The 60948-nt window shown below is 37.5% G+C and overlaps 2 protein-coding genes across 4 annotated transcripts; one reads left to right on the top strand and one right to left on the bottom strand.

Moving 5' to 3' along the window:
• Positions 1 to 2885: 2885 nt before the first annotated feature.
• LOC309703788 (uncharacterized protein) lies at positions 2886 to 40187 on the bottom strand. 3 transcript variants are annotated; one of them, XM_082528685.1, is made up of 31 exons: positions 40118 to 40187; positions 26599 to 28507; positions 23445 to 23506; positions 22696 to 22959; positions 22388 to 22575; positions 21896 to 22095; positions 21518 to 21652; positions 20666 to 20764; positions 20506 to 20567; positions 19001 to 19661; positions 17443 to 17592; positions 16733 to 16861; positions 16054 to 16092; positions 15531 to 15659; positions 15318 to 15444; positions 14394 to 14564; positions 14282 to 14316; positions 11118 to 11273; positions 10887 to 11021; positions 10426 to 10464; positions 10188 to 10328; positions 9370 to 9458; positions 9233 to 9256; positions 8419 to 8551; positions 6128 to 8263; positions 5979 to 6039; positions 5215 to 5328; positions 4854 to 5132; positions 4412 to 4528; positions 4189 to 4310; positions 2886 to 4105 (listed from the first exon to the last, which is right to left on the bottom strand). In XM_082528685.1, exons 2-31 carry the CDS (start codon positions 28114 to 28116, stop codon positions 4031 to 4033), a joined length of 7590 nt encoding a protein of 2529 aa, XP_082384811.1. In that variant the 5' UTR covers positions 28117 to 28507; positions 40118 to 40187; the 3' UTR covers positions 2886 to 4030. The 3 variants fall into 3 exon arrangements, with proteins under 3 accessions (XP_082384811.1, XP_082384813.1, XP_082384812.1); XM_082528687.1 differs by having other exon boundaries at positions 15531 to 15656; XM_082528686.1 differs by lacking the exon at positions 40118 to 40187 and adding an exon at positions 30008 to 30041.
• Positions 40188 to 47612: 7425 nt separating this feature from the next.
• Positions 47613 to 56041, top strand: LOC309703104 (uncharacterized protein; the record flags this gene model as incomplete). The annotated part of the gene is made up of 11 exons (XM_082527815.1): positions 47613 to 47729; positions 47819 to 47991; positions 48111 to 48251; positions 48614 to 48752; positions 50434 to 50614; positions 51124 to 51265; positions 51776 to 51919; positions 53193 to 53239; positions 53322 to 53354; positions 54646 to 54722; positions 55843 to 56041. 11 exons carry the CDS (start codon positions 47613 to 47615, stop codon positions 55951 to 55953), a joined length of 1305 nt encoding a protein of 434 aa, XP_082383941.1. The 3' UTR covers positions 55954 to 56041.
• Positions 56042 to 60948: the final 4907 nt, after the last annotated feature.

Below are 60948 nucleotides of genomic sequence, written 5' to 3'. Positions count from 1 at the left end.
TACTTTTAGCCTTTCTGAAAGACACACTGTTCAACCCCTGAATGCAATATAAACTCCAGATTATATTATTAATGCAATGGTAATGATGACAATTATTTAACAATAGCAGTAAAATAATTTCCCTGCTCCACACTGGTCATGGCCATGACTGTGTGTATATATGTATATACTTAATTTTTACTTACTTTGTACGTGTATTTTAACTGATCAATTATAAAAATGCTTAATAAACTTTTATATGATTTTTATTCTACAGGTGTTTCTTCTCCATAAACCCAGAAAAAGGAACCAAAGTAGAGAATAAAAACTCAAAGCGTCGTCTCAGTGTGAACCCTCGAGTCCTCACCCTGATTCAGGATCTCGCCGACCACGAGTGGCGCTAAGCCTAAATCTTGACTCTCTGTGGACTGTTAGTTTTACTTTGTTAATTTTGTTCCACAATGTGTACTGGAACCTTTTACTGGTCGAATGCATGAAGCCAATTCATGAAGATGTTCTTGCTTTGAAGGAATGTTCTTTATAAAAAAAAAAAAAAAAACATGCTGCTACTGCAGTGTTTCTAGACCACATGTGTAGGTGTGTTTCACCACGTGGTTTTCCTGATGTGTTTTCTGACCAGGGCCATGGTTGTGGTGACAGCAGGGTGCGTGTTGCGTTGCACGGTGATTATGATCATTTTTGGCACAATATGTGTTTTTTGTTTTAAAGTCTTAACAGGTTATTTAACTTTTTCTGGTGGAGGGTCTAACAAATGCTTGTTTCATGAACATGGTTCTTGCTTTGCAGGAATGTTCCACAGCTTTTATAGCCTATATTCTGATTGAATTGTGTAGTTGCTGTGTGCCTTGCATATTGTGTTAGTTGGAAAAAATGCATCCAATTGCTGTCATTTGGCTAATCTGGCTGCAAAATAAATTTCCCAAAAGTGATATTTTCCACTCTTGTGTTTTCTCAAGATGTATTTTTGCATGTTTGGGTGTAGGCGTAGCAGTAACAAATTTGCTGGTTTATGGTTAAAATTTTACATTAAAACATAAAATATACAGCATAGTAATGGATTTTATGTATAATATACAGAGCAGCTCCATTTAATATGCACAGTTTCACCGTTGTTCTACCATTTTAAATTAGTTTTTTGTTCCATATTTCCCTGTTAATTTTACAATTTATGGATCCACAATAAGCATTTATTACTTGTAAAAGATACAGGAAATAGTCTATTTATATATAACATCAACGTGTGAAATTAACTTCTTTTTTCTGTAGATTTAACAGTTTTAATGTGAGTTTCATTCACTGTAAATCAATTTACATATTGCATCTGTAACGCGATATACTGTGCTGCTGTATTTTTTTAGGAAGTCCCTGGTAACCCCAGCTGCCAGCGTTTTCCTGTAAAAACAGCACTTTTTTTTTTTTTTACAGTGTACTTATCGCTATTATATACTCTGTATTTATATATGTGTATATATGGTATATTTCTATTCTTGCATCCTTTTGCAGCTTCTGTTGGAGCTGTGCTACTGGAAACAGAATTTCCCAGAGGAACCCACCTGAGGGATTAATAAAGTTTTATCGGATTTTTCTAATTTAATCTCTTTCTTTATGAAACACCTCGAAGTAAACGTAGTTCCTTGTTTGCAGATAAGGAGCATGAGCATTTCCATTTAGTGATTAACTAACATACACACATGAATCCAAGAATGTGGCAGTTACTGTCCAGGTTACACACACACACACACACACACACACACACACACACACACACACACACACACACGAGAATTAGGCCCTAAACAGTCAAAGAAAGTCAGATTAACAAGCTGTTTTCTTTCCTGGCATTTGGAATATTTTTCTTTTAGTCTCAAAATACTTAAGTAAATAATTAAATAAAATAAATACGCCAATAAATAACTACACCTGCACATTTTCCACTGACCATAATCATGCTACCTTTTTTTATCCTCTTGATAGTCACAAATCTGTCACTTATTGAGTCAAGCATGAGCAAATAAGGTGAAGTTACTTTTGTCATATGAGGTCATTCTGAAGAGCTTACTCTGTGCTGCAATAACCCGATGGATACATGGAAAAAAAATAACAACATTTTATTGTGCAAGTGCATTTTCATTCTGTTACATTTGAAACACCTGAGTAAATGTCATAACAAAAAAAAAAATTACATTCCAACTTTTTCTAAAGACACACTTAACATAAATATTTATTTATTATTTCTGTTACTCCAATAGAAATAATAATTTCTGTAAGTTTTCCATTAGGTATTTAGCCCATTTATGCAAATAAATGCTATACTTTTTTTCTACACACTACACTACAATCAGTCTAAAAAGTTGCAGTCTACAAGGCAGATGGATGAAGGCGTGGCTCACATCGCAACCCGTATCATAACACAAAATATGAATCCTCACGTGGAATTGAAATGCATTTGTTTACTCACCACTTCCTCAGTGGGAGACCGCAGCCTGGTGGCTTAATGATATTAAAAGCTGTAAAGTATCTCCAACATGGCTCCCTCTTCCAGCACAAATATGACAGAATTATACTCGAAAAGTGGAAAACTTGAGATTACCCAGCCAGTCTGCTCAGAAATCATCTAACAGTGAACTCTGACAGAACATCCTCCCACACACAGACACACTCTCTCTTCCCACATGCTCACTCACTCACACTCACACGTGTGGGGTGTTGACCTTGAACTAAATCTTGCATGCCTAACATAAGCGGAGAACACTGCACTGACATGAGTGACATGTTAATTATTGTTTCTTATTGTTATATGTTAATTATTGTGTAACCCAAATAATTTTTCTTTTTCGCAAACACTTTTGAACAAGTTAAGAGACATTACAAAGTTAACAAACATGGACCCCAAAATTAATTTACTGTAAGAAGCAATCTTAACAGCAAAAATTACAATACTGGCAAGATGTATTTTTTCTTAAATCACATTATGACATATCATTAATGTCATCTGAAGCAAAAAAAATATTGACCTCACGTCACCACGTTCTCAAGTCATCACATTCACAAAGTTGTGTGTCCATGTCGGCAATAGCCCATCAACCTTTTACGGCAGATTACTATTGCTATTAATGTTACAAACATAAATAATTTTCATATTTCGTAACATATGCTTGAGCCTTTGCTCAAACTGTAATCCAAATGATTATTTAAAAGATAACAGTGTCTGTAATTAATACTAATTATTATTACTGGTATAGTCATACAATGAAAGCAATCAGAATTATTTTTGACCAAATATAAATAACTGGCATAGAAACAGAACCAGCCACCCTAGGCATGTAATCTCTCTAGCATGTCCTCGGTCAACCCTGAGGCCTCCTCACATCTGAAAACATCTTTATTAAATGCGCTCATATTTACACTGTACGTATAAGCATTGTAAATAAATCCAAAATAACTTTTGAACACTCATTCGTCCATTGGTCTCTCATCAGCATGTGCAGCATAATAATCAGATTTTGCTGAGCCAGAGTGGAAAAAAATATCTCTTATTATTTTCTTAAGTAGGCCTATTTTCATTTAGAATACATGGTTCCTGGCCATAAACACACACACACATGCAACCATATTTTTATGACAATATGGTTTTAAACATAGGCAAGGTTATTTACCATAGACACAATTATCTACTGTTAAATTCAAAATGGCTTAAAGAAGTTTAAGGCCTGTGTTATTTCCAGGTTTTCCCGAGACTAGGAACAGAAATATTTTTTTTGGCATTCACTGATTGTAAACTCTAAATCCTTCATGGTCAAACTGTCGACACTGTTATACACTGAGGCGCCTAAAGAAGAACATCTGAAGTAAACAGTCAGAACTGCAGCGCCGTGCCAACAAATCAAAGATGTCACTCCGCAATTTACCTACTTGACAGCTTTGGCTTCTTATCATTTTGCCCTTTATTTCTCAAAGTAAACAAAAATCTAGCTGTCAAAGGAGATAGCGGCCATATTTAAGCATGGGCTAAACAACTACTCATTAACAATTAGACCGAAGAGGAGTCTTGAGACTTTCTTGTTGATGTTCTTGAAGCTGTTTGTCCAACTGTCTGGTGATGTTTCTGAAAAAAAAAAAAAAAAGGTTATAAAAGGGAAGCAAAACATCTTTTTATCCATTCAGTTTTGTGTATGTGTTTTTGCATACCTGCAGGTTATTGTAATGTCTCTGGCTTCTACAGTGTAGGTCTTTGGCAGTGCTCTCAGCTACATAGAAAACTGAGCACAGGCTACATAAATACCCCGTTTTAGGGACAACATGCTCTTGACCTGATAAGGAACAGAAAAAGGAACAGAACGTTACAAAAAAATAACTGAGTAAATCTCTGGAACTAAACAGATTTTATTTATTATTTGTGTTTGTTTCTCACCAAGTGGGATGGTGGGGTTAAAAGGCGGCAGGTCCAAGTTATCAGTGACACAAGGAGACTGAGAGCGAGATCGCTTTGCTTCAGGTTCGACAAGATCACTTCTTTGTTTCCCAAAAGCTGAAGAAGAAAAAAAAAAAAAAAAAAACTGTCAACAAATCCTTTAAACCTGTCAACAAATTATTTTGCAGCTATTGCAGAAACTAATTCAAAGGTATTAATTAAAAAAAATTGCTTTGTACTGTAACACTGAAGTATTAACTTTTTTTTCCAAACAAAAATGACAAATTTCAGTTGTTCCAAATCTTCTGATAATGACAGAAAAAAATACTGGCAACCAGGAAAGCTGCAACTTTATAATTTTATCGACTTCAAAATTGATTTTTAGAACGATGCATTTAAAATCAGCTCGGTGTGAATTGTGAGCGAAAACAGTTCCTTGAACCTTTACGGGCGGTCCTTCTCTGTCCTTGCTTCTCCTCTCCTAGTCTCTGGCTATCAGCATAGTCAGAGCTGGACTGCTTCCCAGCAGATGTGGTTTCCATACTGGATTGTCTATCTGCTTCCTCCAATTTCCAAATCTCTGTTTGGCCTTCACTTGACAATCCAGACACCACTTGGTCCGGGGATGATAAAAGTGATAAGGAATCAAGTGAAGAGGGAGGCAGTGATTCTGTTCTCTCATCTTTTGTGCTTTCTTGCTTCAATCTAGTAGATTTTCTCACTACAGGAGAAAACAATAAATTCCTTTAGTTTCATGTTGGTCTGACATGACTATGTAACAGATGTAGTTGTTTGTGTGTTACCATGTGTCTGTCTTGTTCTCTTCTTGGCTTGACCGCTTGTCCTGGTTGTTACCACTTTTTCTTTTTCAGCAATCTCCCACAGTTTATCAACCGTTACAAAGCTCCCATTCTCCTCTAATGCATGAAATCAAATAAAGACTCAAATTAAACTTGAAACCTTTTATTTTCATAACAGAAAACACTGTCCTATAGGTGTGCCACAGAGTACTACTCTGGGACTACTATTTTATTTCTGTAAACAAATTATTGTTAATTTTCAGTGAAAATAATGTTTAACTTTATGCTGAAACTGTTATGTATAGTGAAAGAAAGTTTCTGACTTACATTAACTCTAAAAACAGAAATGTTTCGTAGCTCCCAAAACGTTCTCTGAATTTCAATTGCAAGTTACTTTTATTATAATCTCATTTTTCTTCATTTACTTCCATTAGTTTCACATTGCAGATGGCAATAAGAAAAATAATAAGAATAAGCAATACTTTATTTATTCCATATCTGGTAAATTCTTTAAACTGACTTAAAATGCAAAAGTAAAGTAAGATCTTCAAGAAGATCTAGTCTTCCTTTTGGGCTAATTGCCTATGACTTTCCATTAATAAATATGTCAACAATAACCCAGTGTTTAGATAATTAACAGTTATTCAAAGTATCTATCTGGAAGTTTTTGAAATTTCCCTGCAAAAGCAGTCTGGATTTAAATACAGAATATAGCAGACCTGTGCCATCATCCTGTTTGCAGTAAGCAGATCTTGAACTTTTCTCACCTTCATATTTAGTTGCTTTCTCCTCCCCGTCATCACCTGCTTCATCTATAGTCACAAAAGCCTACAACAAGACATGCAAAATATTTTGCATTAAAGTTTAAATTATCACTACAAATAAAAAAGAGCACATGTTTAAAGAGCAACTTTACCTCTGGGTTTGAGGACTCCACTGATTGATTATCTTGGCAGTCTGACACAGACGGCAGAGTGTCTTTTTCATCATCTATAGTTGACTCTTCTGTACTCTGGTCTCTGGTAAGCTGATCATCGGCTATCTCATCCTCAACAGAGTCAAGAATTTGATATGTGTCCTCTTCAACAGCTACTTTATCAGACGGATCATCTTTCAGTGGATTTCCTTTTATAGTTACTTTCTTTAGTCTTCCCCTTTTTGCTTTTTCTGTGAGCATAACAGAATCATCCGAGTCCAATATTTTATAAATATCGTCCTCCTCATGTAGGTCTCTTATGAAGTGACTTCTTCTTGTTGGCGTGCTCTCTTTTACAGGTCCTTTCTCTTTTGTCTTTGGAGTTTCCTCCTTGTTTGGCGCCAGTGAATCTCTGGCAGGTGTAGATCTGCTTCTTGTTTGTATCTTGTCTTTTTTCAAGACTTCTTTGGTTGTTCTTGTCATGATGGTTAGTGGGCCACTAGAAGCCTTGTTCTCAGTGGAGTATAAAATCTCATACTTAGCATCCTCTTTTCCATCACGTTTGTTAAAAGGCTCTGTTAATGTCTTTTTATCATTGTTTCTTCTGACAGACCTTCTTCTACCAGAACTTTCTATAGAAGAGTCATCCTGAATCGATTTATCTTCAACAGAATCTACTATCTCATAGACCATCTCCTCAGCTGCTTTATTGACCTTCTTGACGGTGCTGTCATTTCTCTCAGTCTGGGTCTGTTTCTTTGATGATTTGCCCTTCTCTTCACCCTTAGATGTTCTGTTTTCTGGTCCAGTCCTCCTTGGGGATCTATAAACTCTTTTAGCTTCATCATTTTTCTTTGTTCGTTTTACATTCTTGTCAGCTTCTAACTCTGTGTCTGTGGTCACTGGCTCATCTTCCACAGAATCAATTACCTGGAATGAATCATCCTGTTCTTCTATGGCTTCTGTTTTTGATTTAGATACTTGGTCTCTGAGAGTTTCCAGTTTCTGGTTGTCTTCTTGTATTTCAATCTGAGCCTCAATTGAATCCAAAAGCTCAAAGCCTTCTTGTTTAGTGTCATCCACTGAGGAGCCTCTGTTGTCCTGCTTTTCTAAAGTTATTTGCTCAGGATCTTTGGAAACTTTAAAAGATTCTTCTAAAATCAATTCCTCTTTTTCCCCGCTTCCATCTCCACTGGTCCTTGGAGTTTGGTTCCCACTTGAATCCAACACTTCATTTTTATCAGCTGAATCTTTATCAGAATTGTCATCTCCTGTCATTTCCTCAGACAGCTTATTTACTGTGGAACCTTCATCTTTGACCAGATGACTGTCCCCTTCAACTGTAGTTTTTTGGTCTTCTGTAACAATTTCTAACATATGGAGAGAAGCATCTGTTTCCATTTTACTGGAGCCCTCTGTGCAGACCTCATAGTTTCTCTCAAGCAGTCCATGTACTTCCACAAGTCCAACTGAGTCAGTTTCCGTGTCGTTATCTTTGTTCCTGTCTTCAATTATCTGCTTATCACTTTTCTCATTGAGTGAATCAAGGATTTGGTAATTTTCATCATCCCCCTCATCCTCTTGATGTTTGACATTATCCTTTTTCCTGTCTTCTCTTTTGTTTTTCTTCAACTCTTTTGTGTCATCCTTAAAATCGGTTAGATCAGTCTCTACTGTTGCTTCAACAGCTACTGTTGATGCCATCTTTGATGTACAGGTTTTATAATTTAAGGATGAGGAATTTAGCGTTTCTTCTGGAGATTTGAACTTAGGATATGTTTTCCGATCAGGGGAGGCAGGAAGTGGAATCGACAGTGAAGAATGGGTCTTTCTGACCCTAGAAGAAAAGGTGCTTTTCTCAGTGGTTTCAGTCGGCTCAGATAAAGAGGAAAATGAAGAGGCAGAGCTCTTAGAGTCTTTTGAGGACCTTGTTAAGGTCTGTTTTAAGGTAGATGACGCATCTGAGCTTCGCCCTTCTCTTTCCTCTCTGGAGATCTTTTTAGCTAAAGAAGAACGTTTGCGGTTGACATCTTCTTCTGCTATGTCTTCACCAATTTCATCAATAACAACAAAGTCCTCCATGTTGAAATTTTCATCATGTTGCTCTGAAGATACAATTTCATCTACAAAATCATCCTGTCAATGAAAAGAGAGCAAAGAACAAACTCTGAAGCACTAAAATGGTTGGCTTAATAATCACTGCTGAAATACTTTGTGTAACTTCAACATCCTACATCTTATATTGAAATGCAGTTTTAAAAATAAGAAACTTTGCAAATGTTTGCACTAACTTTATCCTCGCTCTGTGTACTGCTTCCTTGAATAGTTCTTGTGAAATTGTGAAATTCAACAAAGTGAGTGTCCAGGTCAGGGTTGGGTGTGTTCTCACTGAAGTCTTGTAGACACTCTTTGAGGCTCTTCAAACTGAAATTAAAATGAAATTAAAAAAAAAAGAAAAAAATTATAGTAAAAGCTGTTTAGTTCTCAAAGAATGACTGACTATAAGATGAATTAGTGAAGCAAGAAATGCAACATCCAAGTTCTCAGCTAGTATTCCTGAACAAATAAGAGGTGCAACTTTTTTTTCTCTTTTCATTACTGATTAAATGAATCAGTTAACCTCTCCAAAAGTTGATTCTGTTGATCTGGACATAGCGTTTTCAGAGGTAGTAAAGGTTTCGTCACCCAATCTTATAACACTTTTATACCACTCAGATGAACAGAATCAACTTTTGAAGATTGACATACCTGGATGATTGAGCAGGCATCAAGAAATCATTTAACCTACTTCCAACTGTGCCAAATTATATGAAAAACAAATTTTACTAGACTTTTCTGGTGTAATGTTGTGTTGTAATGCAGTGTAGTTTTTAAAAACATTTGTCCAACCAACAAATAACTAATGGTATTTAGTTATCCACCCACAGTGGCTCAAATGTTCACTGAATACTTGATGATTCATCCTCACGTGCCTCTAACTAAATTTGAGTTGTTTTTTTGAGATGAACCAGTAATCATACTGAATACAATTTATTACTACTGCTGAGATGTTTCGGCTCCCTAAACAAAAAGACTTAAAGAATAATTACAGGAAACAATACTCACGATTCAATGCGTCCAACTTTGCTCCTGTATAGGAGAAAAAAAGGAATGGGTTAACTCAAGAATAAGTAAAGACAACCCCAATCTTATAGACTCTTTGAAATACCGTATTTGTATTTATCTTGCCATAACAAACATACCAAATCTTGTTCATAGCTATGTAGTCTCTTGAGAAGATATTCTCCAACACTTTTGTTACACCACTGGATTCAGCCATTTCAATGTATATCTGAGGTAGAAGAAGAGAAAGAACCAAAGGAGGAAAAATTAAAACAAGAATAAAATATGTCTCTAGCCAAATAGGAAGGTATTACAAACACAGGTTTGCTAAAGTAGGTAGGAACATAACATTTGGCAGACAGTCCCGTATTTTTTAATTCTTTAAGAATTAAAATGGATGAATGAAATTTAAGAGCAGCAAAATTATTTTGCTCATCATGTTTTTTGTTGACACATTGTTCTTCCTCTTGCAGCATTAAAAATCAGAACTTTCAACAATCTTTCATTTTGTGCATGCTGTCACAGCATTATTACGTTGAGAAGAACTGCTGGTCTCTTATGCAGAAAACACTGACAATTTCCTAAAGGTGCATTTGCAGAGGTGTTCAGTACCACAAAACCCTTTGCACAAATTTTTCCAAACCAAATGGATTCAAATTGGTCTCAATAAGATGCTAATAATCCTTAAGCTTACATACTTTTGCCTATCAAAAATGTGTAACAATTAATTAAAATATGATGAGGTTCTAGGTCACATTTATGCACCCTTATAATGTAGTTCGCATCACAGGTTTCACCAGCTTTACTGATTTACCTTTTTGAAAATTACATTTAGGACTTTCTGAATATTTTACAGCTGGTTTGAACAAAACACAGCAGAAAAAGATCTGCAGACACTGTCAATCGCTGTGCTCTACACTAAAATGTAAAATAAATGCTACTGTTTGAACTATCGTACCCTGTTGGCAAGCGGCAGGAATCTGACAAAAGAAGCAAAGGATGCCACCACATCCATGACCATTGTGACAAGGGACATCAGCATTTCAGTGGTCTCCACACACAGCAGTCGCTCCTCCAGAGAGTCTGAATCTGGAACGTGCTGAAAAACAACCAAGAGTTGTTGTGAAGGATGTGGGAAAAACAAAAAACTGCAGCTTTACATCAAAACAGATTTATTCAGGTGACGAGAGACTTACAGCATTGCTCCATTGCATCATGGTTCTGTACATTGTCTCCTGAGAAAAAATTAAATGACAAATGTTAAAATTTTAAAGAAAAATGTTATTGCGTATTGTTTTTAAATTCATAAATATACAACCAAACTTGTGATCAGAGTAATTTCTAAAGGGTGAAGAATAAATGTAAGATTTTGTTTCATAATTAAACCTTATTTAATGCCGATTCGTGCATTATGCATTTATTGACAATTACTGACACTTATCGACGGATTATTAAAGTTCAGTCTCTGACAAAAAAACAAAAACAAAAACTTTAATAAAAAAATAAAACAAAAAAATAAATATCTTGGTATTAAAATGTGACAAAGTATCATTTCAGTAGGATCAATTATAGTATCCAAAATTCCAAAATGTGGGTTTGCTTGGGAAAAGCAAGATGGTATCGTGTTGATCAGTTAAGCTTTCTCCAGTTTCCATACCTGACTGGTCCCAGGATGCATGTCCTGTAACACAAAATGGATGTCGAGCACCCGGCCTCCAACAGAAATTGGATTTTTAATGTGATCTTGGACAAAATCACAGCACGCATTCCAGTCACTGAAAAACACAAAAGCCTGGAGGCAATTCAAGAAGGAAAGATTAAAGACCATGACAAAGTTCTATAAATATGAAATATCTGTTTGTATCAGTCTGCAGCTGCTACTCCTTACCCTCCTCTGCAGAGGTATTACTATCAAGTTGTAGAACAGTACAGTATCCAGGAAATAATGCTGCACCAGCATGGTGACGTCCTCGTACTTGTAGTTTTCTTCTGGCAAACCAGTCAACATGATTGTGGAGAACCTGGAACCTTGAGGCTGAGCTTTCTACAAGACACAAGATTCAAAATCAAAAGAATCTTGAGGGTTAAAGGAAAATAAGAACTGTAACACCTGTACAATATACTGCCTTTGATGAACGGGTTACATTTCACCAAGTGTGTGTTTGCACATCAGATATAATTTTGCTAACTTCCTATGCACAGTGGTTGCCAATTTGGAATATTAAAAGTTACTCGCTCCAAGTTTGGGTCAACTTTAACAATTCAAGACAGTAATTTGCCATGTGAGATAGCGTGCAGGTTCTGTAATATGAGAGCCATAGCCAGCATTAACTAATATAAGCCCTGGTCTCCAGGGGAAAAAAAGTGTATTATCCATATGAGCATTGAAAGGTGTTGGCTGTTGCCACCTTGTCACAAAATAGTACTGTGTCTAAAAAGTCTGTTATTGCTTTAAACGTGAAAAAGATTTTTTTGAGATTGTTTGTAGTTTATACTAATGATGGCAACTTTTCTGCAAACACTCGCCTTTGACTAACCAAGTGGTAATGACGCTTTAAAAAGTATCATGTAAACTTTAAACAGAGACCATTCCTTTCAAAGTAAAAGTCCTGCCTTGCAACTGTAACCAACATGTTTCATAGTTTCATTATGACTACTAGTAAGGGTCAAGTGTTTGTATATACTCCACATATACTACAGGCAACTGTGGCAATTCATTACCAACAAAAGAAATCACAAGGAAGTATTTTTTATGTGGCACTTGTGAAATTGAACAAATTATTTTACCGCTACAATATAATCTACAGCATTAGCATTGCCTTAACAATATAACAGATAGCTTTAAGAGGGCCTTCAGATGTTTAAACATACAGGCAACATATTAACCTTTATTCCAGGTGCAGTTATAACTATTTGTGCAAAGTGAGTTAGAGCTATGGAAGGATTGCCTACAAGCTTACAAAACATACATGACTCAAGTTATTCATTATTATCTTTTATTCATTTATATCTTTTTTTAATTAAGCTTTGAGTAGTAGCATTTGATTAAAGCATTTATTCAATATATTCCGTATATAGATTCAGTTAGATTGTTATACATATGAGAGTGGCTTCTGTCTGGTAAAAGGTTGTGAGCTTTAGTTGGTGAGGTGAGAGGTGAGACAGAGTGCAATTGAGGTCGACACACACACACACACACACACACACACACACACACAGTAGGTAGAATCATATTTAGGTAAGAGTTCAGATATATTTCGCTTGTAACCGCATTTTGTGCCTGCATAAGTGACACTTTGTTGCAGGACGTGGCGTGGAGACGGAGACAATGTTCTTTTCAAACTGTGTCAAAAGTCATTGACAGAACGTTTGTGGTTTTAACTTATGCATGTGTTGTATCTGCTTAACGCAAGAGGGGGCGTAATAATTAGGGCTGGGTATCGTCACTGATTTCTAGAATCGATTCAATTCCGATTCACAAGGTCCCGAATCGATTCGATCCACGATTCGATTTAATTCAATTGATTCAATTCAATTCAATTTGAATCTGGGAAATTTTGACAGTCAGAAATATTATAATTCAGATCAGTACATTTACATATTTTTGTATCAAGAAAAAGGAAGCTGACACATGCAAGACTTTATCAAAGGTGTGAGCATTACAGCAGATGCCTTTGTGTCAAAGTACCTGAGGATAAAACACAGAAAAACATGAAGGTGATTTTCCTGGCCTGGGATTTTATAAAAATTTTCTGCAGTACATCAAAAACGAAAGAAAACCATTAATCAACACATGAACATTGCCTCTGGAGTTACAGCGGTTTTATTAGAGACACGGCTAAGCGTTTTGCATAATTTAAAAAAGTTTAAATTTCTTCAGTATTGTACGGCAGAAATTAGGTTTTCTTTTCGGAAGTATATATATTAAAAAAAAAAACGTCGGCCGACAGCGCTGTAAACAACGGTAGACTTGTGCGTAACAAGCAAGCAAATAATGCAGAAAATAGATTTTTAGACGGGAAACTGTTCTTGAAGTACAGAGAGAGAGGGAGAGAGAGAGAGAGCTGTGCATCGTGATCAAAGCAAAACAGTAAAAGTAAGAGTGAATTCATGACGATGTTTATGTGAAGCGTAGTTTGGATCTTCTTTTGCTGCTGGTTCAGTCAATATTGTTTGGAGAGACATCAAACTAACAGCTTTAGAATCGGCGCATAAAGGGCGTGAACACAAAGCGCCGACCCGCCGACAGATCAGAATCAGCGAGCTGTCGGCTTTCAGCCCCGACCGTGAGAAAGGCGACATCTAACTGATTCTGAACCGCGGGTTGTGCTGTGTGTTTACGTCTTTGTGCAGAAGCCGTGTACCTGCTCTCATTTATTGTCTTAGCTGTTTGGTGGTTGTTGAAATTTTGTGAGATTTCACCAGATTCTGGCATTTCGGGCAAAATAAATTTATATTAAAAAATCGATTCAGGATTTTAATGAATCGATTTTACGTTATCCAAGCCAGAATCGATTTTAATCGATAAATCGATTATAAAAACCCATCCCTAGTAATAATACCCTGATGCTATAAAACAACTGCTTGTGTATTGTTAGGAGGAGATCGACGCTGATTGTGTAAGTGTTCATCTCCCCACGTGTGTGTTCATTAAAATCATCGTTTGACCTAACCCTCCTGGACCAGTGTTGTTTTGTATCCCTCCTCAATATTTGAATCCATAACACACTGTATACTTTCCTGTGACTGATTCTACTTAGCAACTGTCTGCAACCTCCAGGAACATTGACCAACCAGTGAGGCAATACACATATTTCCTAGGGACCGATGGATACCAAGGGTTCCCTATCAGTCTTAAAGCCTGTGTGACTGAGGCCTTAGACAGGACAAGCTTCATTAACATCAGGAAGTCAGGAAAGATCAAATTTTTTATGTTGTGTTAATCCATTTAAAAAAAAATCAAAAAGAAAAACAAGAGTTTGAGACTTGTTAAAATGTGCACATTTAATATAAAATTAAATCAAAATTGATGATATGAGAAGACAAGCTTACCTCAATGTCATTTAGTCCATTGACAGTCAAAAAATCTAGTAATGAAAAATGAATATAGTCACAGTCACTTACACACTGGATATAAATTATGTGTTTCAACCGTTTCTCTCACCTGGGATGATGAACCAAGGGGAGACGGTAGGGAACACAAAGGGATAAGTGGTCATCGTGACCCAAAATGGTGAAGTGCTGCCCTGTGGAACACCAAAATTTGCTGTTGGGACAACTGCCCCTTCAGTAACATTCTTGGTGTCTGGAAATGCTTTGGATGCCAGTCTGGGTGCTGCACAAGCAAAAATAAAGTGACTGTAAAATTATCTGAAGAATTGCAAAAACATTGGTTCACAATAGCTGTGTTTTAGTTTCCTTTGTGACAATTATGCTGCGATTATTACCATCACTTTATGGCTTTAGTTTGTTGTTGCTGCTGCTAATCAAATGGTTTCTTTTCCCTTAATGCTCATTATATGTAACTTCAAATTCAACTGGCAAGATACCAAAGACCAAACTCCCTCTGTTGCATCTAGAGGGAGATCCAGAGTCAATTTAGGCAACCGCACAAAAAAAAAAAAAAGAAAAAGAAAAAAAAAGAAAAGAAAAGATAAAATGCCTTTAAGTATATTATATATTAAATATCTCAGAGTTCTGAAGTTAAAGTTATATTTCTGAATTTGAAAAGAAGTCTTGATTAACCCAATTGTTGTTTTTTTCAGCAGCCCTAATTCTCTTTTGAACTTATCAATGTGTGCACATTTATCATTGCTTTTTACTTTCAATTAGGCTTGGGTTAAAATATAACAAATTAATAATTATGAGCATTACGAATGAAAATACTTGCCCAAATGAATCACAAACACAAAATAACTGATAAAAATTTGTAAAACATTATTTTTAACAGTAAGCTAAATTTTTGCTAAACTTTATTTAACCACATGTTACCTATGTTTATTGTACTGTGCTACCTAAATTTGTTACAACTTTTGCAAAGTGCAACTTATGTGTATTTTTCTTATTGTCATAAAAAACAAATACTTACGTTGTGATGTGCTTTCAATTCGTGGTATTTTCAACCTGTACACCGTGTGGCAAAAGCCCCGTCTGAGGAGGCTGTACCAAACTCCGAGTCGATCAGCATCATAAATTGAATTAAATTCGACAAACACCTGGATAACACATAAAAATATTGGAGATAAGATGCACAGAATTCGCCTAAACATGAATGTCTAGGTAAGTGTGTGTGTGTGTATACCTTGTTGAGCAAAGGCAGATAGTTTTTCACAGAATCAATCTTTTTCAAAGCTTTTCTGAGATCCTTGGCTTCCCTTTGTGAGATGTTCTTGATGTAGATTATTGCTGATCCATCATCAGTCATCTCCTGCTTCGAGAAAAGGTACATTTTCAAACTAACCAGAGACACACATACATCAGTACTACTTCTCTCCAACTAAACACGACTGCTGATGGTTTCCAAAGGTTTTAGCACAAATAAAATATTTTTACGTTCCCATGATATCGTGATAGAAAGATCAAAAGTATTTCATACATTTCAAAAACTTTTAATGACAAATAAATCAAATGCATGCAAATGCATGTAAACATGTATTTATTTATTTATTTGAAAATTAAACAAATTGTATGAAAAACAAAATTTCTGCCACTTCTAAAACTTTTATCCATGGTTTTATAGATTTAATGTGATAAATTGTAAACCACCAGCAGTAATTTTAATTCACATTTAAAAAAAGAGAGTAATTTAATACTATATTACTTACATAAGGCAATTTTTTCATGATAGATTTATAAAATCCAAACTGAAAGAAACAAAGGTAGATGGTGGCAATGGTAAATATCCAGCTAATGTAAAAAAACGAACAAACTTCAGATTCAGTGCATTGAAAATACAATTTTTTTTATTTATTTTGTTTTATTTCACAATTTTAAATTGTGAAATAAAACATATTACTGACATTACTTTCTATACTACTTTCTGATTGTAATATATTAATTGAAATCTATATGGCCTAAACAATGTTTTGTTTTGTTTTTTTTTTATAAATGAGATGGCTGAGCTATTATCCTACGTTATCAAAGCATGACAAAAATCTTATTCTTAGGTTGATTAGGTGTCTTCTCCTGTTTTTACATTTATATCTTTTTTTAAACCAGATTTTCGGACTCTCAACTTTGCTTAGGCACTACATGAACCCAGACTGAAAAGGTCACACCTAGTTCTACTGATAGACACCATACATTTGTTAATGAAATTTGATTCTGCTCAATGCTTTGAAAAACAGATATAAAATTACTTTCAGTCTAACTTCCTTTAAATAAGAACCATAGAACCAAACCATGGGATGAAGGTCACGGATAATTTATATAAATGCTTTGTTTTAAAATTACATTTTTTAAATGTTGCAATAATAATCAGCAGTATTTTACACTTCTGCTTACTGGATTCATTGGAAGGGCGTAGCTCAAGGGCTTCAAATGAAGTGCAGACTTATTGAGAACAAAGCTGATCTTCTTTGTGGCTCTGATGATGTTTTGCATGTCTTGCACAGTAGGCATGAGCACAAAGGCCTAAAAAGAAAATTTAGAAAACACATTAATTAGTATTCTAATCAGCTACAAGCTCTGATAAAGGAACAAGGAGAGATACAGCCAAAAGAAGTGAAAGTAAAAAAGAAAGTTTCCCAAGTCCTATGAAAAACTAAGTAAACCCTTGGTGCTTTTATAGGAATTAAGAGTACAAGTAGCACTCAGGTGCTGCTAAACAAAAGTGTTCGATTAAATCATATCACTAATTGGAAGCATTTCTATAAAGTAAAAGTTTATAAAGATTTTACAGGTAGAAGTAAAGAAAAGAAAAGACGGTATTGCAATGACAGCGCCAATGCCCAGACCTTAATCGGATCGAAATGCTGTGGAGGGACTCTAAGAGAGCTGTGCATAAATGAAATTTCTATGAACAGTATTAAGGTTGTAAATAAGAGTGTGCCAAAATTCTTCCAAAACAATGTGAGAGACTGATAGTCATAGAGAAAGTAACTACTTCAGGTTATTTCTGCTAAATCATAGGGTTTACTTCATATATGAAAGGATTCCTGTGAAAACTTGTCGAATGTCTGTATATGCAGAGCATTAATAAACCTGGTGCCTACCATGCGCATCTGAGGACTAACGTAGATGTTTTCGTCCAAATATTGAAATCCGAATGGGATGAGTAGATTGGCAACCTCCTCTTCTGTGTAGCAGTCAGCATATTCATCATATTTTGGCAGGTAGGTGATTAACAACACTTTATTTGTAAACTGGAAAAAAAGTGATGGTTTGGGTGATTTTAGATTAAAAAAAGTTGGCATATTAATTTTTTTTTACATTAGTACAAAAATACATAAATCCAGGTCTGTTTAAAAAAAATAATCACTCCCATTTGTAAAAGCTTTACATTACTTGTACACTCTTCATTGTTTACTGTGTTATGTTCTTATGTTGTTTTCCATCTCCGTATTGAGTAAGTAATGAAGGGATATTGTGACGTAATTATATAGACCATAAAGTTGGGGTAGGTGTAATGAGAGTAATGTGTTTGCAGTAATGAGTAGAGGATGGAAACGCTTTTAGGTTTCACGACAGAGGTAACCAGTGCTACAAAAACCATCTGCAAAGATATAATAGTGTCTCAAAGGTCAAAGGAGTGTTACTCCTGGGACCAACTTGGAATTTACCTGCGTAATGTAAGCTACATTGGTACATAAGGTAGATTGTACTGGACAAGACTGTCTATGTCAGTCTGTGAATCTAAATCTATCCCTCTAGAAGACAATGAACCTTTCATAATGCGATTGTTAAGAGGACTATAAAATATTTAAGCATAATACGAATTAAATGACACCTGTTTTCATTTAATTGGAACACAGGTGGATAAATTGACTAAAAAAAAAAAGCTCAGTATTAACGTTATCTATAGTGCAACTGGCATTAATTACAGTGCTTAAGGATTGATGGTGCTGAAACATCCAGTGGCGTCAGCCTTATTGATGTATGACAATGTAGGGGTAATACATTAGACTCTAGACTTCAGCTTTTGATATTAGCAGATTGCCAGATTTTGGATATAAAACGCCGAATTGGGTGATTGTTTGCTTTCCAATTTCTTAGGTTTTATTACTACTCTGTTAGTAGTTAGCAAATGTTTGCAAACAAGCTGCTATCTGTCATTCAAACTGCACCAATCTGCTACCTATAGGGAAATTGTAAAGAGGTTTTGAGTCAGCACACTCATTGCAGCTGATTTCACCAGGGACCACTCACAAAGTAGTAGTAGAATAAATTTCCCTTGTGAGCATGTTTTATTTATACTATCTGTGCTCAGTGGTTATATCATATCCAATATAGCGGACAACTCTTAGGCTGTCCAAATGATCTCATTTGAGAAACCTGATAACTCTTCTTTCAGAAGCCCATAATACCATGATAAGTCCCATAATAATGGCCCATAATAAGTTGTAAGGTCTTTAAAAACCTGTTGATAACCTGTATATTACTACACTTCACACTATTTAGGGTATTTTCTTTGAGTGTCATCTAAGAATGACGAGAGTGAATGTGATTGAACCAATGTATTAAAGAACGAGATGCAACTCCTAACATATTTGTAAAATGGGAGCACATGTTTGAAACTTAGTGATGAATGTAAGTGCTTTAGAGAAAACTTACATTTGGTCTTAGTGCTTTCCTAAAACCTGAACAAGCTGAAGTGAACTTTGTGTACATTTCATCCAGCTTCTCCCCAACAGTCAGGGAGGTAACAGTGGAGTCTCCTGTATTTCCAGACTTCAGTGGTTCTGTGTCTGTTGCCTCAACATTGGCTTTGGTGAAATCCTCCTGCTGCATCATCTCATTGGATGTTAAACTTGTTGTTGCACCAACCTTGTCTTTGTCGTCAGATACCACTGCAGATTCTTGGGCTGCCATAATCGAGCCCGTTTCTGCTTCAGAAGCCACCACTGAGCACCAGCTTAGCTGAGAGATGGTTTCTGTGACTTTGTTTGGTTCAGTAACGTTCGTGTTTGTAAATGTTTCCACCTGGCCTGACTCAGTAGGTGCAACCACAGATTCAATAGCACTGGTTTCACATTCACTGGACTCAACTGTTTTTTCAGAGCCACCATTGTGAGGCAGAACTGAACTTCTGAATGGAAGTTTTGAAGCTGCTTCTTTTGCCTCAACCAACTCCACTCGTCTTATTGCAGGCACATTACTGTTTTTTGCTGTTTTCATTTTTTTTGAAGAAAATGAGACCAACAGAGAGGTAATCCTTCCTGTGGAAGTGGATTCAGTGGTTTGAGGTGCAATAATACCAAACTTGGAAGATTCACTGTGAAGGAAACATGTAAATGGAAAAAAAATGAGACAAAAATAGAGAAATACAAGGAAATGTTTTGAATGATATGGTCAACTCTGTCAGACAGTCCTTCCTTTGTAAGGCTTTATATCCAAACATATGATTTGCGATCAAACATTTCTGGGAATCAGCAAATAAAATAAAGTATACCTGATTTAAATTTGTTTGTTAGGTGTGTATGGACTGCTGATTTCAGATTACTAAGTGGAAGTCCCATTCAGTCCACTTGCTTTTGTGTCTGCTTCACTACTCCGGTGTTTTAAAAAGTAACAATTAAAACCTAAATTTAACTTTGGGGAAGTGTATGAAGTTGCAAGGAGCCACATCTAAAAGTCAGAGTTAACAGTAAAGAAATCCCCAACTATTGGATGGCCCCCCAATGAAAAAAACACAACAGTGGGACGGAAGAACTTCCTTTTAACAAGAAGAAACCTTCAACAGATCCAGGCTCAGTGAAGGGCAGCCATCTGGTGCTGTTAGGGCTGAGGTATGATTTGTAATTTTTAAAGACTGATAACTTTTTGATGGCACCTTCTTATACCTGCAGAGTTTATGCTAAACAAACTGTGATCTAAGTTAATAATACTGATTCCTTCCTGTGATTAAAATAAACTTTAAGCACTTTTGGACTAAATATTGATTGTAATAAGGTACAAGTTAAAAAGGAGGTACAGCAACTACAGCAAATTCTAATTATATTGAATCAAACAAATTAATTTTTTCCCCTCTCACAGAGGACACAAAATGCCACTGGTATAGATGAATATTTATAATTATTGGGGGGGGGGGGGGGGAGTACATGTGAGGCATGTCTTACTGCTGAGGGCGATTCTTTTGCTCTGTTGAACAAGTTAGAAGAGGTCTCTTAGAAACAGCATCCTTTTAAAAAAAAAAGAAGATTTATTTTGGATTACTCTGATTACTGATTGTGCATACTCTCAAATTAAAGACAAATAAAGATAGAAGAGGTTAAATACCTTTCCTTTCACAACAGCGACTTGCACTCCTTTCACACTGAGTTTCTTCATTTTTCTCAATTTTTCAGCATCTTCCTCCTTCTCAAAACACGCGACTGCCTATATATAAACATCCAAGATGATTGCTTACTACAATTATGAACATCAGCTCACAACGTATTCACTAACAAATTCCTAAATTTAAAAGGTCTTTGGAAATCTGCTTTCTTTAGTTAGAATTAGGCATTGTTACGTTTATTCACTTTCTTTCTTAAGTCTCAAGCCTTTAAAAGCCACATCCAGTGAGTTACTGAACTGCTGTTTTAGCCCTGCAACAGTAACTTGCACATGTTGATCCAGAGCAGGAAACGATATTCCAACACAGAAAATTTAACCCTTTATTGATTACCTGTAGAAGTAACTTTACGTTGAATATCAATAACGTTTTGTTTGACACATTCTGAAACAGATTCAACAACTTCAAGATGGCTCTTAAATTCTGATTGGGATTTATACATGCAAGTCATTAACCAGCTTCATTAAGAATACTGACTGCTCAGCACGACACTCTAGACCAAACAGCAGTTCCTTGTTAATGACGTCAGTGCAAAGATGTTTAGGATAAAGATTTTATGCCAAGTAGCAAAACAAAAGCAAAGTAGAAGGGCACTCCATCATCTCCAATATCAGTATAAAAGCAATTGCAAATTTATCATTTAGTGGGTTTCTTCCTCTTTCCATGCTCCGCCACTTCCCACGTAATTAAACTTTGATACCTATCACATACTTTGTTATTGCTAATGTGGAAAGATGAAATGGTACACTTTTACAGCAAAAAGACATACACACTCTTTTTACTCTAACTGTGCATACCTGCAGTTTGGCCCTCAACAATAGAACTGACTTGGTTTTTCCAAAAAACCCCACAGCAGCAACCACATCATTGTATGAAATTGAATCATAAACCCCTTCCAGCCTCACCATGGTTGGAGGTAAAGGTTTATCACACTATGAAAACAAAACAAAACAGAAAAAAGACAAAGTTACACCAAATATAGATGTGATCATGACAGGATGAATCCAGCTGTTTTTTAAATATATTATTTGTTGTAGATGAACACATCGGTGTCCAGCCTTTACAAAATCAGCAGCAACTCCTGACACATTGTTACTGATCAAGGCATTGAGCAGTGACTCACATAAACAAAATTACCATATGTTAACTGCCTGTAACCAAACAAACACACCAACCTTAGGTTTTGCAGAGAAAATTGCCCATCTCTTCTGGAAGATAGGTTTAGCTTCGGGGGTCTTGGAAGTCAATTCCCTTCTTGCTGGACGGCAGGATGACAATGAAGGGGCAGCAGTTGATAATGGCTCATCCAGTAAGACAGGAGCCAAATTTTTCACCACCATCTCCAAGTCAGGCTGTTCGGGCAAAGACTGAACATCTGCAGGGACAACGATGGCAGAAAAAACAGCCTTTCACTGTACACTACCAATATGATTAAATACAGAGCTACAAAAGCACTTTATTGAAAACAACACAAGTTATTTATTGTTATTAAGTCAATTTTAAAGAAAACACAAAAAAAAAAAATCTGGTTGAGGCTGGTTTCCTCTATCTTTTACAGTATAAACTAGTAATATATTTGTGTTTAGCAAGTGTAAATTAACCACAGAATAACCAACTTGTGCACTTGGTTAACTTATAAAATACAAAATGTTTGCAATTTATCAGACCTGGAGTGTCCTGTAGCTTCATTGTACTTTTCAATTTCTTTGGTTGAGGGGATGACCTCTCCATTGATGGCTGTCTTTTAAGGCCTCTGCTAAGTTTCTCATCTCTTCTTCTCGGGTCAGACCATTGCTCATGGCTCCTCAGGTCTGACTGATGACGGTAGGAGTTGGGGTTTTTATAACGTGGTGAGCTGGAAGGACAAATCAAATTCAAAATTTCTAAAAATGACAAAACGGCTGAAAGCGATATTAGCAATATTTCTGACATGTAAAAATGCTGATATTAATGTTTGTCTCCAACTAGTGAGTACCTGTGAGTATGTCTGGAGCTGTGTGGGGATCGTGATCCACTCTTGATTTTCTCTCTTCTACCCTCAGAGCTGTGGTGGTGTTTGTGAGGGCTACGTGAATGAGAAGAATAGCTACTAGGGCTAGCCCTTCTTCCATTTGAGCCATGCCTTTGGCGTGGGCTGTGTGAGCGAGAGCGAGAACTCTCATGTCTGGTTTTCTGATGACAATGCTGGGAAGTTTCAGCAGATGTGGAGGGCATGGGATTGTTTTCTGTGCCTACATCACTAAAGGATATTAATAAAGAAATGAACGGGTAAACAAATAAAAAGGAAATGCTGCAAAGCTTCTGTGATTGGTTTTTGCCTGATGACAAATATTGTTACCTTGACAATGGTACAACACTACCATCCCACTCTGGGTACCAGTGGGATGAAAATAAAATTTAGAAAAGCTATTTCAAACAGCAACGATTAAAAACCAAAAGCAACTACAGGAGGTATCCTAAAGAATGGTTTCTGAAAGAACTGATTAACCCTTAAAGATTATCAACAATGTTTTTGGGTGGCTCATATTCTGTCAAATAAAATGCTTTAGAGGACCTAAGGTATGGAACATATAGCACACCCTAGAAGTAGTAAAATAAAATTACATCAGGAGGTTTCTGTCGAGTCTACCCCACAAGGTCTGGAAAAACTGTGATTCTCACTAATCAATCAAAAAAAAGGACAAAGATCTTTGAAATTTGTAGTTAAAAGGAAGACAGACTGACTGTATCTGGAGGAGTTTGCAGTTTTCAGTATGAATGCTGGTATTCTGGTGTAAGATCCAATCCTAAGACACAGAAAACAAGAAGAAATGTAGTGTTATCAGTTTTAATGCCGCCAGCCTTCAGTTCAGTTACCATCTTAAAACACAAATAAACACAACTGTGGCCTCAAGTCCCTTACGGCTCAGTCATACTAAAATGCAGTAGTAAAAATAGCAGGGGAGAAAAAAAAACCCACTGCTGGCCATCCAGTGATTGCACCGATTTTAATTTTGTTTTTTTGGTCCAAGTAGTTGGTTTCCCCCATAGGTTGAGTGTGCAATATCCTAAACCTCTGTGTGGCCATCTTTAGTCACAATGTAATTACACAGGTTGCCCAATGGAAGGTAACCAGTTTACAAACAACTACAGTCTATTATGGATTGACTGACCCATGATCACAAATTGCCTGTGACTCATTTCTTTGCAATAAGGTTGGGAAACTGTTCTAGTTATAGTCCTACATAAAAGCTGTTGCCTATATGACTTGGAGTTAGGGCTGGGCTATATCACACTGTTCACGGTAATACCGGTGTAATGTTGGGCAACGATAAGAAGATGAAATATCGCGATAGAAAAGGGGTGTCAAACTCAAATACAGTGTGGGCCAAAATTCAACACTGGAACAAAGTCGCGGGCTAACGTTAATATTTATTGAAATATATTTATTCCTCTAGATATAAGAATGAATCTTTTCTTATGGACTCAAACACGTTTTGCTGAAAAACTGAATATGGAACAAGCAAAGCTTAATACTAAACAATATATATATTAGCTGTATAATACCAGTAGGCCAGCTCTAATAGTAATTTGGTATGGCTTCGTGGGCCAAATGTAATTAGGCTGCGGGCCAGAGTTTGACACCTATGCGATAGAATATGGGTAAAACGCGCATGTGCAATGCCTTTGTTTACATACGCACATGGCGGCGATGCAGAATGAAAAGAACGAAAGCGTGCCGGCGACGGAGAATGAGGGCGAAAGCGGATCGTTGAATGAAACAGATGAACCAGAATAGGTTTGTAAAAATGCTGCAACTTCAGTGGTGTGGAACTGGTTTGGCTTTCAACCATTAGATACACAACAAAGCACTATTTTTGGTAGAGCATGCTAGCGGGCCGTCGTTATTACCGTGTTTATTGGGAAATACAGCACACTTAAAATCAATCCTTTGATTTTTCTGAAAATCGACAGTGCCCCTTATAATCCCGTGTGCCTTATGTATGAATTCTGGTTGTGTTTACTGACCTCGAAACAATTTTATGTACACGGTGCTCGAAAATCTGTCAGATGTTTCAGTATGACTTTGCTAAGCTACGAAGCCGCACCGCTTGATGGATTGTCGGAGCATTACGGCTATCGTAGGCAGGAGCCTCGCGGAGTGATACGTACTGTGCTTCAACGTAATATTACAGTATTGTGTGTGTATAACTTTTTAAGTTTTGTGGATATTATACATGGTTATGCTGAGGATATGTCGGCCAATTTCCACTGGAAATGCCTTTTGGTTAAACTGTCAGCAAGGAATTTGCATTTGCACTGTAATTTTTTTTAATATAACTTTAATGCACTTAAAAAAGCTGCTTGTGTAAGTGAAAATACATTGATGTTTTCTCTTTTTTTTGCACTAATAAAGTTGTGGGGTTGTAAAGTATTTTGTCTAGTGTCAATTATATCGTCAGTTATATCGTTATCGCAAATTTTCAAATGTATATCGTGATAAATATTTTTGGTCATATCGCCCTGCTCTACTTGGAGTTACATTGCCACCCTGCAGCAACTAAATCTGTTTGTGGAGGAAACTTCTGTTTCAGAATTATGAGGTTCTGGCTGAACTCTTAATGTAAATTCAGGTTTATGTACATTTCAGTTTATATAGACAGCAACAGATAAGCATTTTTCTATCATTTATCTCAGTTGATTGGCATATTACTACAATGAGATGGCATATAATTGCTAATTCGACCCCATTCACACACAAACTGGTAGCAGAAAAGTTCTGTCTTATTGCCACTTTGTTATAGTATTGATACAATATGGCCCAAGTAATTTGAGTCGTACCGCAGTCTCCTAACACTGTTTTGCCTAATGTGACTGCAGCATTAGACAGTCAAATTTTGTTCATCACTATGATGCCCTGCGACATTATGCAACACTAACTTGGACGTATATCCAGGTTGTCAAGGAAACAGCACTAAGCAATAAACCTCAAAAAGCATGTCACACATTTGTATAGACAAAGACTTTGATTACATTTTGAAAAATATGACAGATGATAATCATAGAAGTAACTACAGTTCAGTCCATAAGTTTTTGGACAACTGCTAAATTTTTGTCATTTTGCCTCAGTATGCCACTAGATTTGATGTGGCTGAATTCCAATTCATTTTCAGACTTAATTAATTTATCTCAAACTTTTTCAGAAGCTCAAAAGTAACTTTACAAATGCACATAGTCTTAAAAGATAATGACTTCCTAAAGTTCTGAACCCATACGAACTCCCAAATACTGTTTCCTTCTTTGAGATGCTCTGCCTTTACTGCAGGCACCTTCAATGGCTAATTGTTTGTGTGTCTCTCTCTTTTTTCAATACCTATTTTCTTTGCCTTGAGAAATTCTTGAGTTATTTCATTATCCATTTGCACTGTGAAAACACTATCTTTGCAGTTCTGCATCATTTGGCTAAAAATTGAGCGGGGAGTACAGCACTGTACAATTAATTCATCTGCTACCTCAATCAGCAGTCACTGAGACTATTCTCCTCATTCTACCAGTAGCCACACAATTCCTCTACAATGTTTGTCAAATGTGACACTTTGGATCATGAACTGTTCCTTTCCTTATATTGTTACAAAATTTCATATTGTTTTTGTTAATGGGTACACAGCTTACAGCTTGTGGTGCACACCTTACTGGAATACTTTTGTCAATATTACTGATTCAGTGAAACAATGTTTAAAATCAACTGAAAGTACCATTTATAGATTTTTTTTTCAACAAACAGCCATCAGTTCTTCCAAATGAAAAGAAAATGAAATTGAAACTCAATCAAAATAACGTAATCTTAAAAAACTTGTCCTCCTAAACAAGGGCAAACAGAGTATACTCTTCCACCCACCTTCATATGAGCACATTGTTGTAAACACAGAGAACAGGTATGTGGAAAGATTTTTGGTGTGGCTGCAGCATAGTCTTGCTTCATGGCCCTTGTTGGGAGAGACTTTGAAAGCTCCCTGTTTGCCAAGCACTGCTTATTGGAAGATGGAATAGTTATGGTACTTCGGGGGGAAGAAAGTAGAGAAACTGGTTTTGCAGCAGCATTCATGATCTGTTTACTCTGCTTTCTTAGCTGTTGTTGTGTCCACTTATGCTGCTTCTTGTTCATCGGTTCAGCAACCTTAGAGTCTTGTTCTTGAGTTGTACTCTCTTCCTTGGTGTGAATGTAATCATTATCGGGATGCACAACACAGACCACACTGAGAGGTGGCTGAGTTTTTAAGGCTGACTGCTGATAAGTCTCTGGTTCTTTAAAGAGAACTAGCCTGGAGACCTCAGACATCTTAGGAAATCTTGAGTCTGTGTCCTTCTTCGGTGGAGAAAAAGAGCTGATGATTTCTTGAGAAGACCGGCTTGGTTGGATCTGTTGAGCTGCATTACTGCCTTGAGAAGTCACACAGACTTGGACTGAGCTCAGACTGGAAACAGTATCCTGCAGGTCAAATGGTGAAACCATCGTACTGGTTTTCCCTTCTATCATACTTTTTTGGAGTGGTTCTCTATTGTGGCTGCTACTCTCATAACAGTCCATCAACAACATACTTCTACTCCCACCATTGCTAGCTCTCTTGTCACTGCTCTTCCCAATCTCATCTACAGTATATTTGGCAGTGTGTCCAGAGTCAATCACTTTACTTGGTTGAACAGTAGGTGACATTTCATCCTGCCACATCTCTTCTCCTCTTTTTGTATTTAACCTGTCCCTTCTACTCATACTGGTGGTTGGCTGAAGATCTGGATTTGGTTCTGATTGAACTGCATTTGTACCCCTTTGATTGCGTATTTGTTGTAAGATAAAAGGCAGGTTACTAGGGGTGATCTGGTCTTCGGGGTAAGAAATCAGATATTCCAAGTCTTCTTTTTCAAGCCCAAACTGCAAAAGGATGTTAGCAGCTTCTTCTGATGTGTACTGAGGGTACCTGGACTCTGCCACAGCCACAGGTTTGTCAGGCAGTTGAGAGTCATAATCACCTAAACCTGGAATGGATTGGATATGACATTCTCCTTCACTCAGAGCAGCAAATCTACTGTCATGACTGCTTTTATTTCTATAAGAAGCCGGTGATGCATGGAATTTAGAAGAAGAATCCTCAATTTCACTTTTGTAGTTTGGCAACCAGTCCATGCCGCTATCAACATCAGAGAGTCTTTGAGAGAGCGAAGACATCGGATTGCTTGTTTCAGTGATTGATGAATGAAACTCATCTCTAGGCGTGCTAGTAAAATGACTGTCCTGAGAGTCAGCCAGAGTCATAGACCTGTTAGGGTCCCCACTTGCATGTACATCCGATAGTCCATACTGCCCCTGGTTGGAACTTTGGTTCCCAGAGGCATGGGTGTTATCCATGGGATGGGACATGATCTTATCACCCTCCAGAAGGTTATGTAGGGCTGGGGTAGTCAGGAAGGAGGATGCTGCAGTTAGACATGGAGATGGCGTGCTGAATATTGTTGGTAAGGTGGTAGGTCAACAGGCAACTACAAGAGTGCCATTTATCTATATCAGTGCAAGGTGGACGTTCAAAAGAGTCAACTCCAAGGTAACTTCTCCTCAATCACTAGTGAGATCCCTGGAAGCTCTCAATGTTGTGGCCTTTGTAGAGGCCCTGGAGCAGAAGAAGAGATACTATCCCTCAAAAATAACAAAAAGTTGAAAAATTAAAAATGGAGTTATTGAACTGGTGTGGGCGTCAATTTCTTGGATCGATGGAATTCATCATCTGCATGGTCTTGTCCTGATTTGCTCAGTCCTGCAAGATAGAAATGATGTCACTGATATCATGTCAAGGTCTTTTCTGGGGAAAAAAAAAAAGAAAGACAGACAAAAAGCAAAGCAGGCAAAAGCATAAAATGATAGGTGAAGAGAAGAAAGAAGATCATGACATAGAGAATAGGGCTGCTCGATTATGGCAAAAATGATAATCACGATTATTTTCACTGAAATTGAGATCTCGATTATTTGACGATATTTATTTAACCCTTTAAGACCTACTATAGAACCAAGTCCGCCAGAGCTTATATTATTTTTTTACATGTTGTAGTGCCATTTGTGGGAGCATTTCAAGTTGCTATACAACTGTTATAGCCCATATTTTAATAATATGTATGCATTAAGTCCATAGTAACTACATTAATTGCAAAAAAGTGCAATAAACTACAAAAAAATTGAAAATCGTTTTTGTTTTGTTTTTTTACATACATTTCTACTCGGAGAAATTTAAGAGGTTTATCCCTCAAAACTTTAAATACAAAAAAGTTGCAAAAAATAGTTTCCCACCACAGGAAATTTATTTTGAGTGTCTTCATAGTTTTATTTTGGAGATACACCAATTTTTATATACACTGCAGGAAAAACGAAAAAAAAAACAATCCTATGATGCAAATTTGCAAAGAAAACAGCATGTGCATCAAAATAAACTATTTCCAGCAGTGCAATTCGAGTTCTAAGCATCACAGAAACTATTCAGAAAAGTCAAACATGACCAGTATAGGCTTTTAAGGCCTACGAGTAAAAAACTACATTTCCGCGAAAATGACGTCACTTCCGGTTTCGAGCAGGAAATGGCGGACATGTGATAGTTCGCGCTGACATCTGTTTCACTGTGGGAAGTGTTACGAACAGCTGATCGGATCGGCAAAGCGTGTTTCTGGAATATTATGTTTTTGTTCCTGCAAGAGCTTTTTATGCAATTTTTGCAAAGCTATATGTGGAAGGAAACCGTGACCGAGGACAAGCTGATGGCATAAGATGTAAGTACAACTCCTCCGGTTTCATATGCAAAACAAATTATTGCGCTAGCTTAGGCGGTTCCGGTTCTACAGGGATTTAAAAATAGTTACACAACACGGAGCGTGCTGCTCTGCCCGGCTTTAAAGGGTTAACAATGACTTTAAAAAATAATATAAAATAGTGTGCAACACCACTGAAGTTTTTTTTTAACCTCTCTTTTCAACCAACGGCAGTCACTCTCCTCTCCAAATAACTTCTGCTTAGCTTTCCGAGCTTCCCTCGGGTGCTCTTAATCAGCGGTCTCCAACCTTTTTTGTGCCATGGACCAGTTTATGCCCGACAATATTTTCACGGACCGGCCTTTAAGGTGTCGCGGATAAATGAGGGAGGGGCTAATAATCGGCTCAGTCATTTTTAATGATTGTTGAAAGCCCAGATCGTAATCGTGATTAAAATTCGATTAATTGAGCAGCCCTAATAGAGAATACATTTATTTAGTCTTTCTTTCAATGAGACCCACCTAAGTATGTCTGACAAAGTATTTCAATTTCTATCTGTAAGAAAGAACAATGCCAATTATGATCAATTTACTAGTGGACAAACCCCTCTCTTATTCTAAAAGCTTCAACCAGCTAGCCTTGGCCTCTACCATCTCATGCTTCTCTGGCAGCTGGTTGTGGAAATCCTCAATATTGTGCAGTTGCTTTCACAGGGAAGATCTCATCTTACGACTAGACAGACTCCAACTTGACCTTTTGGACTGCAGCTAAAGAGGTATTCCCTTTCTGGGGAGATCTTGTGTTAAGTTTGAATTGCACTCAAATCAGCAGATGCAAGACCGGTTTACTTTTCTGAAGCAGAACAAGGATCAGCTGTGATCCAAAACCAAGCAGCTAATTTTACTGTTCTATTCTCAATTTGTCACAAGAAAAATTGGAAATTGCATACAGATATTTATTGAATAAAATATAAACATACATGAAAATACAGAATAAGGCAAACACAGGGTTTATTTAATTGACAATATTGAGTATGACCACAGGCTGAAATGGAGTCGCAAACCACGAGAGAACCTCCGCTGTGTTTTACAGATAGCTGTAAATGACGACTGTTATACCTCTCTCCTGATCTCCTGTGGATACATTGATGACGGGCTGAACAAAAAAAATTTCAAGTTTGGATTCACCACTCCATAAGACTCACTGCAACTGACTTCCAGTCCAGTTCTTGTGTAATCTGGCATACCTCAGCCTTTCCTCCGCATTTCCCTTTCTTAAGAATGGAATCCTGACAGTCACCCTTCCCCTGAGACCATTTCTGATGAGGCTTTAGTAAGCAGTAGATAGATCAGCTGAAGTTCCAGATGTATCTCTTAGGTCCTGTGTCAGATGTGTTTTCCTAGTTTTTAGTTTGTAGGTTTCCTACTTTCCTAAATTTTTAAGGACACACTGTATGTATAAGTGTTCAGCTAAAAGCTCTTTGGGAATTACCTTATTGGTGCAAAAACACAGTTTTATATGTGGAAACAGTTTTATCTTTAGCTTTGTTAGTTTTTTCCAGATTGTAAAGAAATTATATAAGAAAATATATTTTTGTGAAAAAGTTCCTATTTTAAAATGGGTCTTTTAACCTGTCTGTTATGAGTGAATTTTTTTCATGCGTGAATAATTCATAGATCAGTCTTAAGCAGTGTTGGTCAAGTTAATTGAAAAAAGTAATCAGTAACTAATTACTGATTACTTCCCCCAAAGAGTAATCCCGTTACTTTACTGATTACTTATTAGTAATTAGTTACTTAGTTACTTTGTAAAAAACACGATTTACAACCTGAATAGGTGATAAAGCGATACATAATCCATCATACAAAATGTAATCAAATGGAAACGTCTGTTTTTAAAACTTGTTTTATTAGTTTTAGTCTTTTAACTTTATGCATCAAGCAAAAAATTTAATTATATGCAACATTCTCTGACTGGAAGAAATTTGTTTAACATTTAAACCTATTTTCTGCACATTCCAGCACATAAAATAAAATAGTTTTTGTGTTTACACTCACTCTTTCAAATAGATGCAAGTAAAACACAGCAGAAAATAAATAAAATCAAAGACTAGCTGTCCTGTTGCTCTATTTTCACCTGTAAAGCAGGAGTGGGGTAGGCGGAGGTTTACCCTGGTGCAGGTGTGCCGCGGTCAGTTGAAGAATCCGCGGGTTTCTCTGTGAATTTCCCATTACGTCATTGCGCACTCGGCGCTTGCTCGGAAGTTCAGGGTTTTTTTTCGCTGTAAAAAGATTTTTTCTCCCACACACACCAGACACTAATGTTTTTGTCACTTTTTATGGAATCAAACTCAAAGTAAGGTCAGTACTTCCACGCTTTAAACGCTGCACGCTCATACTCTCTCCCGCACTCGATATATTATCCATTGTTGATCTGCACACAGCTGTTGTCACAAACGTCGCACTCGCTTACGTCACTGTCATGACACATTCTCGCAAAAAAAATCACGGTTAATAATCCCTTACTTTACTCGTTACTTGAAAAAAGTAATCAGATTACAGTAACGCGTTACAGTAATGCCTTACTGCCCATCTCTGGTCTTAAGTGACTTAGCAAATGTTTAAAACACCTCTGAAAATGGTCAGGTACAAAGACTGGACTGAAAATGAGTGTGAAAGAAGCCAATGTCCAAAGCAGAACTTTGAAAGACCTTCAGAAAGTGTGGAAAACTATTGCTTAAGAGCACTTAAAAATGTTAATACAGTCTGGCTCCTTGGAAGCAAAACATAATGAAATGTGGCAAGATGAATAAAAGACATCCCATTTCACATGCCAAGAAAGGAAGTTATTTAAAAAATAAATACATTTTCCACTTGCTGCTACAAGTTTCTGAACAACCGTGACATTTTTTTCTATGTTGCCTAATCAGGATTATGCAACCCTAAATATTAATTCATTTCCTACACCAAGTGCACACATCAACATTACAACCTGACTTCTGAGATATAACAGGATCATCTCCCACAACGAGACACTCTTTAATTCCTTTAGTAGTTTCATTTCATGGGAAATAAAAATGGTTGCCAAGAAAAAGGTTTTCTGAACACGCCACCTGAACAGACCAGAGGCGCTTACACTGTTGTGGAAGTTTCTATTTAATAAAGCCTGCAGACAAATGGTGAGCAGTAGCTAATATTCTTTCATCAGAAAAGAACAAAAACCCAAGCTTGGTCAGAGAAGCCAACATTGCTGGGGCAGTTGATTGGCAGAGTCTCTGCTTGAGCCCAGAATGGCCCGGAGTTTAAATACTTCCTACAGAAACAAAAGGCAGTACGCAGCTGTTTTCACACCTTTGGTCTTCACACTCCCTTGCTATCTCTTACAGTGGTTGAAGAGACAAAAGGCTCCGCTACCTTTAGAATTGTCTGCTTTTCCTCCAACTTCCTGAGATACAATCACCCGGCTTTTCAATGGCATGAATGTGTTAGACGTTGAGATCTTTGGAGAGTGTGAATAATACATACATAAAATGCGGTGGTGCATTTTCCACAGTGACAAGCCAAAATGCCTGCTGCGGAAAAGGCTTTTAGTGAAACATACCACACTGTATTTACAGTTGAATATTGGGGTGGGGGGGGTGGGGGTTGGGGTTATAATAGGGCTGGGCGATATATCAAGTTTTTAAAAAATATCGATAAATTTTTTATATGAGATATAAGGTGTGACAATATCCTTTATATCGATATAGTCTATGTTACGTTATAATTATACTTGTGGAGCCGCAAGTTTGCCTCTCTTTCGTCCACTTTTGTCTTTACGCAACGTTACTCGGCCTCGCCCCTCCTTCACTGAACACAGCTCCCCCCCCTCCCCCATCACTTCACCTGCAGGAAGCGACAAGATGGACATGGCAAATCTCCGTTAACGAGTTACTGCACATCGCCCCGTGCGTGGGGCTGGACGTCGTCAACGTGTTAGCTAGCTAACCACGCTAACGAGCTAACCACGCTAACGCCATGCAGCCCAGAGGCGCTGCACAGCCTAAAATCCTTTCATTTTCTCAAAAGTCGACAGCGCGCCTTATGTATGAATTCTGTTTGTGCTTGATGGCCGCGAACCGATTTTATGTGGTACACAGCGCTCAGCAATCTGTCAAAAAATGTTTTAGTACGACTTTGGTAAGCTACGGTGCTGCACCGCTGATGGATTGTCAGAGCATTACGGCTACCGAGGAGCCTTCGCGGAGTGATACGTACTGTGCTTCAACGTAATATTACCCTACTGTGTATAAGGACTATAAATGGCACCTGTTAAGAGACGTGGTTACGAAGAGGATTTCAAACTCAATGCTGTCAGTCACAGAGTAGAAGTTGGGAACAGAGCAGCTGTGAAATCTGTCTCTTTGTTATTATGCTCAGCATCTGTTAGTTTACATTTTGACTGCACAATTGTGAGCTTTTTGTTATGCACAAAAAACACATTGTTTTCTTTTATTTATGGAGCATTATTATTTAATAAATGCTCATAATTTATTTTTGAGTAAATCTTATGTACATCTATGCTCTATGTTAATAAAAGTGCCTGTGTGACATCTGGGACACAGCTTTGACTAAGAACTCTCTTTTTGTTCTTACTTTATGGCTTAAAAAAAATAAATATCGAGATATATATCTTATATCACCATCCAGGTAAAAAATATCGAGATATGAATTTTGGGTCATATCGCCCAGCCCTAGTTTATAATATGGCGGTTAATGGGGGTAAGAATACAAAATAGAAAACAGGCCTGGAATGGGAAAAAAGAATTGGGGTGCAAGGCAGGAGGGCAATCAACCCCCACCCCAAGGGCAGGGCAGGACACAACATTGCAGACAAAGGGCAAACGCACACTATCTTAAAAGGAGATGGGGGACAGGGTGTCAGCACCCCTGGCCACTGTACCAGTGTTTTTCCTATGTGTGTTTTACTGTAGGGGGAGGAGATCAGAGGTTATGACTTGTGTGGAATTCTTTAGATCAGCCTTTAGAATAGGACTGCAGTGTGCTGATCTCCAGATGCATCTATAAGAGTAATGGGAAATAAAAGTATTGTGTGAAACTTGGAAACATCTCTGCGTGATCTGTGATTGTCCTGCTAAACCTCAGTGCTGCGTTCGATACTGTCGACCATAATATTCTATTAGAGCGATTAGAACGTGCTGCAGGTATTACAGATTCTATTTCTCTCTCAATATCAGACTTGATTTAAACTTTGCTGATCAACTGGGCGTTTATAAAATATGCTGTGGCAAATAAATTAGCAGAAAAATAAATGGCCGAAGCCCCAAGATTATCTTAAAAACACTATTACTTAAAAACAAAGTATTGATGTTATTCCTAATTTATTTTCAACTCTTCTCATTTGAGCTCAGAGTGCATTAAGCTTTGACTGGTGAATTGAAATGATGTTAGCAAAACCTTATCTTTCTGTCTGTGTAATAGAGCAAATAGAGGCTAGAAGGGTTTTGCTTTGGTTCTATCTTACATAATGTCTCTCAGACAAAACATAATGAGTGAGCAAGAAAGAACCCAAAGCATTGTTACCTGAGCTTTTCAGTCACTCCACCAGATTTAAGAAAAAGATATAACTCACAAACATACAAAGACAGAAGTGTTAGTCTGTCAGGTGTGAAACACCTTCAAACTGCTGCTGCTTTGCTGTTGGCTTCCCCCATGTAATAGAAATTTGTTGTTCTGACGTGCCCTGATATCCTGCACTGTATGCTGAAAGCAGGGAGTGCATCAGATTCCTCTTTCAGTTTTGTTTCACGGTCAGCACACCGTGCAGCTGCACCTAGTTCTAAAACAGCTGGGCGAAGACAGCACAGTGAGAAGTTAACAGTCTGCTACATCCTTTGCATCCCTTTAAAAGAGGTTTTCTTTGCCTGATCTGACCCCTTAAGTCAGATTGCAACCACACTCTCCTGCTACCTGCTGCTATCACACATGCAAACATGCAACCAAAGCAAACAAAACAACTCATACATTAATAGGCTGGTTCTCAGGAGGATATGTGGGGCAAACCATTAATATTTGTACATTTACAGTCAGATGACATACCAACACAGTGTTGCTCCATCACACTCACAGAGAAAAACAGGAGGGAAGATTAGGAAGAGAGACTAGTGACATAACAGAAATACAGCTTTCTTTAATTTTTTTATTTTATTTTGAAAAACAACATGTTTTGCTGTCATTTCTGCTCAATGGGATTAAACTGATGCAGTTCAAATAAACTGAGTTTCAGATCCCACTGATTCTTCTGAGACAGTATGTTGAGCTTAATCAAACAGAGCCTGAATCTATTTATTCTATTTATTGTTTTTTGGTAGAGTGGTTTTATTCTGGCCTTGCAAGAGAGTGGCAAATTGTCGAGGGTGAACGCTACCACTCGCCCTATGGTAGCTCTGACACTGATACTAATTTTGATGTTTACCACTGTGAGAATCCCCTCTTTTTTTAACATGTTTCTCCAAAACCTGTATATGCCTTTAATGACAATGGTGCCTTTCCAGATGTGCAAGCTGCCAATTCCATGGGCACTAATGCACCTCCATACTGTCAGGCTTTTGAACTGAGTGCTGATAACAAGGCAGATGGTCCTTGTCTTCTTTATTCAGAAGGACAAATTATCTATTTCAGATTTGACTCATCTGACAGCAGAACATTTTTTCCACTTTGCCTCACAGCCCATTACAAGTGGGATGACATGTTTACACATGGCTCCTTCTTTTAATGAGCATGCTTTAACCTGCATTTGAGGACTGTATGCTGTGAAGCACATATGTGTTAATGAGATTTGAAAACCATTGTATGTGTTGTTTTTAAACATTTTGTTGTTTAAATTTTTGCAGAAATCAAGGTTGTGAAAGACAGTGATAAACTGTGAAACAGCAGAAACCTTATCAGGCATTCTGGGAAAATGCCTATGAACCTAATGACAATATGTGACAGAAATGCTTACTGATTATCAATGATGCACTTACTCAAGGCCAAATTTGCCCAAAAGTTTGAACTGCCAGGAAACTCAATAGTAGACAAACCAAGCAAAAACACCCAGGCAGAAAATGACGACTGCAAAAGAAGTCCCTAACTCATGTGTCCCCTCCCAGGCCAAATTATAGAAAGACAAATCCTTTGAAAAATTGCAAGACATAAAAAGTGGGTAAAAGTCACAGTGAAAAGTGCAATGCTCGACTCTTTTCCATTGCACATCTGGATAATCCTATCGAGCAGTAAATGTAAAATATTAGGTTATTTCTGAATTATAGATTGAGGTCAATACAGCCTGTTGTCAGATGATCATAGTGTAAATCCAGCTTCCTGCTTGCTTAAAGACAGCACTTACTAAAGGCAGGGTGCCATCGTTTTTTTAAAATCAGTTACATACTTAGATGTGCTCATAGATGTTTAGTGTGCTCAATATGCAAGATTTTGAATTACAACATATTCTAGCAGTCTTTACATAGCCCATCATCAGTCATCAGCTACAGACTACAAAGTAACTAATTTTGTTAGTGTTCAACGTAAACATCCAAGGTAGGAGGTAATGGTTAGCAATGTTTTATAATTAGCAGTAATTAATATTGATGAAATGTTTTTTATTTGAATTTAGAAGCAGAACATTGGAGGTTATCCAAGTCTTTAAGACTTCCCTGCAGTTTAACTAATTACTGTGTGTCATCTAACTCTATGGATGGCAAAAGCTTGGGATCATCTACATGGAAATGAAAAAGTATAATATGCTGTAGAATGATATAGTTTCCTGGGGCAGGATTGTATGTTAAACAGCTAAAATAAACCATTAACGTTATAAGTTGAGAGGTTAAAACTGTCAGTCAATCACCACTACAACTGGCAAAAAAAAACTGTCCAAATAAGATCTAAAACACCAAACTCAACCATTATTACAAATTATGAGGACTTAAAACAAGAAACACTAAGTATAACATATAAATAAAGAATGATATTAAATGTACATGAGGGACAGCGTGTAAAATGTTAGCTTGAGTATACAAATCAGATGCTTAAAATGTTTATTCCAGTAGAATACTTTTGCAGCAAGACAAATCTTGCATAGACATCACACACATGGGCAGAAACGAACCATTCAGTAAAGCCCACGCTGTTTTAAAATGACTGACACAATCTCCAAAACAACCTCATATCTAACGCACTTCCAGTATTGGAGACTCCACTCATAAGACAATGCAAATGCTCATAAATAGTAAATACTGGGCTAAGATTTTCTTCATGTAGTGATGCAAGTCCTTATCCATTTTAGGGTGTGGTGGTGCTGGAGCATATTCCAGCTGGGTCAGAAGTACACCCTGTATTTGCAGCATAATGACTTGTGTTTCATCACTGGTCTATGCAATAAGAAACTGGTACATCTGAAAACATTTTCAGTTGCTTACTGTCTGGCAAACTTTTGACTCTAGGTTGATCTGACACTAGGGTTGCCAACCGTCCCTTAAAATACGGAATCGTCCCGTATTTAGAAACAAAAGTACACGTCCCGTATTGAGCTAATAAGGGACGCACTTTGTCCCGTAATACAGTGAGAATCAAAAGTAGTCTATAACTTTTAATGGAATTAACGCTTTGTTTGAAAACATAATTCCCAGCCCCTCTCCTGCTTTGTGACCAATGAGCTGACAGCACACTTATGACAATTCGAGTATGACAAGTCAGATTATCGCTCATCTCATTGGCCGAGGAAAGGTCGCTTACGGAGAAAATACCGGAAGACAACAGATGACCACAACAAGAAGCATGGCCAACAGGGGAACAAACGCCGTCACTGCGGTGCAAGTCTCGGACGACAGTACACCTAAAGCTGGGCAGACACTGTGCGATTTTTTTCAGTCACGTTATTCAGCTCCTGCTCAAACTGCACGATTGACTCGCAGGGGTTAGAAGTTGGTATGTCACGATGTACTCTCACACTATACCGCCCGATGCTCTAATGCGACCTGAGTGCTCACACTGTGCCTCCATAACATGAAGGTTATAACAGAAAATCTGTCGCTCTCTCTCTCTGTCTCTCACTCACACAGACACACCACCACCATCAACTTTGCTAAATTGCTAATGAAAAACATGATCAGGCAGCTGTGACTGAGGAGCAATGTAAATCCAACTATTTTCACGGTTGTTGTGGTCGTGATAATTTTGTGAGGCCACATCGAAAAGGCTCGGATGAGCTTTCCAAAGTTCTACAAGTTGTGCCTCCATCGCTTGTGTCCAGATCACACGCTGCACAGCCGTGCTGCTCCATCTTTTTCACGGCGTTTACGTGTTTGCGCGCGAGCAGTGTGAGCGGCTCACGAGCGATTGATGATCGGGAGCTGGTCGTGAGGTGTTAATCACTTCTCGTTACCCCACGTATACTACACGACGCACGATGAAGGCCAAAATCGGTCCGATCACTCAAAAATCGGCTCAAAATGGGCCTAAAACCGCACAGTGTGAGCCCAGCATTAGAGCAGCAATGTTTGTTCCCCCTCAGAGAAAGGGAAAAATGGGAAAAGGAAAACACCTGGCTGGAAAAAGTTAATATGGGCATGTGCAGTGAATATCAGCGCTATGTGGCCAGAAGTGTGATAATATAATTTATTTTGTGTAATAAACATGATTACAACAAATAGATGACTAATACATAAAAGTAATACATAGATGAATAATGATGATGAGTTAAGATGCGTAATCATGGGAACAAGCGGGTTTACAAACAGGAGCAGCTGATTAGCATTAGAAAAGCTGAAATAATACCTCAGCTGAAGCCAATTGTACTAAATGCACTAAATGTGCACTGTTACAAGAATATTTTTCTTTCTATTGTTTTCTATTATTTTAAGTTAAGCAGGACAGAGTTCTTTTAAAGAAAGATTTACTTATATTCTCAAAAGTTAAGCATGACAGGCTTCTGTTCAAGAAAGAGACCTGTTTTACTGTGTTAATGTTGTCATTTTGAGCTAAAAATAAATGGCTAAATGATCATTTGTTTCACATGTGTTCATATCACAAAGAATACACATCTACTTAAATCAAATTCAAGTCAAAGGGTTAAAAAAATAATTTCACACACAAAAAAAGAGCTAGAAAATTCACCACACTGGGAAGGGTGAAGACAACTGGGTCGCCCGGCCCTGGCCACGAGGTGTCCCTTATTTATTTTTCAGGGAGTTGGCAACCCTATCTGACACGTAAAGTTCAGTATTATTTAGCAACATGTTTCAGTTCACCACTAGGGTGCTTGACCCTAGTGGTGAATAGGGGCCCTCCGGAGAAGACCTAAAAACTTCTTAAAAACTCCAACAGGGGTGATACCTTATTTTTAACCTAATCATAGTTTAATATTAACGTTTCATTTGACTTTATTGATCTTTATCATGTTTAAAAAGGACCGCAAACGCCAAACTCCTGAGCCAAGTTATCAGTGGCACTGTGATAAAGTTAGCCTTACGTTTAACAACAAAACAGACGCGAAACACATTTTTCATAGTGAGTCTAAAGGCTGTAACAGACCAACAAACACCGACTGTGAGTAAAAGAATGAAACTCGGGTTGTTTATGGCATTTGTTTCCTACCTTTCGTTATGGCTTTGCTTTCCTGTTGCTTTGATGAGCGGAAACTTCCTCTGCTGTCTGTTCCGGTTTGAAAGACGAGCCTTCAAAATAAAAGCACGACCTCTGAAAGACGACGTTTCTATGACACCCCCCCCCCCCCCCCCCGCCCTCCACACACACACACACACACACACACACACACACACACACACACACACCGTAGACAGTAAAGATTAAAAATAGACATCGAAGAAAAGCCGAATAAAAAAAGAATGTTGAAAAGAGAGAACTAACCAAAACAATAATATTAGCACAATATGAGCTAATGAAAGAAATGAAATAAAAAGACAGGACCAAGGTGGCTGTGCAACGGGAAATCCAAATATTTTGTTAGGAATTGTATAGTTTTTGGTGAAACCGCGTGCCTACTGATCATGTCAACGATGAACTGCGATAAACAAAGCCACCTCCTGCACCTATTACTTTTCACTTGTCCAAACCAGGGTCATGAGCGGGGACTACGTCCATGAACCTTTTCTCTGATCGTTCTCTTTTCCTCCTGCCTGGCAGCGCCATTCTCAACATTTTCTTTTCATCATATCCACTATTTCTCCTCCGCACATGTCCAAAGCTTTGGATGCTTGACCTAAGGTATTTAAATTCACGTACAAAGCAGAAGTACCCATTTTTAATAATAATAATAATATCTAAAGTGATTTAATAATATGGCATAATTTATTGTTGGATTAATATTACGAAATCTGTAATAAATTATTAAAACAAATTAAAATAAATTGCATGGTAAATATACTAAATTAGAAGTAGCCAAAGCAACAATTACTTAATCATCTTGATTATCTAATGAAAACCTTTACACCAGGGGGCAGCCTTGTACCAGTGTTGAGACTTTTGCAACTGTTCTTTTAGCAAGTCTTTTTTTCCAGCCCCGCCCCAATCCTTCCTTACAGGTGCTTGTGTATTCACACTCTTTTGATGTGTCTACATGTTTTACAGTTATTTAAATCACAAATATTTAAAATAAGTACAATTTAAGTATGTGTATTATTTTTATTTGTGTAAATATTCCCTATAATATAAAATGTAGCTTGCTTGTAATTCTTGAAATTAATAGGCTCAGATAAGTATAATATGTTTGTCTGTCTGTCTGAAGGACACAGAGGGAGTTTGGTTGTGTTCCAACCTAAGCTACCATAAATGTTTTTACATACTCCCCAAAACTTTGACTAGACTAGACTAAAACTTTGTTTGATTGTGTTGCTAAAATAATTTTTTAAATAGCTCAAACAAAGAAAGTCCTTCTGTTCCCCAATGGCTACACCCTAAAAAATGCTGGGTTAAAATAACCCAATTTGTAACCCAGTGCTGGGTCAAATATGACTGAGCCAACGCTGGGTTGTTTCAACTTAACAGGGTTGGGTTATTGGTTTGACCCAGCACACTAGGTTAGGAAAACTATCCAAAAAATTGGGTTATATTGACCAGTGTTTACAGTTGAGGTTAATAAAAAATTGGATCAAAACTCAGAACCCATCTCATACTTTCTTTGTTCTATATACAGTGATTTCTAAACAGTTTGTCAAACAGAGCAACCTCACCCTCATTTCAGATAATAATTGTAACAGATGATATCAAGCATTTTAAGTAAAAATAACTTTCTTCATCACAAGATAGCTGGTGTTATCTGTCAAAAGACCTTTAATGAGTAGGTAAAGTTCTAGAATAAACAGAATAAACAAATAAATTGCACTGCAATTGCATATCAAAAATAACTCCATGATTTTCAAACTCTTAGAATTCACTTTTTACTTACCACATTTTATTTCATAGTAGTGGAGAAGTCCAGTAATGTCTGATCTTGTCACAGTCTAGTTGAAAATGGCAGTTTGTGAAGAATAATGTGGCTTCTTCTGAGGCTTATCTTCAATCCAAACAATCGGGTAAAAGTTTGACCCAATATTTGATCAAAGCTGCCCAACCTATGACCCAACTGAATTAGTCAAGCTGTGGAGTGAATTGAAGAACCTGGCACATTACCAACCCAACTTCTGAGTGATGACTTTTGAACCAATATTTGGTCACAATAACCCAACTTACAGTGGCTTGCAAAAGTATTTGGCCCCCTTGAACTTTTCCACATTTTGTCACATTACAGCCACAAACATGAATCAATTTTATTGGAATTCTACGTGAAAGACCAACACAAAGTGGTGCACACGTGAGAAGTGGAACCAAAATCATACATGATTCCAAATATCTTTTACAAATAAATAACTGAAAAGTGCGGTGTGTGTAATTATTCAGGATCCAAGAAGAAGACCATCATTTCATGTGGCTACCACTTTGGCGCCAGCTGTGGTCTCAAGGCTGGAGCCGAACACAAACACCCTGATAACAGACTGTGCATAGACTGTTCTTCTTATCCTACTCAAGGCCACCTGGGTTGGCTGGAGGACTGTTTACTTAGCCTGGCAGGGTGAAGGACACTGTCTCAGCTGAACTCTGGACACACGCACACAATCATACACTGATACACACTCATACCCTCTCGCTTTCCAAACGCCTTCGATGCTTGTTCCCTCCTGGTGCAGATGGTCAACTGGACCAGCGCAGACATGCTGCAGGACCCGATGCGCTGTCCACACCGGCTCTCTCTTACCCTTACCCGCCCCTGTTGCTTGTCTTGTGTTTCTATGGTGTATTGATGCGCCATTAGCGTGCTGCCTGCTGTAACCCATAATTTTCTTCGGGATTAATAAAGTATTCTCATTCTGATTCAGCAGGGACAGGGAAGCTGGTCAGAGTTGATGGGAAGATGCATGGAGCCAAGTGCAATCTGTCATGGTCCTGGGTCATTGACCCAGCGTTTTGTGTTTCATTTTGGTTTCATCTTGTGTTTGGTGTTTATTCTGAATTTGTATTAGTTCTTTGGGTTTGGTTGTCGTGTTTATTATCCCTACCTGTGTCTTCCCTCTGTGCTCCGTTCGGGTCCCTGCATTTGGTGTTGTTAAACAGTCTGTGTGTTTCCGGATTTACTTTGTAGGTCTGCTTCTTGTTATGTCCATTAGTGTCAGCTGTGTCCACCCCTGTGTGTCATCTCCTCATTACCTGATGTGTATTTATAGTGTATGTTGGCCTGTGCTCCTCGTCGTGTCGTCTGTGTTCATCCTCTATGTTTCTCAGTGAATCCTCCGTGTAACTCCGTCTTTATCTGTGTCTCTCCGCGTCTCTCTGCCCAGCATTTCATCAGCTGCCATCTCTATACATCTCCCACCGTTCTTATGTTTTCAGGCTTGTTTGTTAGTTTTTCCCAGTTTAGGTTTATGTTCAGTTCTGCCCTCACCTTTGTTATTTTCACTGTAAATAAATCGCCACTCGCATCTCCACTGCCATCTGCATCTTGGATCCTCATTCACTCCACCACACGACTGCGACCCCAGCCGTGACACAATCTTGGAAGAAAACCTCTTGGAGTCTGCAAAAGACTTGAGACTGGGGCGGAGGTTCACCTTCCAGCAGGACAACAACCCTAAACATAAAGTCAGGGCAACAATTGAATGGTTTAAAACAAAACATATCCATGTGTTAGAATGACCCAGTCAAAGTCCAGATCTAAATCCAATCGAGAATCTGTGGCAAGATCTGAAAACTGCTGTTCACAAACGCTGTCCATCTAATCTGACTGAGCTGGAGCTGTTTTGCAAAGAAGAATGGTCAAGGATTTCAGTCTCTAGATGTGCAAAGCTGGTAGAGACAGACCCTAAAATGACTGGCAGCTGTAATTGCAGCAAAAGGTGGTTCTACAAAGTATTGACTCAGGGGCAATGTTCCCTCTAATTTGTCATGTGTCTGAGCGAACACACAAACTCCCTGAGCGGTCCCTTGGACCACTGTGAGCAACAGCAGACATGTACACTGTGGTCACGCCAGCATTGAATCCATCCATGTTACATGGTTTATTAAAATAATCAAATTACAGCATTTACATTTATGTTAGACTACTTTTAATTAACTGCTTTAGCCCACTTACAATGAAAATTTAAAAAATATATTGTTCATGACCTGTGTAGTATGTTAGCTCTGTTGGAAGCAAAAATAACTTGAACTCCAATTTTGAAAACACAACTTTTTTTTTTCTATAAAGCTCTGACTTGTATTATGAGTCTGTGGTCTGGGAGAGAGTCCTGTAACTCTCTGTCTGCAAAATACAGTATATAATGACCAATGTTGGGCAATTAATTATATAGTTACTTCTTCAAAAAGTAACTGAGTTATGAAAACAATAAAGTTTTTTGCAGCTGTTTACCTCAAAATGCAGCCAAGGCGTTTTTTAAATAAACATTTCAAACTATTTACAGAACAATCAGCTGTTCTGCATCACATCTGATGCCAAACAAATTATTTGTGCCACTCCAAAAAATCATTTCCGTCCACTATGAGATAAAGGAGAACAACAGCCTGATACCTGCAGGCCTGACAACAGGAGGTGTATCACTCCTGTAACACATGTAACACTCAGCAGTCGCCTCATTGTTCTGACACACACAAAACTATTGACTACACTACACACTAACTACACAAGATTTGCGCTAAACGTTGCAAATCTCTCACATCTCAAAACACTGCCGTCACTCCTAAAACTTCCCGCTTCCTAAGCAACTCTAAATGCCATGTTGCCATATCATTTTTTGATTGGTTGACATGGTACATTTTTCCACCATTAGGAAAGGGTGGGGTTTTTTTGTTTTTGTTTTTGCTCACAGGCTCAGAGTGCTTTCGAGCGCTTTCCTTATAAAACGCAGTTTTTACCGTTGCGTCCCGCAGTAAACATAAACAACGATAGTATTCAGGAAGAAAACCAAACATTGCATATATATATATATATATATATATATATATATATATATATATATATATATATATATATATATATATATATTTGATCATAACTCTTGTTTTACGTGGCATAATTACGCACACCCCACTTTTCAGTTATTTATTTGTAAAAAATGTTTGGAATCATGTATGATTTTGGTTCCACTTCTCATGTGTACACCACTTTGTGTTGGTCTTTCACGTGGAATTCCAATAAAATTGATTCATGTTTGTGGCTGTAATGTGAAAAAATGTGGAAAAGTTCAAGGGGGTCAAATACTTTTGAAAGCCACTCGATGTAATAGAAATTTCCATACATAAAATGAACAGCGTCTTTTTTTCATGATTATAAAATAGATTTCTTGTAGCTACTTTTTCCTTGTCTTGTGTCATATCATAACTGCGTGACATGTTTATTAAATATCTTTGGGCTAAAAAACAAAAGAAAAGAAAACTAGGGCAAACAAAACAAAGTCATGTATATAGAGACAATCATAGAGTAGCGATGACAGATGGACTGCATGTATTGTCTAAGTTGGGTGTGTGCATGTGTGACGTCAAATGTACATATGCGGGAAGAACAAAAGGGGCTTTTGGTTTTCAGACAAAAATATTTAATCATATGAGGTTAAAGTTATTCTGTTCTTTTCTTCTGTTCTAAATGCTGTGGATATGAAATTCCTTTGGTAGTTCACATGGTGCAACAGCAGCCATCACACAAACCCCAATGAAAGGGAATAGATTGAATTTATGCTTCCTGTATTGTGCTTAACCTTCCTGCCTTCTTGGGACCTTTTTGTGCCACTGCTATGTGTTAAATGGCTGCCATTTCCACTGTGTTCAGTGGAATATAACCAAACTTGCCACAGGATAGTTTTTACCTGTCAATGTTAATATTCCAGTGTGAATTCCTTAAATCAGCCTAAAATGGCTGAGCAGCAGAAATCCCCATACCCATCACCCTGGGGACCATTTTCTGCCCATTGACTTCCATTATAAATGCTATTTTTCAACCCCAAATTATCATCATATGATTTTATTTTTTCTTCTTTTCTTGGATGTCAATGAAGACTCAGGGCCTTGAAGTTTTAATTTTTAAATTGCAAAAAAAATGCAAAAAAAATAATGGCAGGTCAAAATGTATGTTGGTGCCAATCTTTGGTCCATCTAAAGGCCTACTTATAATGACAATCACATATTACTTCAACTGGTTTTTTGTGGAAATATTTAGTTTCGTTTTTTGGTTTTTGGGGCTTATAACACAGGGCGCTCATGTAATAACACTGGGATTTGAAGGGTTAAAACAACGAAAATATAATTAAAACTTTACATGAATATTTCAGGGAGAAGTAGTTTTACAAGGTTGGCTAATTTAAAGTGGAATAAAATATGGATATATGGTCTTTTTATGGCGTGGCTGAGAATGGTCCCTAGGGTGATGGGTGTGAGTTTTTTAAAGGATGGCAGGAGGGTTAAGCAAACTTTTATTACTTTTGGTGGGCTTCAGGTATGCTATGTGTACAATTTAAATTTAAATGCAACTTTTTCACCATTCATTACACAGACACTCTGAGTTTTCGTTATCGTCTGGATTCTCAATTTTTTATTTGTTTCATGGTTGTCAAGCAATCAAGACTATCCCTTGAACATCGGGTGTTCTGGAAATAAGTAAAAAGCAGTTAATTTGGGAAAACAAAGCAATTTCTTAAGAAGTAAAATAATTTTGCTGAGCTGTTTTAATAAAGTAGAGAAAAAGTGGATTTCTGCATCACCAATGGTGATGTAAATAAAACAAAAAGCAGCTCAAAAGCAGTAATGCTGAATATAAAGAAGAGAAAAAATAGTTGTTCAAAGCAACCATTTTCACATGGGGGACAGAAACGTCAGTTTCATGACTTATAAATTTTAAATTTACATACAAAACATTGGCACGGCTTCCCATGTCTCCAAGTAAATGGACTTTGGTTAGAGACCTGAAATACTGTCGTAGTGAACACAAAAAACTTACATGTGTTGAGTTTCCCTCTGTGTGTGTGTACAACACTGTAGTTTTTAATACTGAGAGCAGTGTGTCAGGATTTTTAAGATGAATCATTATCAATTTCAAACTCAAACTCAAATATCTTATTTTAATGCTTTTACTTTACAATATAAAACAACTTGAGGTGACTTGTTGTTTACAACTTATTGTAAATCGGGGCCCATATAAATAAAACTTTATTGAACTGATTTGTTTATCAAAGTTTTTGTAATTACAAAAGGAAAACGTTTTCCTCTCGTTGGGCATTCTGAAGTAAAAGGTCATTACTGACAAACATTGCTCTTGCATAAGATGGAGGGGACATTTCAAGTAGGGCATACTGTAATAACCAGAAAACTCACACTGACACCTCTAACCAACCACTGCTGAAAGAGTTTACAAAAATAAAATATTAAAATAAAATAAAAATAAAAAACGGAGACCAAAGATAATGTCTGAAGTTCCTGGCAACCGGATTAGCCCTGCCTTCACAGTACATTATTGTCAGACAGACAACCATGAAACTTTTCTCGTACTACAACATGCCCCAGCCTACTTTTGCCTAATGACTTTCTTTTGTGCAGAGACTTTATCACATTCATCATGTCGCTCTCTGCACTGGTGCTGCTGCTGCTGCTGCTCGTCTGTGTCCAGGCTAATTTTTATGGTATAGTGGTGAACTACTACCCAAGTGGCAATAATTCAACAGGAGCTTCCACTGTAAGTACACTTTCTTAAAAAATCAAGTAAATTTACTTTGTGAGTTTTAAAGTTATTTAGGTAAACATGTCTTCACTGTAAATCTGCAGGGCATTCTTTATTACAAGTTGGGCTACAGCCTCTGCTTGTACAGTGTGCCCTACTACATCAACGGTCAGCCACTTGTGCTACAAAAGGTCGATGAGCCGATAAGTGGAGAGTGGTGCCAAACTGAAGGAGTCATCTCTCAGTATTTTTCCAGCAACTCTATGTTTTCAATTCCGTGAGTGCAGCCATACATAATTACATATGCATAAATATAGTCTTTGTTGTTGATTTGTCACTGAGGGGGAATGAAATTTAATACCACAACTTCTGAGAAGTCATTCATTTCTATTGCAGGGCCTCTGGCATAGACTGGATCTTTGGCATCAAAAATGGCATTGTATCATTTAAAATTCAGGCTCTGGTGGAACTGAGGATCCGCTCTGACATTGGCAAAGCCAACACATCACCACAGACCACTATCATACCAGCTATCAGGTCAGCCCTGTTTGTGGCTCCATTTCTTTTTTAGTAATTATACAAACATACATACATTCATACAATTTTATGTGTCACTTCTGGTAAATTCATTGCCTTTCAGACACGGAAAGTTTCTGTGTAGAGATGGATAAGGATAGAGAAGTCTTAAAGGGAAAAATTAACCTTTGGTCCTCCTTCATTAATGCAATTTTGAAGCTCTTGAACCATAAAACCTGAACAGTGTCCAGGCTGTGGGTGTACTGAGTAGTTTTCAAACATGAACATATAAAAATGGTGTCAGATATTTCACAGAAATGAATGAATGAATTTGATTATTTTATATTTTTTATTCATTTATTTCTATTTTAACTTTCTTTCAGAGTTCCATCAAACTGTCCAAGAAATTTGAGCCTGTTGATGTTTGATCCTGATGGAGACATAGTGAAATGCAGAAATGGAGATGCATCACTCTCAGAGTGTAGTCCCTGCACACCACCGTCTGTCCTCAGCCTTTCACCAGTAAGCAACAGCTATTACTCTTTTTGTCACACGGGACATGTTGGCATAAACATGAATCCTCGTGTACCAATCTATACTAAATCTGATTGTAATGAATTTTTTAAACTATTTTGTAATAAGGTCGCTGCCATCAGGTCTAATATTTCTCCATCATCCTCTCAGTATCACATTTGCACTTTGCTTACTTCTGATGCCTGGTCCTCTTTTGCTCCTGTTACCTTAGAGGACATTAGTGCTCTGCTTGGTCATATGAAACTGACTTTAAACCACACTGACGCACTTCCTCCATCAGTTTTTTTTAGTGTGTTTGACTCTATTGGCACCTGTATTCAGGAAATAATTCATTCTTCTCTTTATACCTGCTCAGTTCCCAACTTTTTTTAAGCAAGCTATTGTTAAACCAGTATTAAAGTTTAGGTCCATCTCTTCCAGACAGTTACAGGCCAATATCATATTATTTGTGTCAAAGAAAAATCGGTTGCAGAACAACTTAACAACCTTTTGGAGAAAACAATGTTCTAGACATTTTTCCAGTCTGGTTTCCGCAAATTGTACTCCACTGAAACGCTTCTTACTTGAAGTGTCTAGTGACATTTTAATGGCAGCAGACACTGGAGAGTACACCGTTCTGGTTATATTGGATCTAACCTCTGCTTTTGATACTGTTGATCACAGTGTCATGATAAATAGGCTTAAGGATTTGTTCGGGATTACTGGTGTTGTTTTAAAATGCTTTATGCCGTATCTATCTGATCTTTTACTGTCTTTATGAATCAAGTGTTGTCCGAAACATCAGCTTTGCCTTCTGTGGTACCTCAAGGATCTGTTTTAGGTCCGATCCTCTTTTTGCTTTATATATTCCCTCTAGGCAAAATTATCAGATGTTACAATAATATTTCTTATCATCTCTATGCAGATGACATTCAGTTATACACTTCTTTCAAAGCTTCTGACTTATATAAATTGGCTTGTTTAAATAATTGTCAGGAATCAAACAATGGTTAAACAACAATTTCCTCCAGTTAAATACAGATAAAATAGAAACTTTGATTGTTGCTCCTGATCTTATGATTTCAGAAATTAAGCAGGATATCAGTTTTTTAGGCTCTTCCGTTCAATCAAGTTTCGGGCAAGTCTTGGACACCCAAATCAAGAGACTTGGGTCTCATATTTGGTTGTTCAATGTCTCTTGAGAAAAACTTCAAACAAACTAATTTGAAACTGTTTTTATCATCTAAGAAACATTTCTAAACTCAGCCTACTGGTGTTAAAGGCAGAACTTGAGATGATTATTCATGCTTTTATTTCTTCTTGATTGGATTATTGTAATGGTCTTTTTACTTGTTTCAACAAATCAGCTTTGGTTCGCCTTTAGACTATACAGAATGCTGCGGCAAGACTTTTAATTGGCACAAACAAGAGGTCACACATTATTCAATTTTTTGCTTCTCTTCTTTGGCTACCAGTAAATGTAAAAAAATTAGTTGTAACTTTGTGAAAAGTTCTAAATAATAAATTTTTACTTACTTACTTGCAATGATGCTTGATCATAGCATCATTTCATATCATATCTGGCAAAGTTGGTATAAAAAACAAATCAAAACCCCTGCTTTTTGTTAATTTAGATAAGTGTAAACTCTATGTGAGGTGTCTTCATGGCCCAATTTTTGTCTTCTTGCAGTCCTCTTGTACTCTGTCATTCAGCCCCACAAACAGCAGTGATGAAGGTCCGTATGCGGTACAGCTGATGATAGAGGACTTTCCCAGACAGAACATAACGTTGACTCAAACCAACGGGACACAAACAATAATAACAACCAACGATGCTATCAGCAAAATGCCAGTTCAGTTTGTCGTGAGAGGTACAAATAATTTCTCCTGGCTCCTGCTTAATGGCCCTGTTATTTTGGCCTTTTTTTCTTTTCACCCTGAAGCTAACATTACTTTATCCTTACTGCAGAAAATCCAGAATTTTTTAAGATTTAAAAAGCTTGTCTTTATGGCTGCTTATGAACTTGGAAAAAGCTTTCTCTTGGCTACCTGTAGATGAGAAAAACAATCCTGGTGGACCAGTTAGAGCAGGGATAGGGAACGGTAGTCCTCGAGAGCTGGTGTCCTGCAGGTTTTAGATCTCACCCTGGGTCACCACACCTGAATCAAATGATTAGTTCATTACCAGGCCTCTGGAGAACTTCAACACATGTTGAGGAGCTAATTTAGCCATCTAAATCAGCTATGCTGGATCAAGGACACATCTAAAACCTGCAGGACACCGGCACTTGAGGCCTGGAGTTCCCTACCCCTGAGTTAGAGTTTCTATCCTTAAAAAATGTCTTTATTATTGTCATCACTACTTTGTGTGTTGCTTCAGTGGATCCTGCAGTGCCATCGTGCACAGAGGGACTCTTTCTACCCATGTTCCTGCCTCCAACCCCAGCCCACAGAACCCAGCTCTACACCTACGTCAATCAAACTCTGGCTATCAGCATCAAGGCACAGACACTTAACTCCACGTAAGTAGATCTCTAAATATAGAATTAAAGGCTTTATTTGTTAAATTACCAATGATTAACACATCCTGCAGCACTGACTGTTTCTAAAATTAAGATGTAGCTTTAATGCGCAAATCAAACCTGTTTTTCATTTAATCAGATCATGAATCTTATCTTCTGAGTTGTGTAACTTTAACACTTCTACGCTGCGCTTCTACAGACAGGTTTGATAAGCCAGCAACCCAACCGGTTTTATACTGATGTTAGGATGTACTAGCACTAGGTTAAGCTAAGACAATTAAAGAGAAACAAGAATAAAATAAATAGCTTTTTAGCCAAAATTGCTTGATTTTTACAGTAAATAAAATCTAAAATAATTATTTCAAAAATTATATAAAAGTCTGATATCCGGTCAAAATTTCACTCTAATAGTTGAAGCATTTACAGCATGTCACAGGTAAACACTTTTTTCTTATTGTAGATCATAAACTTTTTAAAAACTCACTTTTTTCTTGTTTTTTTTTTTTAAAGGATCTCTGAGCTGCTGTTCAGCGCACCGCACACAGTAACAGAAAGTCAAACAGGCCCAGGACAGTTCACACTGACGTGGACGCCATCTAACTCAGTAGCTGGACAAAGCCACCCCATTTGTTTTGTTGTCCAAGCTGTTTTAGGGTCAGTATCCTGTTTCATGAATACGATCCTACACAAAAGTATATTGAAACTTTCATTAAAACAAAGTGAAATGGAGCACATGTAATTTGCACATACATTTGAGTCTACTTCTGTTCCAATGAAACTATTTAACTTTGAGGACTGACTGGCTTAGTTCATTGCCTGCACTTTTTAATTTTGCTTTTATATTCACTCCGTCCAACCTTCATTCCTGTAAATCTTTCAGACGCAGGCATTTTAATTATCGTATCAAAACAAATGGAAGGCAGACTTAGAAAAGAAACCAAAATTCATTGAAGACAGTAGACATGGGTGTGTCAAATACCTTTGAGGAATTACTCCATAACAACAGAGACATACCTGAATGTGTGTGACAAGATCAACTTGATAGTTGAAAGAAGAGCAGAAACAGATAAAAACGGCAATGTTTTATAAAACAAGAACTGCCTCAGTAAGTAAAACAATGAGAAGAAAGAGAAAGAAGAGCAACACAGTGAGTCCAAACACAGTATACGGTCCAGCTGCAAACAAAGCTTTTTACTGTATTTGTGATAAGAACAGGAAGACTGGCCAAGTCAGTTTCCACATTTAAACCTGTAAATACTAAATGCAACATAGGTTAATGTGCCAACTTATAACTATAACTAACTGCAACTAACTATAATTTAATGCTAAAAACCTAAGTTTTTTCAATCTGTCCAAATTAATAAGATACCAAGTCCACAGCAACATACAAGTCTCTCCTTGTAAAGGCATACACATGTTATCTTTCCTTTCATAGCTGATTCATTATTTGGTGCACACCATTTTGTTAGTGTCTGATAAGAAAAATACTTAAAGCTTTTGTCCTTTTGAGTATAAAATCATGACTGTTGAGTGTTGAAGGGTACTGAGCCCACATTTTACCTGCTGAAATCCTGCCTCACTGGAAGAGCATTTCTAACAAAGATAGTAACGTTTAATGGTTTGGAGACTTGATGTTGGGACTGCATTAAATAATTGTGCAACAAATAAGTTTGATTTTATTTTTTATACTTGCAGAGTTACATGTAAACTTACTGATGGTAATTTTTTTTTAAAGCTATTCATAAGGCACTGCTTTTCATGTTCTTTGACTTCAATCCAAATCCATCAAACTGTACCAAACTGAAAAACATTTTTATTTAGATATGTAACTGTAAGATAAACTCTCTAAACATTAAAAAAATGTATATTAAAAATAATGTAAAATGCATTTTGATAAAGAATCTCTTGTACTGATTTATTTTCACAGGGCAGCCAAGTACCACTCTGAGCTTCGATGTGTCATTGCGACCGTTGGTGAGCAGTGTTTTAACGTCCAATACCAACAGCTACACAACTGATACAGTTCATGAGTAACCTCTGTTTCAACTTTTTACAGCATTGCCAACTACATCACCCAATACACCAGCGTGTGAGTATGAAGGCCTGGACTAAATCAAAGTTAGCCTGACTTATCAGATTTAGAGAATAAATAGAAAATAGTAGAAGAACAGAAACTAGTACTTGCATTAAAAATGAATCAAACCAAATGGAGAGTCCAAAATGAATTGTGCTGGATCATCTTAATTTCATTTTCATCTTTATCACAAAACCTCCACTCCACTAAAATCTAGGGCTGGCCAGCTTAGTTAACAGTGTTGGTCAAGTTACCTGAAAATAGTAGTTAGTCACTAATTACTGATTACTTCTCCAAGAAAGTAATCCCATACTTTACTGATTCCTTATTTTCAAAAGTAAGTTACTTTATTAATTAGTTACTTTTAAAAAACATGATACACAACCTGAAAATGTAATAAAGCAATAGACATTTCAGCCCAATTCTATTTTTTCTGCATATAGAAAATCTGTTTTGTCTGTTTTTAAAACTTGTTTTATTACTTAAATTTTTTTTTAACTTTACACACATTGCATCAAGCAAAAATTAAGGAAGAAATTTGTTTAACATTTAAACCTATTTCCTGCATATTTCAGCATATAAAATAAAATATTTTTTTGTGTTTACACTCTTTCAAATAGATGCAAGTAAAACACAGCAAAAAATAAATAAAATCAAAGCGGCACTAAGTCCTGTCGCTCTTAAATAACCTTTTTAACAGGAGTGGAGCAGGTGGAGATTTGCCCAGTGCCACAGCGGTCATGTCAATAGGGGGATCCGGGGGTTTCTCTGTGAATTCTACATTCTAGTGGCAGCGAACTAGGTGGTTGCTCAGATTTAAAGTTTAATTTTTTGCTTTAAAAGAAGCTTTTCTTCCCATGCGGGCTAATGTTTTTGTCACTTTTCACAGAATCAAACTCAAAGTAATGTCAGTATTTCCAAGCTTTAAACGCTGCATGGTCGTACTCTGTCCCGCACTCCATATTAACCATTGTTGACCTACACGCGTCTGTTCCTGACATGGACGTCACACGCTCGTGCATCATTGTCATTAGACACTCTCACAAACAAAATCACAGTTTAGTAACGCAGTAATGCAGTGTGTTTAAACAAGTAAACAGTGAATGTAACAGTAATTTAATTGCTTTTTTGAAATAGTAATCACTTACTTTACTCATTACCTGAAAATAATGTAATCAGATTATAGTAAAGCATTATTTTTAACGCACTGGCGACCATCTCTGTTAATTAACAAACTACATAAAAAAATAACAACCCAAACGTTCTTGTTGGTTTAGAGACTAACATGGTGTCTTTGTGTTTCTAGATGTTGCAGCTCTGAAAATGAAGTTGTCTTCTACAGTGGACTTGTCTCAAATCAATAGGGATCTCTTCTTAAATCAGGTTAGAATTTTTCTTATCCAGAGTTAAACTGACCCCTGTCCAAACTGACCTCCTGCAACACTAACGTTTTGGACATGTGGTGTATACTTGTATACAGTGAATAACAAATGTATTAGAACACATGTCATGAAAACCAGAAAACAAAAGTAGCTTAAAAGTCTGCAAAAGAAAACTTGCTTAAAATTCATATTGGTATTCATTAAGAAAATAACAATTTGTATTCACATTTTCAACTAAGTAAAGTAAAAGTAAAAATTTTATTTATATAGCACCTTTCAAGATAAAATCACAAAGTGCTTTACAGAGACAGAAAACAGACATTAAAATCTAAAACAAAACAAAATCAACCAAAAGCGAGTTTAAACAGATAGGTTTTTAACTGCTTTTTAAAAGACATGACTGAGTCCACAGATCTCAAACTCAAAGGGAGTGAGTTCCAGAGTCTGGGAGCCACTGATACAAACGCTCTGTCACTTTTTGTTTTTAACCTTGTATGCGGGACAACCAGCAACCCCTGGTCACAAGACCTCAGGGACCTGCTGGGGTGATAAGAAAGAAGAAGATCACTTAAGTAAGTTGGAGCTACACCGTGCAGGGCCCTATAAGTCATGATTATGATCTTATATTGGACCCTGAACTTGACAGGGAGCCAATGCAGCTGAATCAGCAGGGGAGTGGCATGGGAGTATTTGTGATGCTTTGTCAGAAGCCTAGCAGCAGCATTCTGAACACCCTGCAGTTGTCCCAGGGAGGCATTGCTTAAGCAAGTAAACAAGGAATTACAATAGTCTAAGCGAGATGAAACAAAAGCATCAATAATCATTTCCAATTCGGAACGTGACACAATGGGACTCAGCTTAGCGATATCATTCACGAATTTCAGCTGGCGCACTGGACTTCTCTGAGAAATCTCTGAGCATAATTATGCTGTGTGGCAAGAAATGTATTTTGAGTCATTTAAAAGTGACTCATGTTATGACATATTTCAACAAATATACATTTTCCTCAACATAAAAATATTAAAACTGTTTTGCAGATGACATCTCAGATCCACTTTTCAAAGAAAAACCACACTTGAGAGAGCGGCGATGTTTTCTCACTGCTCCTTCTTTCTCCCCAGATTAAACAGAAACTGCAGTCATACGGACTGCCAGATGACATCAGTCTGCGCCTCATAAGCAGTGTGCCACAGATTGGCGTAACTGCAGCGTCCTCTAATTCTACAACATGAACCTGAAGTCCTGCATCTTCAGTCTTTCTGTACCAATTGGAAACATCTGTGTGGAAAGATAATACAAAATCTTACTTATCACACATAATTTTGCATTCAACCTGTCTGTCATAAAAATTGGTGATAAAACATTATTTGAAGTAGTGTTAAATTTTTAAAGGAATCATTCAAGATTTGTAATGTGTGTAATATAGTTCTAGATAATTCTATTTCTTATACTCTCAGTGTATATATACATGCTTTTTTGGCGTCAGAAAGCGGTTCTTCCACATCTTAGCAATCAGTAGTTAGAAAAAAAATCTAACAAACAAAACAGTACAATTTTTGAAAACTATTTTTTTTCTACAAAATAAGTCAAACATTTTTCTTGTTCTCTAATACGTACAGTGGCTTGCAAAAGTATTCGGCCCCCTTGAACTTTTCCACATTTTGTCACATTACAGCCACAAACATGAATCAATTTTATTGGAATTCTACGTGAAAGACCAATACAAAGTGGTGTACACGTGAGAAGTGGAACCAAAATCATACATGATTCAGAACATTTTTTTACAAATAAATAACTGAAAGTGGGGTGTGCGCATATATATATCTATATATATATCTATATATCTATATATATATAGATATATATATATATATATATATGAATACCACTTTGAGCGCAAATTGGATCAAATCTTGGGAAGTGCACTGCGGTCGTGAGTTCTCAGAACCTGCTCTTTGAGCAGTTTGGATAACATCATAGAAAGCTCACGGCTCTCCAACGGGAGATTGAGAGACCAGTGTTGGACTGTTAGAACAGCTTTGAAATTCATATGAGTTGTTCGCACTAAAGTAAAAACCATCATCACTTCATGCGGAGACCCCTTCGGCGCCAGCTGCGGCCTCAAGGCTGGAGCTGAACAAAAACCCCTGATAACGACTGTGTTTAGACTGTTCCCCCCATTCCATGCAAGGCCACCTGGGTTGGCTGGAAGACTGTTTACTTAGCCTGGCAGGGCGAAGGACACTGTCTCAGCTGAACTCTGGACACACACACACACACATACACTGATATGCACACACTGATCCCCCCTCCCTTTCCAAACGTCTTCGATGCTTGTGCCCTACCGGCGAAGATGGCAGTCAACTAGACCAGCGCAGGACCGGATGCGCTGTCTACACCGGCTCTCTCTTACCCTTTACCCGCCCCTGTTGCTTGTCTTGTGTTTCTATGGTGTATTGATAGTCATGTGCTTTTTGTGCTGAGGTGTTTTTTCTGTTATCAAACTGTTCTCCCACTAGGAGCTCAGTCTGAGTGGAGTTTTTTTTCTCCTCCTCTTACCTCATGTTATGTATTTTCGTTGTTTTTTTTCCTATCAGCCTACCTTTCTGACATGTCTCCCCAATGTGATGTTTGTGTAAAGTTGGTCAGAAGGTCCCTTTGTAAGTGTGCATGAGCCATTAGCGTGCTGCCTCCTGTAAATCTAATTTCCTTCGGGATTAATAAAGTATTCTGATTCTGATTAAGTCAACAATAACTACATAAATTGCAAAAAAAAAAACATGCAATAAACAAGAAAAAAAATTAATTCGTTTTTGTTTCTTTTAAACATATTTCTAATTAGAGAAATTCAAGAGGTTTATCCCTCAGAACTGTAAATACAAAAAAGTTGCACAAAATAGTTTCCAACAACAGGAAATTTATCCTGAGTGTCTTCATAGTGTTATTTTTAAGATACGCCATTTTTTTATATACTGCAGGAAAAACGAAAATAAATATTATAATGCAAATTTGCAAAAAGAAAAAAAAAACCAGCATGTGCATCAAGTATTTCCAGCAGTGCAATGCAGAAACTATTTAGAAAAGCATGAAGTCAAACATGACTTTTAAAAACACCAGTGTAGGCTTAGAAGGCCCCAAAGGTAAAAAAGTAAATTTTCCGCAAAAATGACGTCACTTCCGGTTTGGGGCAGGTAATGGCAGACATGCAATAGTTTGCGCTGACATTTATTCCAACCTAGGAAGTTTTATGAACAGCTGATGTGTTTCTAGAATATTATATTTTTGTTGCTGCAAGTGCTTTCCTCGCAGTTTTTGCAAAGCTTTATGTGGAAGGAAACTGTGACTTTGGACTGGCATAATATGTAAGAACAACTCCTCCGGTTTCACATGCAAAAAAATTATCTTACGTGGTTCCAGTTCTACGGGGATTTAAAAATAGTTGCGCAAAACAGAGCGTGCCCGCTCCAGAGGGTTTTAAAGGGTTAATGTGCGCAGTGAAGGATTCCAGTTCTTGTGTTTGCGTTTTGACCCAGGTGGTAAGGCAGAGGTCTAACCGTGTGCAAATCTGATTGTGGATGAAGTTGGTTTGGTCTTCCACAGAGCTGTCTTCTCTGATTTCATCTGGATCCATGGTAAGTTTCTGGACCTTGTCGGTGAAGTCGAAGGGGTTCTTGATGTGATGTGGGGGTATTCCCCACAAGAGGTGCTAGGATGGTAGCAAGGTGTTTCGAAATGTAAGTGGCTGAGTTTATGCTGCTTACAATGGGTCTGAGTGGCACCCCTTCTTTGTGGATCTTAGGAAATCCGTACATGCAGGGTTTAGCATCCCCGGGATATAGGCGATGATATTTGGGGCGGTCAGTGGTTTTGTCCTTTTCAAGTTCTTGAAGGCAGGTGATAACTTTGTCTTTGTAGCTGCCTGTGGGGTCTCGCTTTAAGGCTTCGTAGGTATTGATATCACTGAAGAGAGAAGTGATCTTTGTGTGGTAATCCGTTGTGTTTAGAACCACGGTGCACCTTCCTTTGTCATCTGGTAATATGATGATGTTGTGGTCTTTGCTGAGGGAAGCGATGGCCTTCTATTCTTGTATGGTGAGGTTCGATGGAGGGCTTTGGCACTGGAGATGGTGGCTGAAACTTTCATCCTTGGCTCATGTGATTAGGTAGAGGATCATTAGGGGGTCCATCGGAAGGTCGGGGGTTCGACTCCACTGAACGGCTACCGTGAGGTACCCCTGAGCAAGGTACCGTCCCTACACACCGCTCCCCGAGCGCTGCACTGGTGGCTGCCCACTGCTTCACTGAGTGAATGGGTTAAATGCAGAGGAACTATTTCCCTATGGGGACTAACACGCACACTTTACTTTTTTTACTTTACTTTACTCTCTCGGTGGGTTACTCCCACAGGGCTTAAATCTGGGACTCTAAACCATTTGACCCTAGAACTGAGGAAGCTTCTCGGATGACAGGTGAAACGTCTTCAGGCAACTTAAAGAAGTCCAGACACTTTTCTTTCCAAGCTCCTTAGCTCCTGCTCGGTCACTAATTACTGTTACTGTACTTTTATTACAAGTATTATACTGTAAAAGCAACAGGCTGCTCTCTGCTTCAGCTTCTGTGCAGAGCTGGTTATGAAATATCTTCAAACAACAGCAAGTTTTCAGTCTCTTGCCACATCTGTAAAGACAGCAACACCAAATTAAAAAAAAGAAGCTTGTACTTCAGTAACTCCTCATTAATTAGTAACTAACAATCAAACTGTAGAACTGGAAAAAATGTAAGGGAACTTCAGATCCTGGGTGGGTGAGAGAGAGAAGTATCAGTTTTATTTTAGATTTGAAAAATAAAATTTATATTTCAGTTTGTGATGATTCAATTCAATTTCTATTCAATTCAATTTTATTTATATATGTTGCACATTTGGATTAAAATGAATTGAAACCAGTGTGGCTTTGTGAGTTCGCCTTTACTGCATCTGCAAATATATACATGGACATAGCACAACGTTACACACTTTTGCAGTCTCACACAACTCTTATAGGCGCACTGCCTTATGGGTAGTGGCTGGGCTTATTTACTCCCGCTAGAGCTGCTCATTTTAGGGGATACTCCCTCTTGTGGTGTAACGGAGGAATAACTACGCTTCCTGCACTATGTCATTTTTGGAGACTGGGGCACACATTATTTTACCACAATCAAAGAAAATACAGATTTGAACAATCAGACCATTTAACTAACTATAATATTGTAACTAAAGATTATGGGGGGTGTCCTGTTTTGTCCACAATGTCTTTCTTGTCCTTACATATAGCGCCAAATCACAACAACAGTCGGCTCAAGGCGATTTACAGGGCTTTGGAGCGTGATGTCACGGGGGTGGGTGTGGTGGATCATAAATTTGATTCGTTTTGAAGTTGTACATCTCTGTTCCTTACATTTCATGTCATGCCCTTATTAATGTTTTATTTGTTGCTTTGACTGTTTTCGAATAGAATATGCAGTGGGAATATAGAGGGAGATAAGTAGTGAAAGTTTTGCCTGGGTTGATTGTGCGTCGATCCATTGTTAATGCCTCAGGGCTCCAGTAGGTGGGTTCGCGCGCTTCCTCCTTCACTCAATACAGACGAGTGAGAGTGAGAGCTGCGTGTCTGTGCCGTTCTTTCACCTCTCCTCACTATTTCCCCTGTTTAAGGTAACTGTCATGTACAAATCTGTATAAATGTGTGTTACTGTTGATTATTACATTGTTATCATTGTTCATTGTAGCGGAAGATGTGAATTGCAGACTATTTTGCTGAGAAGTTCCAGTTAATCTCTGTTGCTGTGTATGCTAGTTTTCGCTATTACTCCGCCATATTGTGTGAAGATTTTTCTGTTACTATCTGTATAAGTTAACTACTGAAAGACATGCAGTACTTAAAGTATTATTTCATTGCTGTGGAAAGTTAGTGACTGTGTCAGCTAACATGTGCGAGTTAAAAAGATGTTTTTGTCTAATGCTACAGTTCATGTTATCTAAAGTATTCTCATCAGCTAATGCCGCGAACAATAGTGACTTAGTTTGGATACAGTTGTCCTGAGACTGAGTGCATCCATAAGAACATTGTTTTAGTTGTATTGCTTCTGAAACTCAATACAGACGAGTGTCTGTGCCGTTCTTTCACCTCTCCTCACTATTTCCCCTGTTTAAGGGCACAGCATGGGCGTGGAAAGGATTTTGGCCCGAT

Source organism: Aulonocara stuartgranti (genome assembly GCF_965226115.1).
Source record: "Aulonocara stuartgranti genome assembly, chromosome: 3".
NCBI lineage: Eukaryota > Metazoa > Chordata > Actinopteri > Cichliformes > Cichlidae > Aulonocara > Aulonocara stuartgranti.
This window is presented reverse-complemented; position numbering and strand designations above follow the sequence as displayed.

What these genes read in the sequence shown, in the direction of transcription:
- LOC309703788 (XM_082528685.1), bottom strand. Translation starts at nt 28,116, where the DNA reads ATGTCCCATCCCATGGATAACACCCATGCCTCTGGGAACCAAAGTTCC. An exon ending in ACGCCCTTCCAATGAATCCA is followed by an intron (nt 16,093 to 16,732) that starts GTAAGCAGAAGT and finishes TGTTTCTTTCAG; the next exon opens with TTTGGATTTTATAAATCTAT. An exon ending in GTACACAGAGCGAGGATAAA is followed by an intron (nt 8,264 to 8,418) that starts GTTAGTGCAAAC and finishes TTTCATTGACAG; the next exon opens with GATGATTTTGTAGATGAAAT.